Genomic DNA, 60,948 nt, shown 5'->3' on the forward strand with positions numbered 1-60,948 from the left:
GAGAGAGTAGATGTTAAGACACTCCGCTCCCCGCTCTGCTCTGGCGCTTTGCCTTTGCATTTCCTACAATGGGAATCAAACCTAGAACCTGTCGCGTTTATACTCGTAGTCACACGCTTGTGCTCCTGTACCACGACTGACCTCAATTCGTGGTATTAAAGTACGCATGAATACGCTTTAAAGTTATATAATACGTACGATCTACAAGTCGTGGTTGCCCTGAAGTTAGCCTTTATGAACTTTTGCGCATTGTTCGCTCTGGAAGATGTCAAAAGTAAGAAAAATCTTAAAATCATATTTTGGAGCCATCTACAGCTAAGGTCAAAGCTTATATTTTGAAATTATTAAAACCTCGTAAATCTGATAATGTACTATGAAACATTATTATTACGTTCAAAATGGGAAAAAATTGGAAAAAAAGTTTGAACTCATTCTGTTTCAAATTAACTACACCTCTACAATAACCTCTACGCGTTCTCGAGATTTATCTCGACAGATGGACAGACGGGCAACAATGTGATTCCATAAGGGTTCCATTTTCACCTTTTGGGGTACGGAACCCTTAAAAGATTAAATAAGAAGGCCGAATAAGTATATAGACAACTTACATTTAAACATTATATCTATCAATTCAAGCATATTTCACGCTTGAAATATATATTTCAATTGGTTTTAAAGTTATAAAGCACTTAACCGAAACTTTGAGGACCGTTTCACTGAACATTGTTATATGTATAGTTGATATGAGCTGTAGTACCCGGTCTATAAATAGGAAATCTATATATATAAAATCGAAAGGTCACTCACTCATCACGAAATCTCAGAAACTACATGTGCTAGGAATCTCAAATTTTGCATAGGAGTTATATATAGGACTTAGGTGCTCGCTAAGACGGGAATTTGTAATATTCAACTTCTAAGGGGTTGTTTTTGGGGCTGAAAGTTTGTATGAAACTTCGTTACTACAAATGCTAGGAGTCACAAATTTTGCATGGACGTCACTTACAGGACCTAGGTACTCATGGAGACAGAAATTAATAATAAAGTAGTTCACGCAAGCGAAGCCGCGGGCGGGCCGCTAGTAGTTAATATATCCAAGTTTAAAAATATGATTATAATAAATATTTTAATGTACAAATGTGATATTTTTTATTTCTCAGATACCGTTGTTACAAAATCGTTTTAATAAGTATTAACTTATTTAATGTGGTTTCAATTTTATATGTATTTATAACTTATCATGCTTAACTTTTAATTCCTATATCTGCATAATTTATAGTAAGCTAAAAGAACTTATTGACAGTCTTTGACACATACACATTTAATAGAACCACCCGTGTTCAATCAAATGTTCATAAAATGTGGCACGTCAAAACTACTCTAGAGTGAAATCACGCTAAATTAATTATAATAATATTGTTTTTCAATACAACCAAATCCAATAAGTTTTTAAACGTTATAAAACACGTCCGTTTGTCACCGTCCAATCGTTCGTTCACCGATACACATACACATTCGTTCTTCCGGACGTTTATTACCGCCGGCGTCGTGCGTCGCTCGTTTCTTTATTCATTCATTCGCTCGCTCCGTCGGTTATGAAATACCAATATGGCGGCCGATTAATAATTGACACAAAAGCTTCGAGCGCGTAAAGTGATTTACATCGCTTTAGCGACAGAGTTATGGATCGGATACAACAGATACCTACCGAATCCAATTGGAACGCTAATAAACTTACGATTGAATTTATTGTGTTTTTTCCAAAAATACGTATATATTGATTTAAAATGTTTATATTATTTTATATAAATTTTGCTTCTTCCCTTAAAGTTTGTATTAAATGTTTATATTAAATTAGGTTTTTTTTTAGTACATACGATCAATAAAATTTTGCGTTTTGTTATTTAACAAACAGAATCAAACGATAACAACAAAATACGCTTAATAACATAATTATAAATCAGTAATCTGTATTAATATATCCAGTTAAACTCTCCATACCCCAAACTTTATGAAATTGAAACAATCTTATTAGATTAGACCTAAATCTCGGCTTTACCCGCAAAAATTACACGAAGTATATTTTGAGTCAAATTTTCTTTGAAATAACTACAAGGACGCAGCTCTGAAAGCACTTCTCAGTATAATCACAGTTCTTATCCCAAACAAACAACCCCAACTCTGTAAACAATGGCCGAAGCGACAATCTCTTGAAACTTATATTTTTATTGGTAACTACGAATAGTTAGTCCTGAATATAAAATGAGAAGTCGGTCCCACGCCTAGCCTTTGTCTATGTTGTTATAAATTTTAATCTAATTTGTGAATTTCTAATTTAGATTTAAGTCAAGTAGTACTATTACGTCGCTAGTCTATTATCTCTTGTCACATCGATATTCTGCATTCTCGATATCTACTATCAATTACGCTTATCTTTAATACATCCTTGTTTGTATATTCTTAAATAGACGCTATACATAGCTATTATTTTTTGTATAATAAAGGTTCCCTAAGTATTATATAAAATTTATATAATATTTAGGGAGTCACTATTATAAGTCAGCAAAATTACATTTTATTCTGATATCTGAATTCGTTAAAAAGCAAAGAACTAACTCGCAAACTTTGAGAAATACTTATTCTTCAACGAGATTTCTTGAAATGTAATACACGGATTTCTTATGATATCAATTCATACTTTACATATAAAAATGATAAATTTTATAAGTATAGTAATAAAAACAAAGTTACGAAGGATTTTTTTGTGCACATTTTTGACCAAATATGGTATTAAATCACTAACCGTATTGATTGTTACCCTTTGATCGACGTCATTAATTAATTGCGTAGAGATATGTTTTTTGCACATTCGTGCAAAGTTGTTGGTTCGATTCCCACGAGAGGAAATAAAGTAATTAATATTTTTATTTCCTCGCTCTTGTAAGCGGTACGTTGAATTCCGCTATTCATCAGGCAATACCTCCAGAATTCGGCGGAAAGTGAGGAACGGAGTGTCTTAATATAATGTTCTCAGGTTCCATCTGTCTACCCTGCTATATGCGGGGTACAGCTAAAAATATTCAATTATAAAAGATAATAACTTCGATAATATCAAAATAGGACAGTGGCTTATTTAATATCCTGTTTTGAACTCCACTGCTGTGAACTAAATACGACGAGACTATATTTACATTTTTAATAGAGGCGTATTCAATTCAATCTAGGGCGAACAAATATGCAACATGGAGGAAATTAACTCTTATTTTCTCATTGAAATCTTATTTTTTTCTTTTTACTCTATACTGCGTCATTTAAAAAAAAGATTTTTAATATGTAAAGTATTGAATATGTCCTAGTAATACTTTTTTTCTTCTAATATATTTTGCTTACAATATTTTTATACATTTGAAATTGGAACGGTTCAGTAATAAATATTTTTGACTGTTTTCGTAGTCGGCCTAGAGATGTTATCTTGTTAAAGCTTTAAGTCGTCTTACCGGTGTAGAAAAAATTCTGTAAAATTTAGAGTTTGATGGCTTTGAAATATAACTTTACGTTGTATCCCTTTTCACAGTTTCCGCCCCAATTTTAAGACATCGCGTGATGCGTGAATGCAAATTATTATATATAAAAGATTATATATTATAAGGGATTTTTAAATTTAAAAACAAAATTAAAAACGCAAATTCCCATTTATAATTTGAATCCACACCCTTTATATATTAAACACATACTATCAACGTCACGCTAACAAATACATTACGAAAATGTCATAAATATTAAAATTAGCAGAAACAATATAATTATAATTGAAGCGAACATAGCATATTTCGTAAAACGCGAAAACCACGGCGTTCCCAAAATGGAACCCAGCGCATATTTCATTGGAACTGCGAGCCCCAGCTATCATACAAATCTGATCAATTAATCAATTAATATGACCATAGTTATGCCAATTATGAGGCACGAATGCGTCTAATTGACAAGTATTGGTGCAGTACGATATCGATTACAGCTACCTACGAGGATATATGAGGTCTTTGACTAGTGGATTTGGTATTGAAGGTTCCAATATAATGCCATCATAGCTCAGTTCTGTAGTTTAATTGAAAGTCGTGGTTACAAGTTCAAATGCTACTATCTTGGTGGACTATTGACTTCTGAATTTGTTCATATTTCATACATTATTGTTAAAGTTGCATGGCAAGCCATGTGCTCAACTTTAACCCCTTGCCCCTTGGGGCAGGCAAAGGGAACCAGGGAACCTTGTGTTAAGATACCTCCAACTTCTACCGAAGCCCGGAAGCATTGCGTGTTGAGTGGTGGAACTTAACGGTGCGCATTGCCTCGACTAGGAGCCGAACCTATCGCGTTTGTGTTACCCCTTGGCCACGTCTGGCCTTTAAGAACTATATCATCTATGGTGATAAGAAACTCAGACATAAATATGTCTGTAATATATATTTTTTTCTTTCTTTAAGTACTAGAATATACACAAATGTGGTTATAATACCTAACTTACTGGCACCATATATCGTCTTGTATAGAGCTAATTGACTAATTGCTATTGACTATTAAACTAAGGAACAGCCAATCAATATGAATGTTCATTTGAATCTGTTGAGCCAATAATAATGGTTGTTTAAAATATATAAAAGATAAAAAATAAAAAAAAGATCGTCGTGGCGCAGAGGCACAAGCGTATAACTGTTACGGGACGGTTATGAGTTCGATCCGTACTTTGGAAAATTATTTTTGATTTATTAATATTTTAATTTCCTCTCCTTGGTACGAAGACAAAAGCGCGACGTTGAGTTCCGCTACTCAACACGCAATGCCGCGGCAATTTTACCAAACCGTTACTATAAAATAGAGTAGGTTATATTATTTTTAGATAAATAGTAAATTATTTTTACATAGTCACTAATTCGTTTTCATATAAATTATATATTTCACAAATAATAATGACTTTATATCGCGAATTTTATTTTTTACGTAAATATGTTTCTCTCAATCTTTTAAAATAGAATAAATTATATTTGCTATTGTTGGCCCCCGAGTTAACTTTTACTTTCACTCGCGTATATGTAAAGAAATTGAGTAATGAAAATAGAATTCAATTTTAGAACACAGTTTTCAAACGGAATTGTGTAACCAATTGTAGAAAAAAATATTTCTTACCGGTTGATGCAATTTTTTACAGCAACAAAATATTCAGAAATGATCACTGCTTTTAAATTTACATTTATACACACATAACATTAATTATAATATAAGCTTTTTCGAAATTTTTGGAGAAAGAAATTCACTCCCCAACATTCGCGGAATAACTGACAAGTGACATATATTATTAAAACGTCAACAAAAACAGTTGCGTTCCGTGGAAGAGGGAACCTAGTGTTAAGAAGTGCCCACTCTACTAGAAATGGAGCTACTTCATGAAGCTAAAAAAAAATTCAAAAATACCTACCTATTATGAAAAAACAGAAATTGTTTTCGCCTGAGTTTCGCAGGATCACATTTTAATTTTCAGAGGTTCCTTACAAAATTACTTCCAGTAATAACAACAAGCAACGGGAAACGGCTTAAAAACTTTTTGTTGTCCGTATTTAAATCTTGCAAATAAAATTATTTGAACAGCCTCAATAAGATTTACAACATCTTTGCGTTTCCCTTCTACAGTTCAATGTGATGGAAAATATTTGAATTGAAACTGAGATTCATTTGTTAAAACTTTTCGGAAAATAATGTTGTTGAATAAATTAAATATTATTTTATTTATATTTATGAATTTACGTCGCATATCTCTTGATTTTAGAATGAGTCTAGTGTCTTTTTGTCTTCCAGTATTTGTACTGCCTCTACTAATACCGCAACAGGTTGTGAGTTCAATTCTCACTTGAGGTAATAAAATATCTAATCTTAATGAAATATTTAATCTCATTTCTTCGCACTGGTAACGAGGCAAAGCGCGGTGTTGGTTTTGGCCACTCACACGTTCCGTAGAAATCTGGAGGCAATGCCTATATACATCAGAGGAGAACAAGGTATTGAAACAATATATTATATTTATTTTATAATACCCCAAATATAGCTTTGAACTCACTACATGCACGCACCGAAACTAATTGTACTACACCATTATAAAGACAAATAAACCACAATGAACAAGCCTGACATATTCTGTATTCTCAATCCATTATAAACATCTGTCGTATGCAGTAGATCTAACACAATGCTAATACTGTTAATTGAATACATTATTTATACATTCACTATTAGATATTCAAACTAAGATCTCAAACATCGACGTCGGCGTCGTGCAGCGTCTTACTGTCATAGTAAGTAAGTAAGTAAGTAAGTATAGCTCAGCTCAGCTGAAATGGTTGTAAAATCGACCACAGGGGAAAGGTCATATGTATTTAGTTATTTTAACTTTACGTTGTATCCAGACATTGCACGCTACAGAGGAACCCTAGTGGAAACCTAGTGTTAAGTCACCCCGTTTCCATTAAGCAACTTGCGTTGCCCACTTTCCGCCTAGTTGAGTCGTGAAGTTCAAAGCCGCACATCGTCGAGAAAATTTTTTTTTTAAATATTTCATTTCCTCCAGGGGACCTCGAACCCACAACCTGTCGTTTACAGTCATTTTGTGCCCCTGCGCCACTACTGGCCCCAATCATAAGTATTTTTTTTCTGACTCCCATAAACAAATTGCATCATTTAGTTGTACCAATTAACGCACTTTGTCTCGACAATTGTAAAGAAATTGGGGAACGGAGTGTCTTAACACTAAGGTCCGTTCTACGTTAAATTTTAAAATTGTATATATACATAAACGTAAATCATTGGCAATGTATAGTAAGGCCATTGCTCACTAACCGTACTACATATATACGTCTCAATTAAATCTCTTGCCTCTCTAGCCATTCACGTCAAAACCTGCATTACCACAAATATTGGAACTACTACACGTTCAAAACTATACTCCATAACGTATAAATAAGTCAACCAGTCACTTTTACAAAGGAATTAACAATAATTATTATTTTAAACAATACGTGGTCGATAACGAATAACGTAAGTTGGACTCGTAGTAGTCTATGAGTGACACCACTTTGGCTCCGTGCCCAGCTTTCATTTAACCAATCCCCTGAAGAAGTTCAGTGACAGGCCGTTAATAATTGCCAATATGAGAATATATGGCGGTGGGTTTCACGTTAGCGCTTTTTGTTACAAAAATGTAATAGAATCAACTTTTATTGTATTTGTTAAATATATTTTTGATAATTAAATTACATTTTTAAATGCTGGACTTATAATTTAATTTTATAGGGTTAATAAAAAGACAGAATTTGTAATAAATTTTAAGTTTATTTACATAAAGTTCAGTCTGTGACATGTTTTAAAAATTAATAATATTTATTATTTAATTACAAACGAATATGTAGAGCAAATTAGCATGTTGTTTTTGTTTTTAAATAAAATAAGCTATACACACTGTAAAATTTGATTACAGGCCTAAATCTAGACTATAATCTAGGCTGTGACTACAAAAGCTGTGCCATAGTTTAAATAAAACATATTACAATTTACAAAAGTAATATAAACCTTGATGTGAAGGTAAATTTTAATTTGCTGTATTTTTTTTTCAAAATCAATGTCTTATAATCACCACTTCCAAGAAGACTTGAATATAATTTCCTTCACGCAAAAGTGCGGCGTTAAGTTTCGCGAACCAATTAGCAATTATTCTAAAATTGGATGAGAATCATAACTATTTCTGTGACGATTCTCTTGAGATTTCCAAAGGAATTTCGTAAAAGGAAGTAAAACATTTTATGTAAAAGATTTGACTGAAATTATGATAGCCAATATTTGCTAAAATATTTTGGACCCATCTCAAAGGTAAAATATTTTAACTTATTCTTATTTAATTAATATTTGATGCATTAGGTCCCGTCTAATGTTCATAGTGCTCGTAGCGTATTAACTAAAATGGTAAATATTAGAATTTTGAATATATTTTATAATTCAATTTTGGCTTAGCAATATATTATATTATACGTATAATTTATATTTATTTTTATTACGCAAGCATAAATTTAGAACCATAAATAAGCATTTGAGGCATAAATTTTGAGTGGTGAAAATCTAAGCCACGCTCATGCGAGGAATTGAAAATATTTCTTTTAGCTTCAACCTGTATTTCTCACAAAACAGAGTACGCAGGGCGAAACTGAAAAATTAGTGTTAAAACACTCCTTCGCCATTAAGGCACATCCGTTTCTTAAATTCCGCCGACTTCTGGAGTCATTGAGTATTAATTGACGGAACTCAACGCCGAATATCACTTAATATATAAATTAATCAGTCAAAGCATCTCACAACCAAGAACAAACAATTTTAAACACACACACATTTTAGATCCTATATAAAATAATACATTTACAGTATTTTAATTCAATTAGTTCGTTATTAAATTATAAAAATGTAACCTATTTTCGACAACATCCAATCAATTTTACAAAAAACAAAGTATACACAAACATGTCAATAAAAATTTCATTAAGTACCGTTGCCAAAAAAATATTTTACCATACAAATTCGATATAATAAATCGCTATTTTAAAATATTACGTAGTTTATAAGCAAATTGTGAAATAATATTTATTTAATGACAAAATATATTAAAAGTAACACACGTAGAAACATTATTTTATTACATTACTGGGAATGCAGGTGAGAGTTAAATCAGATCTATATACTAAGTTCTATACAAATAATAAATATTCAAACTTCTACAAATAGTATGAAAATAGCCAATTGGTGTTTTATTTTTTTAACTAAACAAAAATAGATTCATGTTTTTTCTTCAAATTACCATGCAAAGGCACAAGCCTAGTGGTAAGACACTATCACCACTTTTTGCATATTTTTTTTGCTTTTCGCTATTTTCATACTATAATTTCATACATTAAAATCTCAACTATTAAAAATTACTTAAAACTAGCGCTTATTACTAATAAACGCAAATAAATGCTTAATATCAACGTCACTTACAGTTCGCTATTCACTTATCACTAAAATAATAAATATATTTTGTACTCTCATGAGTCTATTCACCTTTTACGACTATCACAATGAAATTTCAAAAATCATTAAATATTAAAATGTTTATGTTTAATTCGTATTTTCTTGCATACGCGTTACAAACCTTAAGTCTCTGGCCTCGATCTTCTTAATATTTATTAATTATTGCCAATTTATAAAAAGAATATCTAAAAAGGTTATATATTTTATAACCTATGTATTTATTTACATTATAACCATTTTTAAACGTAAAATAGTTCAAATTTGTCCGTGTAATCACACGTACTGTCTCTGGTTCTTCCTGGAGTGCGCCAGACTGTCGTCGCTGGCGGTCGTGTTCCCACAATTATTGTTGTGAAGGAATGACATTTCTACACCGTCGCCACCCTACAACAAAAAATCATTTAAATTTTGTTTTTTTTTTCAATCAGTTTTGAGTGTAAATTCTCCTAAACTTTAAATAGAAAAATAAATAAATAAATATTGACCATAAAACCTATTTGAAATTAAAAATCCAATTGACGTTTAAATAATATTATTGCATTTTAATATTTTATGTTATTTTTCTACCAGTTCGTATTTTATGTTATTTTGATTTTTTATAATAAAGTTCGCGCTACAGATAATAATTGTACAATTACATAAAATGTATAATAATTATATTTACTGGAGAGAACATCACTATCATCCAAAACAGATATAATAAACGAAATAACTTAAATTGTATTCAGCGGTCCGGATCGAATATCTTACATTACACAAATTACATTAATTCCCTATAAAATATAGATATTATATGAAAATATTTAACGTATAAATATATAAATAATATTACTATATATGAAAATCATGAAATACCTGAATACACCGCTACAAATAAGAAACTGAAATCTTACGTGGCAGAAGATATTTCTAGACATTTCCACATAAATATTAGATGTCTCCATTACATGAAGAGGTCTAAGGCTCACACCTTCGCGCATGTGTAAGTTACAAATGAAGGTAGCCGTAATGTATATCGGTACTTAGACCTGGTATCAGACAAAAATATACTTCCCCAGAATTTACTATATTTATTAGGATAGGATGAGGTTATATGCTTGTTTTATAAGATATTTATTATAAAAAAAATATAGTTTTCATTAATTTACTAATTTATATTTAAATTTTCGACTAAATACTGTTGTTTCTAAGCCACTTACATCAACAAAAACAATAACCTATACAGATGATGTTCATATAAGTAAAGTAAACATGGTCTATACCTCTCCATGCATAGGGTTAGCTGTAATGGTGATGGGCACTTTGGCCGGCAGGTATCCGTTAGCGCCGCCCTCCGGTGATCCCTTTTCCTCTGAAAGAAAATAATTAACAAACCCCATATATATTAACTGTCTATACATATGCATTGAAAGATAAATAAAAAAAAAAAAAAACAAAATAATGTATCTTTTTTGCGTTACGCTTTTTCTCACACACAGCTAGGTAGGCAGTGTTAATACACTCCGTTCATTCTGGAGGCATTGTATGTTGAGTGGCGGAAATCCTAAATATTTCATTTCCTCGAATGGTAATCGAACCCATAACCCGTCAAATTCCTATTAAAACTTGAACGTATTCTAACGAGCCTTATTCTAAGTAGTTATACATTGCTATATATTTTAATCGCGTCGAAACAAAATTCTTAAGCAGTCCTAACTTTCGTTAGCTGCGTACGAAGCATTGCTAACTTAAAATACTCTTACAGTAGAAAATACAATTATTTATCCAGAGAAAATACTGGTTCTAAATCCCGAAATTTCATTGCGAAATTTTAAATGTACACGGTATATTAAACATCCAACATATGCATATTATTAACATATTTTATTAGAGCAGTCGTTACCAAATCGTTAAGCCATTTCGTAAATAAATTTCAGATGCGATGTTTCTCTCAAAGGCAAATTAAAACCAATTAGAGAAACTCAAGCTTTTAAGTTATCATACAAAATGCTATTATCTCAACTTCCTATGAAAACTTGAATAGATGAAGACTGAACGGGTACATCAATTTGGGAGCAAATCTATAAATTTTAATTCATAATATTCAGTATTTAAGTTTCAATTTAGTTTGAATTGTATTGTAGAGATTACATTTTAAAATATCACTCTCTAATTTAAATTTGGAGATCCTCAATTTCCCAATTATAACAATTCCATTCGTCACTTTCCGCCAAATTCTTGAGATTTTCAGTGGCGGAACACAATGCCGCCCTTTGCCTCGTTACCAGAGTAATAATAAATATTATGTTCTCTCGAGTGGGAATCGAACTCATAACTTGTGGCCCTGCCTCATACGACAAGTTATAAACTTTATAGTTTTATTTTTTTAATTTTAATCCAATAACGATGACTAAAACAATTTTATATACAAATTTCAAACAAATTTAAAAAAATAAAATATTTAAATTAAACTTTTTACAATACCCCTATACGAACACAATAAACGCGGCGTATTTTCTTCAACTAAATATATTAATTTCGAAGGAAAATCTCAACAATATTCCCGAGAGAAACTGGAACGGAGCAAGACTCGCTTGAAATGTCTCGAAACTGAACGAGCCAGTCGCGAGCACTAAACAAAAGAAGTGAAGCGTGAGGGGTCAATAGCTACGAGAGCGATATCGTCGCCTATAAACCGCTGCCCCCATTGCTTGCTACTTGACGCTTTATGACGTCTATTTTGGTTAGCTTTACGACACAGATTTGGTATTCTTTTTCAATGATATACATAAAATTTATTATATAAATATATAAGAGGTTTATCATTTTTGTGATCGTAAAACGTTGGGTTACTTTAATGGATAAGTAAATATTTTGTGTATTTTTTTGTTATTTTTATAGTAGGATGGAAGGGATATTTAGGGGTTATTTTAAAAATTATAGTTTTAGATAAAAAAATATTCGAAAAAATTTACCTATATCATTTATTTGTTTGCGTTGCATAAGTACCTGCTTGTTACTTAAAGAAGCAAACGAATAAATAAAAATAATATATTTTCATATTAATTACGAAAATAATAAAACAAAATATGTCAAGTTTGGGTATTTTCATGTAACATACTTTACTTTACTTATTACATGATCGCATCCATTAGGGAAGTTGTCATTTCAAAATTTGATTAACAACTGAAAACAATAACCAAATATAAAATAAGATTGAGCAGAATAGCCAAAAAATACAATGAAATAAATAATTGTAAAATGTCTCCTCTTGTCATCGGACAGGTTTAATGTCAATATTTTATTTTATTTGCCTTAAAATAGATTTTGATCTGCAACATAGTACATCCCTATTAATGTGAACAAACTTCAAATGAATATGCTTTCACAAATATAATTTAATAAACAAATAAACAATTTACAGAGTTATTCAAACGCAATCGTTTTACCGCAATCATTTAATTAACAAACATTGCCAACAGCGAGTTATATTAAACTAAAAAGTAAAGTAAATACGGATGTTTATATTTATTTTCCGGAAGAATGAAAATCTCATAATACTTGAACGTGTATAAAACACGTCCGTTTGTTACCGTCCAATCGTTCGTTCACCGATACACATTCGTTCTTCCGGACGTTTATTACCGCCGGCGTCGTGCGTCGCTCGTTTCTTTATTCATTCATTCGCTCGCTCCGTCGGTTATGAAATACCAATATGGCGGCCGATTAATAATTGACACAAAAGCTTCGGGCGCGTAAAGTGATTTACATCGCTTTAGCGACAGAGTTATGGATCGGATACAACAGATACCTACCGAATCCAATTGGAACGCTAATAAACTTACGATGAATGGTTACGTAGTCTGTAGCGTGTTTTTAATTGCGTTATGTGTGGTCCAGCCATTTTTTTTTAAATATATTGTTGCATTTTTACTTTAGTAAATCGTTATCAGCTGTGTAAAGGTGGCTTAAAAGGTTTTACTAAAGATTCTATAATATATTTTGTGTTTGACTTATTAAAAAAATGTTTATTTTAACAACGATTAACTATTTCTTATGGACTCAATACAAGTTTTCGTAAAATGTGACGGTATAGTATGAAACTTGAAAGGAAAACTTTTGCCAACAGTAGTAACGCTCTAATTTCTGCAGTAACAATACGAACAGCTCCAAAAGTTCCCGCTATGATCACAGCTTTTATCTCAACCAACAATCCTAGCTCGAAACAAGCGACAATCCGTGGAAAGTTATATTTTTATTAGTATTTAGTTGGTAAATGGTAATATTTAGAATAGAAATAGGGACACGGCGGGAAATATTTATTTTTGTGTTGTTTTTGTGGGCACCGCAACGTTCCTCTGCTTTGCGGCTGACAACAGTGCCAGGAGTGCGCTGTGAAGCACCCAATTAGCCGCGTACCGCCGCGGCGTTAGCTTACACGCGGCTTTCACGTTGCTTTGTTAAATTTGAAAATTACAAGTGTAATCGCATGCCCGCTGGAAATTTGGAAATTGGAATTTCTGTTTCTATATGGTCTAAATTCTAAACTCTAAAGCTAAGCACTATGTATGTTAATTGGATATTTTTGGTTGCTTCCTTTACTTTTTAGCTTCGTAGTAAAGTCTAATTGAATTTGTGTTATTCTCGTTTTCGTTTACAACTAGTGAGGCTTAAAAAAGCATTTTAAAATTGTATGTTATAAAATTAATAATGTCGTTAATATGTAGAAAAATAAAGTCATATAAAATATTTATATGCAAACTAGCAACACGCTCCCGGATTCGCTCGTATGTACTACACAATTATTTATTTTTTCATATGTTATTATCGCCCAGATACTCACTTCCCGGTTCCGGTCTCTTAGCACGTCGACATAGCAGCAATGTGACGATCAGTACAAGCAGCAAGGCCGCGCCGGCCGCCCCTCCCGCTGTGACCAGAGTTGGAGGACCACCACCAGTCTCTTCCTTTGCTGATGCTTCTGTGCTTGTACTTGCTGTGTTGGCCGCTCGCTGGGTTTTTACCATCTATTTAAGTATTAAGAAATATAATTATTTGTCAGTATAAGTATTTATTTTATAAAGTTATTTTACCTACTGTAGAACTAGGGAAAGTTTTAAATAAAATAAAATACAATATTATCTATGTTATTATTCAAACTAAGGTATGATTACCACTCGGGAACGAGTTGATTTTACACGTAATGCCTCAAAAAAATTTGGCGGAACGTTTGGATGGGAGGATGGATGGGACGTTAACATTAGGTTCCCTTTGCCTACCCTGCTATTTGCGGGATACAACGAGAAGCTGAAGCCATCTTAATTGTATATTTTTATAGTCAGTAAATATATTAAAAGTTTGGTCGTATTTACCAGTCTAGAGGCGGGCAACCATGAATGTTTAAATGTTCATTTCTAAAGTAGTCATAAAACAAGCGGATGCGACGCTATATGCAAATTACTCTTATGGGACAACCTAAGAATATTACCTTTCCGCCTACTATAGTACAAAATAATATTATATACCTAAGTTATATTTGCAAGTTACCATTAAGAAATCCTATCCTACTAACATAAATATAAAAGTTTGATAGGATGGATGTTTGTTCCAGTTTAACACAAAAACTAACCTATACGTAAATTGTATGTAATATACCTATTACATACAATTTACGTAAAGACTTTATATGATTTCACCATAACAATCAGTGTAAGCGGGCGAAACCGCGCGAGAGTTGTTAATAACAAAATAAATTAACTAATCAATTTGTCTAAGGAAATAATAAAAAAGACTATAACTAACAAAGACGTTATATAGCAAACTAAGTCTACAGTACTAAAATTAGCTTTGCAATTTAATCAAGTTCGAGGGATTTTAGTATTATTAGACTAGACTATTGAACTGATGTTCAATAACAATTAAATCCTTCGACACTGTAGAACAATTAAAAACCTGTAACGCATATATAAATAGCTTGCAACATATAAAGATATACAATAAACTCAATCAACAATAAAATAGTTTTATTTGGTAGTTGACTTTATGATTTTCTTTTTTATGCCTTTTTTAAATATCTTTTTCATGGCACAAATGACATGTGGATGACACAAGATGATAGTTGTAGGGTCAAATCTAACTCAAAAATAGAAATCTATTTTATAGTACCTACAGCTGTTTCGTTTGATGAAGTGCGGCGTTAAGTTCCGCAAACACGCAAAAACTTTAATGAACGCAATATAAGACGGATGTATTGGCAAATTTGCTTCAGTATTCACAAGAATTATTTGATAAGAGGCAATAAGCTCGATCGGTGCTTTGAATAGAGATATCTCAATTACCTCTCGCTATAGGATATAATTGAGAACTCAGCAGTACAACCAATTCATACTTCGTATTCGGATTTAATTTGCTGGCAATTTTATATAACGAATTAGAATAGATGCCAGTCGTGACGCAAGAACAGAAATGTGGAGAAAAAAAGAGGAGAACAGCAAGATTTGTAGCACTAAAGATTCTTTGAGTATCCTGCGACGAAAGATATCTGAACAAAAAAAATAAGAACTGCTTACCAATCTAGTACTAAAATCCGAGGCAGCTTGAGAGTTGTAGGCTTGTATCTTCACTTCATACGCGGTGTCTGATGCTAAGTGAGACAGGACCAGGCTGCGTGCGTCTGCACTCGCTACCACCTTCTCATACGCTCCCGCTGAAGACACCGCGCGATAGTACACGTAGAATCCATCAGCTTCCACTCCACCGTCACTGGTCCACTGTAGGGCAAAATTATAGTTAAATAAGATATTTGATATATGATGATGCCTCCAGGATTCGGTTGGGAGTTTGGAGCGGAACTGTCTTAACAGTAAGTTCCCAGGTTCCCTTTACTTACTGCCTGCTATGTACGAAATACAATGTGTAAATAATTAAAACTGACAAATATTGAAGTTAAGAAAACAAGTTAAAACACATACAAATCACTGATTTAACGGTATTCAATAATTATTTAAACAATGAGTTAATATCAAATAATATATGGATTTAAACAAATAGGTTTAATCAGCAAATTGTTGTGGATATACGTATAGTTTACATACACAAGTTAAACATATCATGTAAGCATATAACGATAGTCCGCTGCTAAATAAATATTTGGACATTTATTATCTGATCTTTTAAAATGAACAGTATTATAAATTCCATTTACTTAACAAATGAGAAGAAAGTGGAGAAAAAGTAATAATTTTCTTAAAGCATAATAAAATGAGGCCTGTCGTTACACAGGGGCACTACGCGACAGGTTATAGGTGTAATTCCCTTTCGAGGAAATGAATTATTCATGCATATTTACTTGTTCTAATAAATAGGCAAAGCGCGGCGTTAAGTTCCGGCGTTCAACACGCAATATCGAAGATGGAGATAAAATCATACTTTTTAAAAAACTAGGTAACATAATATTTTATATACCTATGTATAAATAAAATGAAGCCAGTAGAAAGTGAATTTGAATAAATAATAATATTATAAAAACGCATAATATCATTTTACTCTCTATTCTCCACTTTATTCTCAAAATATTTTCCAAATAGGTTCAACAGTTCGTACTAGTAAGACCTATAAAACGTAGTGTAGGCTTTATCCACAACATTCGTACAAATCCTAAATTTTAGTATCGAATAATCCAGTACAGAAAAAGAAAATACAAAATATGCTTTTATATAGTTTGTTTTACAGAATATTTATTACTAAAATTAAATTAATATCATTAAAAGCATTCATTTATTCAGACGGCAATCGTCATTTCCAAGTTCGTTGATTTTTATCAATTTACAATGAGCCGATCTAAGCTTTAAGGGGCTTCTGGTGATAGCAACCGAGAGCTTTTGGTAGAGGTATTTTTTATCATTTTAATTTGCTTATGTACCAAACTGATGAGTAAAACCATTTGGTATCTAACTATTGCGTTAATTATGACAATTCTACATAAAAAAATACTTAATATTTATCAATATTACTATACCTACTTAAACATATAAATACTATACTTATATAAATATACAGAAATATAAAAATATATAATGACATAAAGGAAACATGAAAAAGAAATTAAAAATAATAAAGGAAACGGAGAAGGCAATTTATCGTTCGTTTCCTACGAAATATCTAACATTTTGGTCGAGTGAATTAATCAAAATTATGTTATGAAAATAACCTAGAGTAGTAAGTCAAACAAAAAAATATATAATTTATTGCTAAAAAAATATATAACTTACTGTCCAATTAATTTGCACGCTGTAAGGTGACAACGCAGAGGCCTTGTCGATGACAGGTGCCCGAGGACTTGGAAAACCTCCTTTTTGCAAGTAGAACTTGGCACTACTTTTACCTAATTTGTTGTCTTGATTTGAATATACGGCTGCTATTCGAAACCTATAAAATATTTTCATTTCACTATTAATTAATCAACAAATATCTTTATTAAATATTTTTGAATCGATAGGACTATATAAAATAAAACATTCATATAAATGATATTTCTTTATAATTTTATAAGAATTATTCGAAAAACTTAATACTTAAACTAACTTTTAGAAGATTTAATACTGAGTTCTGTACTTTCCTCCTAAAAAAAGAGATGAGCTTAAATTTTTACCAAGTTATATTTAAACCCCCAATCTTCTTGGATATAATTTATTAAAAAATATAACGTAGAAGCGTTCTAAATTTAAAGCATTTATATGTGGTTTTCACCCCCACAATGGTGAAATAAATAATAAATATCGCCCGTCTTTATAAGCCGCTCTCAACTCTGAGATCGATTTCGGGAACGATATATATATACTAAAATGTAGCTTTATAATTCACGGTGATTATATCCTCAAATACAATAGAAAGGAAATTTAATTATAAACACAAATAACGTTAGTATCTGAGTTTGAAAATAAATCAATTTACTTTCAAAATTGCGGTTTCGACAAATATTGGATTGTAATTAAATTTTCTTATTACATTTTAATTTAACTAGAATGGAAACAATAAATTATTTCGGAAATTCGCACAACAAATAAAACAAAAGCAAAGTAATTGGATTTATATAAATCATTTTACTATATATGTTAAATCGTAAAGAAAATAGAATTGAAATTATGTAATAATATTTTAATTAAAATAGGTAGGTGATATATAATGTCAAAACTAAGTTTTTTTTTATTTCAACTAAACACTACAGACATGCGTTCCGTACTTTTTATTTACTTTTCATAAAAACTAAGTTTACAATAAATATAAAACTTAATTTCGTAAATTGACATATGTATTGACATATCGTATGTATTAAATTAAATTATTCATATTATTCATATTAATTGAGTTTATAGTTTTTCTACTATTCCTATTAATTGAGTTTATAGTTTTTCTCTATAGCCGTAGGAAGCGCTGGTTGGATGTCGTGATGCAGGACATGAGAGCCAATGGTCTAACCACCGAGGACGCAAAAGACCGTGCAAAGTGGAGTAGGTAGAGTAGGAAGGCAGACCCTGGTAATAGCCGGGATTAATGCCAGGAAGAAGAAGGAGTTTTTCTACTATTATAAAGTGATTGAAATAATACATACTTGTAATATTTATCCGGAACCAGACCGTCGATTTGAAACGAATGAATGAATGCTGGTATATCATAGTTCTCTGTGTGCCATTGGGAATTTGGTGAATTCGTCATCTCCTTGTACTGAACCTGCAAAATATAATTAAAATTCAAATATTTCTAGCATTTCAAACTATTTAGCGCTCATATAGCAATTCATAAATGAAACTAACCGCAATTTCGCGTATAATATGAATATTTATTTAATGCCACAAAACGATGGATTCTACGTTGATAGGTCAAAATAATATGGCTTTAATTAAAAATATTTCATTTAGTTTATGTATGAAATATGCATGAATTTGGCATGTGCGAATTTCATTATTCGTATTAGTATTTATTAGAAGTGAATATACATTCACTTCTAATTAAAAAACAAGCTATTATAAAAAATATTTAGGTAACTTTTAATGAAACCATTCTCATTCCTCATTTTTCACCGAATTCTGGAGGCATTACGCGAGGCGACTGGCCTCTTGTGTGGCTTTACAAACAAATACTTTATATAAATGATCCTAATATATATTTAAATACTTGCCTTAAAGAATTGTATGGCAAGGCCCTGGTTGTCGTGAGTCCAGGACACCATCACACTCTCGTTGGATAATCTTGACACATTCGGACGAGACGGAGGTATCAAAAGCGCTGAGTAAGAAAATCTTATTTAGAAGGCTTTTATTTTAATAACGTAATAACTTTGCAGTCGGGTAAAAAATATTGTGTTTATCATTTTTACATGTACATATACATACTCTTTATTTCACTTAATACAATACATACTCGTATATGTATCTATGAAAATATTTATGTAGGTACCTTTATTTTTTCTAGAATTTTTCTTGCTGTGCCTTTTTGGAGGTTGTGACGGAATGTGCTGTGTTTTTGGTGTTTCAGCTGCGTAATCCTTTAAAAAAAACAATTGGAATGAACAATGATTCATACTTGTTTTTGAAACTAGAGGACATAAGAAAATAGACGTTACCTGATCCGATATCTGGACAGGCACCACCGTGAGGAGGGCCCCGTCGTACGCGCAGCCCAGGTCGTTGCACGCGAAACACTGTACAATGCCCGCATGGCGTTTTTCTACATGTTCGACCACCAACTCTGAATCTAAAAATATATATTTTCAATTTTATACCATTACTAATAAAACCGATATATATATATATATATATATCTATATATATATATATATATATATATATTATATTATATATATATATATATATATATATATATATATATGAAGATCTAAGCAATTTGCACTAGTGTTTCTATTGGCTTCGATTCTCATTCGCAGAAAATGGGGAACGGAGTGTCTTAACACTAAACTCTTCCTATCCTGCTGTGTGCGGGACAGTGTAAAAAAAGCTTTCTGTTAATGATTCTGTATTCAGTTTCACGATTTACCGCGAATGTAACAAGGTAGGTTGAGAGAATCTAATGTCCAAACTCTCCGACGAAATTCGAGATATTGCATTTATTCCTCTGCAGGGTGAACGAACCTACAATCACCGCGTTTTAGTCATTGATGGCTCCGATAGCCTCGAACGGATGGATGGATGGAAAAATCACTAATTAAAATAAAATTTTGCTGAAGAACCAAAACATTACTCATCATGACACTACAGTTGTATACATTTTTAATTAAAAATTAACCGATATGGAGATTATTTAACATGTATGAATTGATTGGATTCATTAATACAGGCGGATTTACATGGATTTCAGTAAAAAACTAATAGGATTGTCGAAAATGTTGTTTATTTTTTTATCATAGCACTACTAACATAATTGTATAACCTTAGTTTCATTCAGTCCCTTGCTTTTGACAAATATGTAAAAAAATAATTATTTCTTGCGATTGTCATCCTCTGAGCGACAAAAATATATAAAAATTTGCAGATCTCGGTATTTAAATTTACTCTTTTATTTGTGGTAGTGAAAACAAATTTGTGAGTATATGCTAAAATTAATTAGGGAATATAAGCCATCGTAGCACAGCAGTAGGTACAGTATGTGACAGTTTTGGGTTCGATTCCGACTCGGAGACGTGATTTAATTTCTTTTCCTCGCTCTGGCAACAAAATAAGCGCCATGTTCCGGCACTCTATACGCAAAGTATCGATAATTTTATGGAAAATAGGGGACGGAGTGTCATAACACTAGATTACCTGCTCTTCTATAACTATATACACATATATATTATTTATTTTAAAGAATTAATGGTTTCACTTGGTGATTAATACAAAAAAATATATTTTAAACACTAAAATGTTTCGAGAAACGATGAAATAATTAATCACACGACGGCAAAGTTTTAACAATCATTTTCCGTATCGCTGTTGACAATGTTCTTTGTGAACGCATTATAGTCCATAGGTCAAAGGCTAAAACTTTTTAATTACTAAGAAAGCTTCAAAGTAAGAAGCTAGATTTAAAATAAAGTTCAAATTTTATATAGCTAGAGATTTAAAATGGATATTTTTTTTTAGTACACGTGGACTAAAGAACGTAAAGAGGCGTTACTCTTTCGCCTCTTCCTCTATCAACAATCTTTATTCCATCATTCCTCAATCCTGGAGGTCTTTCTACTTTCTACGTGACCTTCCTCCCCTATCGTCGATTCTGGAGGAAAGGTCTATTGAGGCTTCCACTTGTCACTCTTACCATTCACTCTTGTATCATAAAACAAAAATATATCCATAAGTACCGTTTTAATTAATGTGAGATTGAAAACTATAAAATTATTCATTTTGATCCCAATAATATTATGGATTTCGTTTTCCATTCCAGTAAATTGGTTGATCTGCATATATTATTTCCCTCGTATTAATAATTATTTTAAAGTAATTATGACTTTACATATATATGTAAATAATTAAGCCCTATCAAATTGTCTGTCAGCGATTATTTTTCTGCTACACCTAAACCCAGTGTCATGGTATTTGAAATACTGGATTCAATATATTTCTAAATAGAATGCTTTTAGTATTTGAAAATGAAAATTGATGTTTAAACAAATGTTAATCCCTAAAAAGATGATAATAAGACGATTAGCCGTACGATTTTTTTAGAAAATATATACATTTCAACCTAGCGGCATACACACAGATCGACAAACATACAGACAGATGCACAAAGTGATTCTATATACTAACCTGTAGCCTTAATTCCTTTTCCAGATTTAATGAGCTCAGCATTCAAAACCCAGTGGACGTCAGGCGGTGGTTGACCGTGAGGGGTCCCACATTCGATTCTCGCCTCGGATCCTTCCCTTACAGTGTCTTTGGAGGCAGAACCCTCCCAGTGGGGAGGTTGTAAAGCTAGAACTTTCCAAGACCGATGGATTCCACCTGCTGAACATGTGTATGTTCCCTGAAACATGTGTTTTTATCAATGGACACATCTTCTTCTTCCTAGCATTAATCCCGGCTATTACCAGGGTCTGTCTTCCTACTCCACTTTACACGGTCTTTTGCGTACATATTAACCTTATTTATATTAAATACATACATAGAGGCTGGTCATGGCGCAGCAGTACAAAGAGCGACTGTAAACGCCACAAGTTGCGGGTTCGATTTTTACTCGAGGAATCGAAATATTTATATTAGGTTGATTTTTATATACACATATATATATAATAAGAGTAATATGAAATAATTGAACTTATTTTTGTTATCCTTCATTATCATTTATCACTATTAAGATTTTCTCATTTCTCTTTCTCGAGTCTATGTTATGTGACCTACGAAAGTAAAAATATAACAAATTATACTAAAGTAAAACTAACCTCATGTTCCACAGTAAAAGACTGTATCACCAACAGTTGAGAATCTTCCTGCAAATCATTTCCATTCCTAGTCCAAGTAACTCTTGGCGGCGGAGTACCCACCACGCCGCACCAAAGCCGTAACGCTTCGTCCGGGAGTACTGACACTGTTAGTACTTTCTTGTTTATAGTCCCCACATAATCTTCTGTTTCTAGAAATCTATTGGAAATTGTATGAATTTAGTTATTTATGATTAGTATTTCTTTTTGCAATTTTTTTAATTTGTGCAACTAAATTATATATATATATATATAATTATAATTATAATCAGACTATAACTTCGTAAGAAAGGGTTCTGTAATAGTATTTAAAAAATTGCGTTGACTTCCGCCACTCAAAAAGCATTGCGTTTTGAATAGCGGAACTTAACGCTGGGCTCTGGCTTGGTACCAGAGCGAAAAAATAAAATATTAATAAATGATAATTGATTTCTCTGGATAGCAGTTTTCCTCCAAGTTACATAATACACTAATATCATTAAAAAAAGATGGATGTGAAATTCAAGAACATGACATTTCGAACAACGAATTTATTTTTACTTCTAAGAACAATGTATTAAATACAAATATACATTTCTGAAAAAAATATATTATGTTAAGAAAAAGAAAATTAGTTTTTGCGTAAGAAATATACAGAAGGCAATTTTAATTCATAATCCTCACCGAATTCCTCCGCGACCTTCATGCTGTACATTCAAATAAGTGGTCTCCGGTAAGTCGATGGATTTCTCGCTGATATCATTAGTTGCTGTACACCCGTACGTGCCGCTGTCTTCCTTTGTCGCGTTACGTATGACAAGTACTCCATTAGGAACATCCAAATTTATTCTTGAGTCCTAGATTAATACAAATTATGAATATATAGTAAACTAGCAGTAGAGTTACTATTCTAATATATCAATATATTTTTCATAATTTCTCACTAATTCATTATAAATATAATATTTCCAGTTGTTTGCGAAAGTAAATTGGCACACCTTCAGTGAAACCACATCGAATCTCATATAAGTAAATACAATATTAGTTAACATTTAATTAAGAGGATTAATAGTCAAATGTTACCTTATGAACATTAATGAAGGAATACCACAATCATATTAAAATTTTAACCAAAGGGATGAAAGTCTTTCGTTCGTCAATAACTGTAATAATATTTTTTAATATTTATACTAGACTAGCGACTCAAATGCGACTTCGCCCGCTTAAACTTATTCTTATATACTATCCCAAATGTTTTCATAATATGTAACCCCGATGTTATACTGATATATAAACTATGTTACTGTAAAATTCCTTCTAAATCCGTTCAGTAGCTTTTGCGTAAAAATTAAACAAACATCCATTTTCACAAACGTTCACATTTATAATATGAGTAGGATTAAAACAAAATATTAAGTTACTTTTACTTATTCATATAAATATTTATCATATAAACAATATGTGGAAATACAAATATATAAATACCTTAGTTTCCTTCCACCAATTCAGTCTCGCAGGTGGTTCAGACAAGGGTTCCTTACAATGCAGTACCACTGTGTTATATAACGGGGCTGTTATTATACGTTTTTCTGGAGTATTCCTGCTGAGGTCCACCTTAGCGATGGCTAGACGAGCAGGTATAGACACTAAGCTGATTGCTCCATACCACACTACGCACTATAAAAAATATATCATTTTTAAAGTATCTCAAGGTATATTTTCAAGCAATCTCGCATATAGCCAGGTAGGTAAAAGGAAAAATAGTACTACGACACTGCGATCACAACTTTCCGCTGAACTTTATATTTGAGTGTCGAAACTCAACGCCAAGCTTTGCCGTCTTACTACAGCGAAAAAAATTAAAATATTATTTTTATATAATGTTTAAATATATACCTACTAACTCCAACATCTTCATGAATATCTCAAGCTAGTGTAAATTTATTACAGTATTATTTATTAATATATTAAAATTATATTTTTATTCGTTATCTCACCAGGTTACCACAGTAAGGTTCTATCTTAAATGGAATTGCATAAATTTGTCACATTTATATTTGTGATGTTTCATATCGTTTCATACATTTTTGTATGCAACCAGAAGATAACCAACTTGAGGCCAATCTTGGCGGCGGAGCACAAAAGTGTGACTGTAATCGCGACAGATTGTAGGTTCGATTTCCACTCGAGGAAAAGAAATTATTTTTTTCATTTCCTCGCTCTGGTACTGAGGCAAAGCGCGGCGTTAAGTTCTGCCACTCAACACGCAATTCCAATCTACAACAATCACTCACAAAATCTTTCAGCTTTGCAACGTATGTCACGTTTGTCCACGGTTAACCTTATAAAAGACAAAAATATCCTTGCAGTGTTTAAAAAAGACTTCGAAGGATTCCAAAGAATCTTACGTTTTTCTTACAACGTTTGTCCTTTACGTACCATTCATATCTAACATACATCCAGCTAATTATGACTAAAAACTAAAACTAAACTGCACATATCCAACTTTTAATTGTTTGTAGTTTTTATAAGGATTCCCAACAGGAAATATTTTCAGCAGGCCATTCTTTTCGTCTTATATTGAATCAATAGTATTAAAAGTCATTCTCAGAATCGATTTTAATTTGTGGTAACATTCATTGGCTTCTGTTCGCACAGCACCGAAATATTCAATCAAAAACAGCCATATTCTCACGTGAAATAATTAATTAATAGATTCTATAATCAATGACAGACAAGGGCGAATTTGAGCACAGGTTATCATAACACCGAAAATTTAAGGTAAAATTATATATTTTTTTTATTCTTAGCAAAATTAAAAGTAAAGAAAAATATTAGAAAAATAGAAGGCTCCTTAAATTACCTGATAAAAGGCAGTAACCATGTCAGGTTCCACCTGGACGACCAACCGCGTAGACATGTTTTCCTTGACGCTAGTAGCGTTGATGTCACGCCAGTGGCTCCACTGCTCGTTGTCTGGTCTCCATCTCCACGTGAGCCTTTCACCAGGAACTCTGACTGAGCATTCGAAGGTTACTTCATCGCCTACCGGTGCTGTCACCGATTCAGGGTATTTGTCGAACTCCATGTCGATTTCTGTGAGAAAAAGAAAATTTCTTCTTTAATTAAATTTCCAATAAATCTTTCATATTTTTAATTTAAAATATTTATAGCTTGGACTTGTCAACCGTGTGTCAAAATATTAATGGAATTATTTAATACTGCTTTTATAAAAACTCTTTTTATTATTTACCCACCCGAAATACAATAATAAAAACTAGGTAATAAAATGGTACCTCGGATTTTAAACTGTAATCGATAATTATAAAAAAGTATATCAGTTTTAGGGTTAAAACACTCCGTTCCCCACTTTGTGCCGATTTTTTGAGGCATTGCGTGTGGCGGAGCTCAACGGCGGGCGGGACTTGGTGCCAGAGGGAAGAAATGAAAATATTAATAAATAATAATTCATTCCTTCAATTGGGGATCGAACCCAAAACCGTCGCGTTACAGTCCTCATTAATATTGCAATAAAATGTTTAATATATCAACATAAATCATTTGGGATCACGTATTTTAACTGTTAAATAATTATAGCCTATTTGGTCTCGTTAGATTAAATAATTATCATAACAATAAACATAAAACGAGTGAGCTTTATCACCTTTAATTATAGCCAAGCTCTAAGCGAAACAGTAAGAAAAATTAAATCATATAGTTTTTGTTTGCATTCCACTAGTCCTACGGCCAGTGAGACATACCTTGGCGTCCTTGAAGCGCAAGACCAAAGTCTTGAAATGTGAATGACGCATTTCGACTGTCGCATAGTCTCTATTTAGTACTAAGATTCAAATCTTAAAGGCCTGCCGCCGTGACTGTAAAGGCTATGGGTTCGATTTCCATTCGAGGAACACGCAATGCCTAAAGAGTTCGCCGCAAAATTGGAAACGGACGTGCCCTAATGGGAACTGATGGACTGTCGTAACACTAGGTTCCCAGGTTCCCTCTACCTACCTCTACTCCACTATGTGCAGGATAAAGCGTGAAGCTACAAAAATATTAAATCTTAGAGCTTATAGCTTATTCGTCTACGAGACCCAATATAGTACTAACGTCGTTTTAAATCTAAGAATACTATTATCAAATAAATCTCGAAGCAAATAGCAACGACCGTTTGGAATATTCAAAGCATTTTAACATATTTATCTCTACACCGGATCACTGTTCAAGAATAATTTCATCGTGGGATTTATTCTTCTGATTCATTTTTCATATTATTTTTAATACCTACATAATAACTTGTATTACTATTACCTAATTTATAATTCGAGGCCGTCATGGCGCAGCGGCACAAGGGTGTGACTGTAACGCGACGGTTGTGGCTTCGATTCCCACTAGAGGAAGTGAAATATTTATTTACGTTTATATTTCCATTTCTTCGCTCTGGTGTCGAGGCAAAGGGCGACGTTGAGTTCTGCCACTCAACACGCAATGCCTCCAGAAATCGGCAGAAAGTGGGGAATGGAGTGTCTAAACACTAGGTTCCCTATACCCACTTTTACTTTATGGCTACTAATTTTATTTATTTAATTGATTTATTGTTCTAGTGGGAATCAAATCCACAACCTATCACGCTTACAGACACACGCATATGCTCCTACGACCTCATCTTTAATGTAATTATTAGAAATTCAACTTTAGAAACGTAAAAAAGCTTATTTTATTTTGTAATATTATTTTACACCGCACTTTACAATCGAGTCGAAATAAAAACTCATCTTTTGAAAGAATTACGAGCGCTCCTAATTTAGCTAAATGGTTCTGTCCATCAGTGTAATTATAGCTGTTTCTTAATAAACTGTGTTCAGCTGTAGCTGGTGTACCAAATTATTAGTAGATTATTTATTCTTTATTTATTTCATTTATATAAAAAATATGTTAAATTTTATCAAAATTGCATGACCGTAACCGAAGCCTTCGGAATAGGAAAACAACGTAAATTGTTATTTTTTATACTTTTTGCCAGAGGTTAAGTTAACACTAGGTTCCACTTTCCGCCTTCCCTATTGTATCCCGGAGGATACAGGGTGAAGCTGATTTAAGTTTTTATTCAAATAAATCTGTTACTTGGTTTATTTTATTGTATTGTCTCATTTGTTAAAATACTTATAAGTAAAAATGTATATTTATGACAATTTCAAAGTCTATGAGTAATTTAACTTCAAATGTAATTTGATTTAACTTAACATCATGCATCAATTTAAGCAATACGTAGGACAACACGGAGTGTCCTAACACTTCGTTCTTTCCAATACATCCAAAAAAATAGGAGATACACAAAATAAAATCGCTAGTTAGCACATAATGATAAAACCCAATAAAGGAGACAGTGTAACGAGTTACCGTGAAATTGCTGCATAAGAAAACACAAACACACTCATGCACACACAAACACACTACACACACGCACACACACAAACACACATGTTGAAAGATACACAAAAAACTATCTATAAACATAGTACACCCACACGCACATATTAGAGGTTTCGAAGTTCTCGGTCGCATTCACAAGTTTTTTTTTTGAGATCCGTAAGTAGCTTAACCAATAATCCTCGCGCCTTTTATATACAGTATTTTTATTTGAATGTTGTACGTATATATCCATATACAAATTTATTTGTCGATGTTTTATATAAAAAGTCTGGTATTTCTTAAGTTCTAATACTTATTTCTCTTTATTCTAACTTTTTTATTCTAAAACCATTACATTACTTAACTATTGATATTCAAAAAAAAAACATTTCACTCAATCAACAAAATATTTATATAAATATTTGTCTATTCCTTAAGATTATAATCTTAATATAATTTTTACACAAAAAGTACTAAAATAGTGAAAATATATTAAATGTATTAATATTTTTTTTCTATAAATGTATAAAATCCACATCCAAAAATATAAAATACACCATCTTTAACTCCACAGCATCACCTCTATATCAAACTAAAAGCTGTTAATTTGACAACATACTAACTAAACATTAAGTATAACTTTATTAATACATCAGTTTACTGAAAACTGGTTTTGAGACCGAGACGTGAACCATACTCGTATCTCCACACTTATCTACGGAACCTGCTACTGTATTAGTGTTCTTTATTTGCCCGACAATAAATGAGCTGTCAGTGTGTGCGCGACTACCTGCCGCATCCGCCGGGAGCGTCGCGGACCAATTCAAATACAAAAAATCTGGTCCAGTACGTTTAGTGCGTATTTAAATTGGGTTCTGGTTTAGCTTTACGCCATATCCCGTAGCATGGTGAGCAGAGGGAACCTAGGAACCTAGTGTTAAGTCAGTTCATTCCTGGTTAAGACACCTACATTCCCCACATTAGGTTCCGTGTTTATAGTGATATAGGATTATTGTGTATTGCTTTTCATTTAAAGGGAAATTTTATATAAACGTCAATATTTTTAATTAACGTCTAAATTTCTTATTTTCTTTAACTAAATAAATCTTTAAATGAACTTTTTGGTGGTTTATTACTCCAGTCTTAATAATCCTGTTCAGATAAATTTTATTCGGGGTGACAAAAGTTTCTACACGTTGTCTTATCAGTCTAAAGAAATTGTGTTTCAAAAGCATTGAAGAAAGTTGAAGAGTTAGTTTAGTTGAATACGCTAATTTGAGGAACTAGCGACTCGAATTAACAATTTATTTTTGTTTTGGATTTCCCCATTTAATTTCATTCATTGGCTACAGGAAGGCTGTACCTGCGGTCAGAGTCACCTCAGGCACTTAGAATGTGTCATACTACACTTTAAGACACTTCCGTTCCCCACTTCCCGCCGAAGAGGAGACATTGCGTGTTGAGCTGCGGAACTCAACGCCGCGCTTTGCCTCGACACCAATTAAAATATTAAATATTTCATTTCGTCGAGTGGGAATCAAACCCAAAGCCTATCGCGTTTACAGTCACATGCTCGTGCCCCTGGGCCACGTCTGGCCTCATTTTACACAGCTAATAATTCCCATTTCTACAAAAAAGGCATATACTTATATAAGTAACAGTTTAAAATAAAAAGGATTTTCTTCAAAATTACATAATACGAAAAAAAATCCTTTCAAGCCACAGCATCCTAAAATAACAAATTATATTCTATTAACCATTTTAAAATACATAGCCGCTACACTGACAGGCATAAAGGAACGCACCCGTGTCCGCGCGGCAATGGACCGCACGGCATTCGAAAGTAACAAGAGATAGTTATCGATGGGACAGACGGAGCCATCAATCTATTAGGATCAAACACGCAGATTGTGTTGGCAATTAATTTTAATGAATAAACAAATGGTGCTCACGTGAATTATTCGTTTGTAAGAATTTTATGTTTTAGAAACAAATATATTTTGGTATTTTTTTTATTTTTAGGGTTCTGTACCTTTTAAGGAAAAAAGGAACCCTTATAACATTAGTTGTTTGTCCAAATTTGGTATTAAAGGGCTCTGGCTAAGCTAAGCCTCAATTTCTAGGTTTTTTTAGTTTAAGCAATCGCAACGTCTCGCAGTGGGTCAGCGTTTAACTCTGACTGTAAACGTGTTAGTTCTGCAACACGTTAAATGCCTTAAAAATTCAGAAATTGGAGAACGCAAGTATTTTAGTGGAGAACGGAGTGGCGTAACACTAAGTTTCCTTCTGCCTACTCTTCTATGTACGGGATTTAACGTGAAGCTAAAACCGAATTATTTCTCTGCTCTGCTAAGACAAAGCGCAGCGTAGCACCACTGAAAACACTATGTAGATTTGGGGCGTTGAAAACGAAGTATTCGGACACTCTCTCCTTGAAGAAAACATAATATCCAATAGTTGATGGATGACTTGAATATTCCCGGCTTATTCCAGCAGATGTGATCAGACTAAGTTATTTTACTTTAGTTTATCTTATTCGATAAAAATACTCACTTTATATAGCACTATAGCATAGATAAGATGTTAATTAAAAATGCGTAAAGCGGCCGCCCTATTAGCATTTTCACATTAATATTTCTACAATATATACATATATGTATATTTTTGTTTGTATGTTTTTATTTTTTAATCAATTCTAGGCACGCAAAACTATTTTAATTAGAGATTTTATTAACTAAGAGGCGATACCGACGCTACGAGCTTTGTAAAAATGTACAAATATAAATTATAAAAATTTTCATATCACAATCACTTGGATTCGAACCGACAACCATATTAAGTCATAATTATATAGTTACATACCTAACTAGCTGTCCTACAAAAACGTCGTAATTAGGCCTGCGTTTAAAAAGCATGAAAATTGCTTTGAACTTTATAACTGAGGGTAGTTAACAAATAATTTTAAAGCAATCAACATTCCTCATAGGAATTGAAGAGAACCAAAGGTTTTTATCATTATAATTAAAATCCAGTCTGGCTTAACGCACCCGCCGACTTCATTCCAGTTTTAATTCAAAAATCTAATTACAGGGCATCTTGTGCCCCTGCGCCAACGATTATACTGTAACGCGGTAGTTGCGGGTTCGATCCCCACTCGAGGGAGTGATTTTTTATTTATTCATATTTTCATTTCTTCGCTGTGACATCAATGCAAAAACCAGACGTTCAGTTCCGCCATCCCACACGCAATGTCTTCAGAATTAGGGGGATGTAAGGGAGAACGGAATGTCTCAACACTATGTTTTACTCTGTCTAAATGCTATACGGGGGATAAAGCGTGGAGCTGGTAAAAAAATAATCAGACAGCTTTTTCCAGGACCTACAAAATTGCAAATAATTTCTGCGATCAAAACTTTTACTTTAATTAAGTTTTGTAACAACGTCATAGACAAAGAGAAGCTAGTGTCAAAGGGGTAATTTTACGTTATCGATCCATATTAAAAGCTTTTATCTATATAATCTATATATATAAAAGGACTTGTCCTCACTGACTGAGGTAAGACGCACGCACAGCCGTAACCGCTGTGCGTAGAAACGTGAAATTTCGGCAGATGTTTACTTTCGTAATCTGGACATCCACTAAGAAGGGATTTTAAAAAATTTTAACCCTAAAGGGGCCAAATAGGGGTTGAAAGTTTGTATGGAAAAAAATTTAAACCGGCACCGATTTTTATAAAATTTGAAATTTAGATTTTTAAAATTAAATTAAATTTGGAATTCAGACTCTTAAAAATATTTAATTGAACACATGTTTCATGTTTTCTTGAATTCTTCCCCTAAGGGTGCAAATAAGGGGTTGAAAGTTTGTATGGAAAAATCATTAAATCGCCACCGATATTTATAAAATTTGAAATTTAGACTCTTAAAAATATTTCATTGAACACATGTTTCGTGGTTTTTGGAATTCACTCCTAAATACGCAAGCGAAGCTGCGCGCGTCCACTAGTTTTTATATATACTTTCTTAAAGTGTCAATATCATTATACAAAAGGCGTCGTGGCGCAGGTGCACTGTAAGCGCGAGGGTTGTGGTTTCTATTACCACTTGGGAAATAAAATATTTATATTAATGTCCTCGCTCTGGTAACGAAGCAAAGCGCGGCGTTCAGTTCCGCCATTTAGCAATCTATATGCAATGTAGTACTCAACACGCAAAACGCGTTACAACACGCGTCTGACTGTAAAAATGTTGCGGAGTCGTTGAGTTTCGCCGCCCAACATGCAATATTTCAAAAATAGAATGGAAAGTGGGGACGGAGTGTCTTAACACTAACCTCACACTAACCGCTATAAGCAGATTTCAGGGAAAAGATAATTATGTACACTTGAAAGGTACTTTAAACAAATACATATAAAGAAATTGTAGAGAAAATTTCTAGTACTTGGCAAATACGTATTAGATATTTACGTAATAAAAATTTAATAAGCGTATGGACCATACTAACTAGCTGATAAAAACTAATATTTGTTTATTTTCTCATTAAGATGCAATTATATTTTCAAATCTTCAATTAAAATTATATATTTTATGTGTTAAGTATTATAATTCTATACAAACCTGCTATCACGGGCACGATAACCACGACGACCACGTGAAATAGCCACATCATCACCATGTTTCCTGTAAAATAAAAAATAAAAATAATTAAACATATGCGAAGAAATCTAAATAGTAACGTAGGAAGTACGTGTGCAGGACAAACGCGATTTTTCCGCTTCATTCCGGAATTAAAAGCAATATAGGTTGCTTTGCTGATCCAGAATTCCTCTAGACTTTCTCTTTCCTCTCAGAGCTTATATGCTGACCCAGATCTTCAATTTTTCAATGAAAGTCCCATAAAAATTAGTTCAGCAATCATAATAATACTCATATTAACAATAATAATTTGAGATTTGAGACAAGTAAAAACTAATTGCTAAGTAAAAAGACATCAACAATATCTTATATTGATTTAACAGTATAAACAGTGTATCTCAGGTAATTGATTCCCAGCTTGAAGTGCTTCGAGGTGAAGGTGGAGATAATAAATAATTAATTTCCAGCACTTTGCAATCTAAAATAAATGTGGAAAGTGAGCTACGATAAAATCTAAATAGAATTTGTTATTGCTAAGTAAGTAAACTCCTCTTTATATCCAGTTACAATTCTAAACAAGTAAAATGTTTTTCATCCTTAATGATACAATAGAGAAAAAATATAGTTTTAATATTATAGTAGAGCACGATGTGGCTACAACTGACTGTAAGCGCGACGGTTTCGAGTTCGATTCTCGCTTGAGGGAATCGTTTTCATTCAAACGTGGATAAAAATAAAAATTAAAACAAAACAAGAGAACGTACAATAGTGCTATGCTTTTTAATGCAAATTATTTTCGTCCTAAATATTTATATTTAAGTACAAGTCGTGGCGTAGCTGTGTGACTGTAATGCGAATTAATACTATAATAACTTAAGTGGAGAACGTAGTGCCTTAACACTAGGTTCTCTCTGTCTACATTGATGTATGCGAGATTCAGCGTGAAGCTACTATCACTAGTCAAAATCCCAAGCAGATTTTGTATTCTAATTAATGAATATTTGATATATTCATGTATTCGTCATTATAATTGCCTATATATTCACGAGCGAGCTTTATTACTCATGATAAAAGTATGTAAGTATGACTCACCGCGCGCTATGCACAGTTTTTGTATCTAGATCCACCTGAGATCTAATTTATATTATTTATAAAATGATCCTATAACCAATTTAAAAAATCGAAATTTTAATCAAATTGTAAGCGGTCTACATTTGAAGAAGATATTTAAAAACTTAAAATTATGTATAAACAAAAAGTGGAAAATGAAATGTCAGCGACATATAAATATGTTATTACAGAGATTACATATTGTCCTCGTAGTACTTTTTTTCACAGTGTCACCCTGTATTCCGCATGTAAAAAGGTAGAGTGAATCAAATGTTAAAACACTCCGTTCTACTCTTTCCGACAAATTCCTCAAGACATTGCGCGATGAGTGACGGAAACTATATTTAAATATATTTAACAGTGAAATATCAATTTTTAAATCAATTATTATATTAATTTGAACATATTCTTCTTCGAGAATTACATAAAAATTTACAACAGAATTACATACATCGGTACTCTTCCTATATTTACTGTAAAGTTTAATCTAGAACATTTAAACATGCCTAGACCAAATATTAGTGCAAAGCCGCAATATTAATTCGATACTAAATCATAATCATATCATTATCACATGTTCTATTAATTGAATGCATAATTAATTCTTTAGCTGTTCTGTTCGCATTATGCGAATGTAAATGAACTAATAATTTAGCGATAACAACAAAACTTATATTTGTAACATTTAGCCAATATATGTTATTAGAGCTTAATATTAATATTTTATTATGATTTCAAAATGTAGACATAATTGAGATAAAATAAATTGGTCAAGTGCGAGTCGGGGTTGCCCGCAGGATTTTAGGACTGTACGTGAACGCGAATAAACAAATTGTTAAAGTTAAGACACTTAAGTTAGTGTTTGCGTTTTTACTCTCACTATATTCGTATTAAATTAAATACAAACAAACATTATGTTTCTTATGTTTTTTTTATATATATATATATATATATATATATATATATATATATATATAAATTTTCATGTTTCTGTATATTTTCTTTGTTAATATTGTAACGGGAACGCGAAGTACTCTATAGGTTTTCGGTACGCGCCAATTTCAGAGAAAAATATGATAAAATCAATCCATAAAAAAGATGATGGAATCAATCCATTTATATTATATTTTGGAGCTTCTCGTTTCGCAAAATATTTGATTTAATTAATATTTGAAACATTTTATTTTTATTGAAAATGTAAAATCGATGTGAATATTTTGCAATGACGTTTCCATTAAGAGTTATTAAAATAATGTTTACTTTTCATCGTACGATGTTTACAACGATATTGGTTAAATCTAGCGTGGTAAAAGATTATAAACATAAATACAATAACGATATGAATTTAGATTATTTTTTTTCTATATTTTAGCAAACGTAGACCCGACAAAAAATGAACCCATTGTTTTGATATACGGAACCCTTAAGAATCTATTGAACATTACTTAAATATTCTTTTACATTCTTTTACATTCTTTTACATTCTTTTACATTCTTTTACATTCTTTTACATTTAAATATTCATTTACATTGCATTTAACCGATTGAGGCCATTGTGACGCTGTAGGTTTGTGTTTAAGCAAACGCTATATTATGGTTGTGGATTCAATCCCATCTGGAATAAATTTGAAGGGATTTTACTTTGGTAAGTCAAAGTACAACTTGATCAAGAAGGGAATTTCTTAACACTTAGGCCTGTACACCAACCCAGCTATACCAAAAACGTGAAGAGCTTTATCCCGCATATGCACGTCTTCCAATATACTACTTTTCAGCTTTATACTAATGACATCACGTAACTAAACGCTGCAAGAAAATGAAATGGATGGCAAAAGAAGTGGAAAATACACAACATATGAACAAAAACATAAATATATGGAATTACAGCCTGGAATGTGTCGCAGCTGGGCGCCGCAAGAACTTGTACAGTGAGTTGCAATGGGGAAAGCTCCGTTAGCCAATACGTTAATCGGTATTATCGCTATATCTTAGGAACTTATTGGCAAGTTAAAGGTAATTTATATTTAAATCACGTGCCTGAGCCCGTCATGGTAAAGGGGCATGAGCGTGTGACTGAAACGCGAAGGTTGTGGGTTCAATTCCTATTCGGGAAAATGAAAAAAAAAAAAAAAACAACCGCTACATGTAACTCATCCACTTCCACTGGTTGGTTGGCTGGAAGAAATCTTTTACAGAGATAAGTCCACCTTTGTGAATTAAATGTTTTTTATTGTTTTCTTATGTATATTTTGTGCAATAAAGAATATTATATAACAATTATATTTGAAATATTTCATGCTGTACTTCATTATTTACCGTGGTTGCTTAAAACTCAAGCACTTTGCCCCTTTATCAATTATTAAATGAAAATGTTAAATATTTCTTTTTACCAAGTGAAAATCGAACCCATAACCAGTCGCTTTTACAGTCAAACGGTTCTGCTTCTGCACCACGATTAGCCACGAAAGCCTAAAATTGTAAAAGTATGTAAAAATTTACATATTTATAAAATTTCGAGCTTACAAAGAAATCTTGAAAATGGCGATCTTAGAAAGATCAGAAGAAACATTGCGTCAGCAATTGGGGTGGCCGAAAACTGTACTATATTCCGGCAAGGCGAGTCTTTACAACGAGAAGCAAAAGAAAGTGGACTGTATTTTGTGAAATTCTGTGTAAAATACGGAGACTTGCAATCAACCCATTTACGTTGTATCTTCAAGCTCTTCTAGCGTGGGAAATGTTCTCGTTTCTCAGAAATCAACAGAAAGTGAGGAACGGAGTGTCTTAACACTATGTTCCCTCTGCCTATCCTGCTCAGTGCGGAATACAGCGTGAAGCTGGTTTAAAGTGAAGCTATTAAAGAAACATTTAATTTTCATCGTATAGTTTTAGCGTGATAAAAATATATACATAAAATTATTCACGTAACTTTTATAATAATAATAATAAATTTATTTATTTAAGACATTAGTCCACTTGTTAGTAACAATTAAAACTTACCCTATGTTAATACAAACACAAACACACACATATACAAACAAAAACTGGCTTCCGTTGAGACCCCTACACTATTGACTATAGCTAGTAGCTGGAGCATGAAGATTTGCCCAGCGACTAAGCAATGGGGAGTCCCATCGGTCAGCCAACGTGCTCAGGATGGTGTTCGATGCTCCGCGCACTCGCGCCCACAGCGAAGCGCACCGCTTTCTAATAATCGCATTATAAATAAATATAACTATGCAATTGAAACTATCAAATAGCCAAACAATAAACATTATCATTACTATAGAATACTGTATTGAAATGTTTAATGACATTAAATAAAAGCTATTTGGTTTTATCGATGATGACAAATAAAATTATTTTAAATGGAAAATGCCAACTTTATAATATTATTTTTCAATATATATACAACTAGTGGACCCGAACGCGGCTACGCCCGCTTGTACTATACGAATATTTATTAAATATATTTATGAAATTATTTTCAGTTTTCAATAGATGCGTTAAGCAAGCTCATTTTGAGTGACGTTTTCTATGTCTTGCAAAGATTGTTGTTATTAACATGGCGGAATAAATTGCATGTCAAATTAATAAGTATTTTAATTTATTTTCTATATATCGACTATATTACCAACATGAGAAAAAAAAAGTATCCTATGTTCATCCCGAGACCCTCGAGTATCTCTATATGAGTATTTTACACAATTAAATTAGCGGTTTGGCCCTGATTGCGAAAAAAAACAGACAGACAGACAGAGTTACTTTCGAATTTATCATATAAGTATGAATAGTAAGTTTCTGGACATTACCACACATGACTATAGAGTACCTATTTTAAATCTCTCGCCCAAAATATGTATATATTTTTTTCCTTTCATTAATTCTTATAATCACATAAATATATGTGATTAAAAAATCCCCCACGCTTTTCATATAACATTATATAGAATATTCTATATGATTCTTCTATAAAATTCAATTTCACATATAGCTGTGTATAAGTTATTTCAAAATACAAAAGCCGAAGATAACTTCGACAGAGGGGATTTTAAATTCCGGCGTGAAGTTTGTATCTAGACAAGAAATAAGGCGAGAAAAACAAGCCTGAAGCGCAACAGCAGTTGCTCTACGTTCTATATATATATATATATATATAGATGTAAGATGTTAACGTGTCAATTTGTCTTATTTTACATAGAATAATGAAATAATAATGATGAGGAAACTATTTAAATTTTTATTAAAATTGATACAATTTACTGTCGTAAAAATGTGAACATCTGTCTTAGATTTTAATATTAAAAAAAATACATCGTCAGCCTTAAAAAAAATTGTGAACGAAGCGAACAGAGGGCAAAACCCTAGTTTGAAAAATTAAATGTTACAATTATCCAGTCAATAAAAACTATAAAAAAGAAACATAATAAGACTAAGTGAAAAGTAAAAAGGGCTTTTTACGTAACTGAAACCGTGAAAAAAAAACAATTAGTTGAAAAATAAAACGGCCATTAATGCTTCAATTGAGTATATAATATCATAACAAGTAAAACACGCAACTAAAACCGTAAAACCCAGCAGAAACGTAAAAATCACAAGCTTTTAGTTTCAAATTTAAATTCACCATATTCAATTTATTTTCGAGTTCCCGATATACTCCGTTCAGCACAATGGAGAGAAGCATTAGGAAATTGAACAATTTATTTCATATGATCCAGCCATTCCGCTCGTAGCATTTACTGAACAAAACCAGCGGCCGATTCGTTGTTTGTACGGAAGTAGTTTTTAATTACTAACTTTTCAGAGCAACTTGTCGATCCGTCGGACGTGATATGAGTAGATAATAAGGCATTCTATGTTTTCAGGTCATATTTGTATTTCCAAGCTGGATTTTATTATATAAGCCAAGCCAAGCCAAGTTTTGTAAAGATATATCAAAATGTAAATTCGCGATGGTTAAGAGATCAAATCCTTTTGTATTTAATTCAGATATTAACGTCCATATTTATAAATCGCTCTCAAGCTTAAGATCGGTTTTGAGATGCCATTCTATTACAAAGATATAATTTGTAAATGAAAACGGTATCTCAAGATCGATCTGAGACTTAAGAGCGACTTATAAATATGGGCCTAAGTTAATTGAGGCCAGTTTCGCCATGGAGTCGAGGCAAAAGCACGGCGTTGAATTCCGCCACTCAAAACCTAATGCCCCCCGAAATTTTTTTTAGACTACATACAGAGTGAAGCTATGAAATGTATTTTTTAATTTTTACCATAACATTTCACAAGCAAAGAAAGTTTATTATCACTTACGTCGCTGATCTGAAATGAAAAGAAGAGAAAACAAGGACTTGTTTAAATATTTGATGGTATTTTATATATTAACGTTAGAAGAATTTAGATATATTTTTTTAAATGTATGCTAGGTAAGCTAGGTATAATTTAAACTTTTAATCTTGTTGGGTTTTTAATTCAAAACTTCAATTGATAATTATAATTAAAAAACAATGCACTAAACCTTCTTGATAAGTCACTTTAATGCCAACATTTACATAGTAATAAATATAAAGCCATTACAAGACGTGTTTTTGCGAATTTCGGTCATTCAGCCAAATTAAGTAATTATCAACATGAATGGGTGACGCACACGTCATAGGTTATCGAGGGGAATGTTCTACTGACATTAATGATAAGTGGTTACAATTTGAAGTGACATCATATATTGTATGCTGAGGAATTTGGAAATGCATAATAAAATATTTTTTTTGCCCAATGAACTTTACCCCCTATTCCCCCTTTTTCGAATTCTGAAGGCATAGCGCTGTGAGAGATGGAACTAAACGTCGCCCCTTGCCTCAACTCCAGGGCGCAGAAATAAAAATATTAAATATTTCATTTTCTCGAATGAGAATCGAACCCATGCGCTACGGTTGGCCTCATAGTAATATTAATATCTATAATATATATCATTTAAATTCCCAAATAAAACATGAAACAAATTGATTACATAAAAATCAAATAAAAGCCAATATAAAATTACATTTTAATAAGCGTGGAATTTCCACACCATTGTACAAAGCACGTGGACTTGAAAGCTAATTGTGTTCTAATCGTCTCCCACTCCGTGCTTCAATAGTCATTCATAAAATAAGCATTTTTAGGGTCCCGCACCTCAATAGGTAAAAACAGAACGTTTTTTGGATCATTTTGTTAAGCTTTTAAGGCAACGAAATAAAGAAACGAAAGAAATTCGTTGCGTTATCAAAATACGGTATATACAATAATACCTACCTACAATAATAAAATTTGGTACAAACTGAGAACTTATAATACAAATTAAAAGAAACATCTGAAAAGTGAAAATTTATAGGTATTTCACAGAAAAAAATCATTACAAACCTATAATTGTAGTTCATTTCACACAAAATGAGTGCTCACACCCGCATTCCTGAGTTTTTAGCTTTTTAAAAGTTGTACTGCCGTGTCCTACAATCCTGAAATTGATACAGAACCATCGGTGCGCGAGTCCATCTCGCACTTAATCAGATTTTTTTAACAAGAGCTCATTGTTTATTATTCAACATTCGGTACGACGTTTTAATAAAGCAATTCAATATTCCAGCCGCGACGTCGGAACCGAACGTAATTCACACTCGTATTGACGTATCCTATCCTCGCTAATCCTAACAGTTTATGTACGACTTACTTTAATACATCCTTGGACTGACTGACTGACTCATTGCCACGTCGGACGCCAGCTTTATACGGTGCTATGTTTTTTATTGATCGACAGTGGGACACCAGTCCTAGATCCTTACTCAGCTATGGAATAATTGTATTATAATATATTAGCATAGCTTAACATATCTGGATATGCTAAGAGTGCTTTTATGGTCAGTCCTTCAGACGCTAACGACCCTTCTTCAGAAATTCCTTAGGTACAAAATTATTTTGATTATTTAATATTCAACTTACGTCAAATATAACTTACGTCAAATGTCAACGTTAGTGGAATACTTATTTAATGTAACACAATACTGGCACACGAATTCGATTACTGTCATTGCCGGTAATATAAATTAGACAACTAACCATAACCCTTACCCTTAGCGCGCACTGGTGACTTTTGTCACGGTGACAATAAACTTTTTGTCACTGACATGTCACCATACTTTTCGCCACTGCGCGCACTTGCGATGACAGTGACGAAATTTTTTACACTTGATAAAATGAATTTCGAAGAGATGGTTGTTTGTGCACTTATATTAAGAAATAGAAAAAAAATATTTACATACATTTGTCATAGAGCAATAGCAGCAATATAATCAGTATTGTCATTGTCTATTTCATCTTCATGAAAACACACGTTTTGCCTTGGTGATGAACTTGACGCCATTCTTGAAATAAAAATTCGGTGCTGCAATGCAACACGCTGCTGTTTCATGTTTATGCGGAAGACGACTAGTATGGAAACCGCAAGGGGGAGGTGACATTTAGTTGCTAATGCGCGCACGGGCATACAAATCTATGGACGCGGTGACAGTTGCGTCACCGGCGTGTTGCCGGCCTCCGCGGACAAAAAGTCACCCAATTGTCACGTATCCAAATGCGCGCACCTTCATTTAGTGCAATGTACACGGTGACAGTGACGCAACAGTCACGGTGACAAAAATCACTAGTGCGCGCTATACCTTAGCGCGCACTGGTGACTTTTGTCACGGTGACAATAAATTTTTTGTCACTGACATGTCACCATACTTTTCGCGACTGCGCGCACTTGCGATGACAGTGACGAAATTTTTTACATTTGATAAAATGAATTTCGAAGAGATGGTTGTCTGTGCACTTATATTAAGAAATAGAAAAAAAAGCAAACGTAGAAAATATTGGCTTTCAACTTTTCATTTGTCATAGAACAATAGCCTCAACTCAATTTCGTCAATCAGTATTGTCATTGTCTATTTCATCTTCATGAAAACACACGTTTTGCCTTGTTGATGAACTTGACGCCATTCTTGAAATAAAAATTCGGTGCTGCAATGCAACACGCTGCTGTTTCATGTTTATGCGGAAGACGACTAGTATGGAAACCGCAAGGGGGAGGTGACATTTAGTTGCTAATGCGCGCACGGGCATACAAATCTATGGACGCGGCGACAGTTGCGTCACCGGCGTGTTGCCGGCCTCCGCGGACAAAAAGTCACCCAATTGTCACGTATCCAAATGCGCGCACCTTCATTAAGTGTAATGTACACGGTGACAGTCACGCAACAGTCACGGTGACAAAAATCACTAGTGCGCGCTATACCTTACACATGTTAAATGATTTTTTAGAAATTGAATATTATACATACCTTTGAATATATTTGGCTTATGAAAAGAATATTTAAAATTGATGTTAATAGCTAAATCAAACAACAATCCTTTTATTTACCCAATATTGTAGCTTAATATTCTTCTGCCTCCAGAATTCGACAGAAAATGAGAAATAGAGTGTCTTAACACTAGGTTCCGTCTGCCCTGCTGTGTGCGGGATACAGCGTGAAGCTGATTTTAATATTCTCATAAATATAAATAATCATCAAAATAGTTTTCCACAATTCAAATTTACACGTTGTCAATCTACATATATAAAAGGACTTGTCCTCACTGACTGAGGTAAGACGCACGCACAGCCGTAACCGCTGTGCGTAGAAACGTGGAATTTGGACAAAAGTTTACTTTCGTAATCTAGACATCCACTAAGAAGGGATTTTGAAAAGTTTTAACCCTAAAGGGGTGATATAAGGGTTCAAAGTTTGTATGAAAAAATTTTTAAATCGTCACCAATTTTTATAAAATTTGAAATTTAGACTCTTAAACGTATATAATTAAACACATGTTTCATGGTTTTCTAGAATTCACCCCCTAAGGGTGCAAATAAGGGGTTGAAAGTTTGTATGGGAAAATTCTTAAATCGCCACAGATTTTTATAAAATTTGATATTTAGACTCTTAAAAATATTTCATTGAACACATGTTTCATGGGTTATTAGAATTCACCCTTAAATACGCAAGCGAAGCTGCGCGCGTCCGCTAGTAACTAAATATATTAGAAACGACGATACAAATACATAATATACTAGTAACAAATGCGCCTGCAATATGCAACAGCGCGAATGCAATTTGAAACAATGTTAATAATATGCAAATCAAATCATATAGTAATCAAACAATAGTGCCACGGCCGCAGGATTCGCACTATATAAAATCAAAATTTAATCAAAATATTCTTTATTCGATTAAACCTTTACAAGTACTTTTAAATCGTCAAGTTATACAGAAATGTCAGTATTGTCAGTCCTCCAAGAACCTACCACTGGCTCAGAAGGCAGTTCTGATGAGAAGAACCGGCAAGTCTGACAAGAAACTCTACAGTTGCTCTTGACAAAATATAGTTGACAATAGACGTTTTCCTAGTGAGCATCAACAGCATTTAATTTCATAAACTATTATTATTATGTTAGTCTTGGCTTGAATAGTAAGCTTTGCAAAATAATAAATTTCTCATAATTCAATTATTCTTTAAGTATAAAAAGTCTTTATATTTATAGGAAATGAAGAATTGACTACCTTGCTTCATAGCATAATGTGAAAGTAAATGGCTGAAGGTAAGAACATACACGAAAATTCAATTTACTAACTACAGCCAACTAATGCATGATATATTACAATGGTAGTAATTACCATTTTTTATATTCATAAAAGAATTTAAATAACTTTAAAAGAATTAAAAAGCTAATATAAGATTATGATAAATAAAAAACCTTACATATATTTTTAAGCCCCCATTATAGTATTTTTTATTAAGTAAAATATAAAACAGAACGTATTTTAGAACCAACTATATTAATCGTAAAAGTGGATTTAAAAATGAAATCGTTAACAGCAAACGACCATTGTCGCCACCACAGACGTTATTTTAACAGCAGTTTCTTAGACTATAAACTATAAAAAGTTGAAATACTCTTATATTATTATAAAGATATTATAAAAATATTTTAAATGTACTTTGCATTGGTCGTTAAAAGTATAATTGTTCATTATTATTTACTAATTTCACTGAATTCGTAGCTAGGCTATATTTTATAATATATGTGTATTTTGCATTTAAATTCATATAAGAGGTACAAGAATGAACGATTCTCCAGTAAAGCCTCACGCAGTCACGACATGCTAAGGGTCTACGAATGTATCCAGGTGGTGCTGATGATATTTCCTTCTGTGGTGATGGTAAAAAGAAGATGATAGCACCAAATCAAGTTACTCGGAACCATCCCTCATGGTAAGCATACCACATACCAGAGGGAATCTGGAAACAAACGTGTAGTATAAAGACACTCTGTTCCCATTAAGCTACTTACGTTCCCAACTTTCCGCCAGATTCTAGAGGTATTGGTGGAACTCAACGCCGCACTTCGCTTTGTAACCTTTAAATGAAAAAATAACTTAACGTTCCTAATAAGACATTTTATGAAGACATCCTTTTAATATGTTTTTATAACGACGACGTCTCAAAGATTGTAAGCCCGCATATGCCTTGAGACCAGTAATTATATCTTTATTAAGTTGACATAAAGAGATTGAGAGCATTTTAAATTCTCTTAGGCATAGTAGTCTCATTGTTCTTAGTTTCAAAGAACACAGCTTCATTACATTTGACGGTTGACAGACTCTTTAAAGCAGAAATTAAATGATTTTGTTTTATCCAAATCTATACTTACTTATAAAAAAATGGTAACTGATTGGTATCTGTTTACAGAAGATATATGAGAAAAATTAATTATTAAATAAATAATTTTTTGGGGACATTTGACAATGTATTAGAACCCAAATTTAGTTTTTAAATGTTTTGTTTGTTTGTCTGTGCGCTTGTTCACGCTAATCTCAGAAACGGCTTAGCTGATTTAATTGCCATTTTCACAATTGTCTTTTGGCTAAGTCCGCTTAACATATATCATAATGTTTATTTTATTGCAATCGGTTCATAAATAAAGTAAATATTTCAATATAAATAAATGTACGCCATAGTATTGCTACAAAATTGGTGTTTTTATATATATATACATAAAAATTTCTTATATTATTAGATTATGAAAATAATTCAGATGAGAAACAGAAAATAAATAATTATGAAATACATGCGGGCAAACCCGCGGGCGGAGCGCTAGTACTACATAAAAAGGGCTAGACATAACAAGCATAATTGCCTTTGAGAATTATAATAAAATATAACATTTTAGAGCTAAGGTCTTTAAATTATATGTTTTTAAGATGAATAATTTCATAGCTTTAAGTAATAGGTTTCGGTGTAATTAGACATAATTGTACTAAATAAATATTTATTATATAAATATTTCCCGAAGAAAATTTGCCTATGTTCTTGCATTATTAAGGTCAGTCATGACGCAGAGGAACTGTAAATGAGACAGGTTATGGGTTCGATGCCGAATAGAGGAAATGAAATACGTATTTATCATTGAGTTCCGGCATTCAACACGCTATGCCTCCAGAATTCGGCGTAGTGTCTTAACACTAAGTTCCCTCTGCCTACCTCTGTGTGCGGGATACAGCGTGAAGCTGATTTTTATGTTTCTAACATTATTGCAATGGCTTTAAGTAACTTAATGACAACATCAAATAATTGTAAGTTATGCCAACTCGTATAAGATACCAAAGCAATTGATCAAATCGACCCGTTGATTGGACAATTGAAAGTTGAAAGCTGAACGTTTAATGACTATTGCAGCTAGCATCGTATGAATATGAATAGATATGAAAATTTAAATTAATAGTAATATAGAAAAATATACTAAATATAACAGGCCACATAATTAAATTTTACTTATTTTTAAGACAACATTAACTTAATAAAATTAATTGAATATGTTCAATTTAGTTTAATTATAAGTATATTAGAAATTCAATGGTTCGATGGTTGTGTGGGTTCGATTTCCAGTTAATGAATTTTCATGAGTTTCTTCTCAATCTCAATACAAAAAATTAAAAAACAGCAGCTTTTTTAATTTAATAAAATTTATTCACTATGTTCAATTTAGTTTAATTATAAGTATATTAGAAATTCAACGGTTCGATGGTTGTGTAGGTTCGATTTCCAGTTAATAAATTTTCATGACTTTGTTCTCCATCTCAATACAAAAAATTAAAAAACAGCAGCTTTAGCAGCTTTTAAAAGGAATGTTTTATATTAAAAAAATATTATAAAAAATCTATTCTTTTTGGCACAAATATATAATATTAATTATTTATTTCTCTACAATACAATTTACGCTATTAGTACGTATTACGTGATTGCTCTCGTTAAACATTTCTCAGTAAAACGGTCAATAGTTTACTTTACAAATAAATACCACGATCGGTGGCGAGACTGTACGGAACGTGCCTCCAATCTATTTGTTTCTTTTAACAGTAAGCACAGTGTTATTGCAACTTAAATATTAAATTAAACTTTCTAAAATAAGAAACATGATGTATTACATTGTTTAGAGTTATTTCTATACCATATATGTATAGCAAAGAGAGGAAACTTAGTGATAAGACACTCCGTTCTGCAGAAACCGCCCAATTTTCGCAGCATTGGTTGTTAACTGGCAGAAACTCAGCACCACGCATTGTTTTCTTACCAGAGCAAAGTAATCAAACTACTCATGTCCCCAACTGGGAATCGAATCCATAACAGTCGTGTTTACAGTCGGATCCTGTAATATTCCGTCAGAACGACCATAATTTATATTAATTATACCTAATAAATATCTTTAGGATTTAGGCCATTGTGGCGCATTCAACAAGTTTCTTGTTCGAGCGAAGAACAGAGAACGAAGTGTCTGGACACTTGGTTCTCTCTGTATTTTGTGCGAAAAAAAAAACAAAAACTTCTATCTTCTTTAAACGCCAGATTATTTACTTAACTAATGTATATATGGAAACCTATAAATAGAAATATCTGTATTGTATCAAAAAGTAAACGATACATTTTTTTTATAATAAAGCAGGCACAAATACGTTCTAGGACATATAATAACAGCAATTTTAAAACGATCCCCAAGATAGAACTATTTCCATCAAAACTAGTCCATAGAAAACTATTTGATCTAACAATAAATTCAACTGAAGACAGCACTTGTAGCGGAACCAATCATCGATTAACTCGTAACCTGAATACCCGGAACCGGAGACCGATGAAATGAGTGTCTAGTGTCCCGAAATAAACCCTGGAAATTGTATTATTGATTTAGAAATAGATTTAGTAACAGGATAGCCAGAGGGACCCTAGTGTTAAGACATAAAAATATTAAAAATGTCATTTCTTCGAGTAGTAATCGAACCCACAACCTATCACGCTTTTACCCCTGCGCCACAATTGGTCTCGCAAGGATATTGCGAATAGACAGAGGGAGGCGTTGAGTTACGTCATTTCACAAGCAATGTCTCGTTTGAGTGTGGAAAGTGAAGAATGGATTTTCTTGACATTAGATTTCCTCTGATCTTTGGAAAACTGGAAAATGCAGGTGTAATGTAATACGCAACGACCATAAAAAGATTTAGATAAAGATTTTTACTTAAAGTGCTATACCTGTAAGCTGATAACTACTTACTACTTACTCTATGTTTATGGGTTCGAATTCCATCAATATTAAAAATAGTTACAAATGAAAATTTTCTCATAGTATAACAAAAAAAAAGGTTTAATAAGAACAGCACTAATAACACTATAAACGAGTTTCCAATTAATCACTACGTCACCTTGGATACAATTGTAATTTCATCACCTTCGAACACAATACCACGAGAGCACTCCAATAATTTGCAATTGGAGGTGAAGCCCTTTGTATAGGCAAAACTGGGTGAGCCGTGGAAATACCACTATTTTCAATAAATTATATATTTATTTGCTCTTAATAAGTGAGGGTAAATACGGTTCACATTTTTATTTCTTAGTATGAGTTTATTATTAAAATGGTGGTTGATTTTATAAAATCAACTGATAATTCGTGCTATTTGAATTTTATTATGATTTAGTAACTGAAAGAAGCCGTCTTGGCGCAGCGGCACATGTCTGTGTTTGATTACGAACGAAATGGTTGTGTGGGTTCGATTTCCAGTTGGGATAATTAATGAATTTTCATGTCTTTGTTCTTGTAACAAGATAAAGTACAGTGTTAAGCTCCACATCTCCTCCTCCTTAAGCGGATAGAATATTTTAAGCATTAGGTTGCCTCTACCTACCGTGCTATATGCGAAATATCTCTTATTGCCTAATACAAGCTGCTACCAAAACAAGCAACAAGTAAAAAATTTGTAAAATACATAAAATTGAAAATAATAGTTTAAGTAAGTTTAACAAAATATTTATTATTTTCCATAAAGATATAATATGTATATGTAAAATAATATAGGTATTACATAAGTACTGAAAAACAATACACAGCCAATAACGCGTTCTTAACGCCTTTACTACTGTGTCCAACGAGTCAATAAAAGCTAAGCTAGCTGGACTTAAAAGCTGCTTACGAGGAATCAAGTACGTGATACAATGTAAACAACACTAGAAAAGCATACGGAACTCTGTTCCTAGTGATAATTACATTTACATAGCCACCATCACTAGTTGAATAGACTTGTAGTATGTCAGCCGTAAAAGTAATGTTTAAATATATTTACATATTCAATTGGGTAAAGTCTGCTTGTGTTTGCTGTGACAAATTATATATTATTAATTTTATTGTTTGTAATTATGAAAGAATCGAAAAACGAAATATATTGCTAAGTTAATATATATAAACAATTAGGACTTTTATACACTTTTATTTCAATAACTGTGATATATCATTACATTTCTACTATAAATCTTTGCAAATACTGTCTAAACGTCTAAACAGACTTTAGCTAAAATTAATATTTACAAAAGTTATCATTATCGGTTAGTTTAAATACTAAACTATTAATTTCATTTAAAACCAAATATTGTTATGAAATAAGTTAATTTTAAACACGGCGGTTAGCCCGAGCCACACTTTTATAGTTAAAGTTGAGCTAATTTTGTTGAGGAAGCGACAGAAAATACCGCAGTCTGTAACAATGAACACGTATTTTAAATTTTACGTGCCTTTACTCACTTGCCACCGACTGGCCTTTCAAATGCAGAATATAACAGATGAAAAATTTCTAGGAAACTTCATATCGACCATTGTGAGGAACGTCGACTGGTGCTGAGTTATTGGAAAATTGCGGTGTTAAATAAATTTTATTTTCCGCTGCATTCATAGTGTTCTGAAACAACGTAACTTGTGTACAAGATTTATGTGCATGCATATAAATCTTGAGGCCAGTCGTGCATGGGCACAAGTATGTGCTAAACGTGACAGGTTGTGAGTTCGATTTCCCACTCGAAGAAATGTTAGGAGGAGGAGGGAATATTTAAATATTTTCATTTCTTCGTCCTGGATCTTTTACGCACCAAATTCGTAAATTTTCATCGTTCTACACTCACTTATTTTTACATATTATTGTAATACTTATTAAAAAAGGCAGCAAAAAGATATTCAAGGGCTCTAACTCGCCCTTAATATACAGCCTGCTTCCATACAAGAGACAGGATTTTCTTGATATTTTTAAAACAATTTGTATGTGTTAATATAATAATTTGTTGTTTGTATGTGTATCCGACTCACACTTGGCCAATTTTATTTAACATATATTGATATAAGTATTATATATGACATCAAACTTGCTACATTTCAAATAAAAAGTTAAAAACAACATGACACTAAGAATGTCCGTCAACGATATCAGATTTCTGTTTTATCTAGATCTACTAATTAAATTCTTGGTATATGTATACCATACCATAGAATAGTACCATGTGGCTTGTGTAAGCTTCTGTTTTACTTGTAGCTTTTAACTATTATTGAATCAAGTCGTCGTGCTGTAGGAGTATTTACTCCGACTTCCTTACGAGTATGACTGTGTAAGGCCGGGTAGGTAGAGGGAACCTACTGTTAAGACTTGCCCTTTCCCACGCACCCCTCCTAAATGTGAGACTTCACCTGTAGAGTGGTGGACCTTTACTGAACACCTTTTTTACTGAACCTTTAAAAGACAAAACTTTTTACCAGAGCGAAGAAATAAAAATAATTCGTTCCCCCGAATGGGGTGAATTCTAATAAACCATGAAACATGTGTTCAATGAAATATTTGTAAGAGTCTAAATTTCAAATTTTATACAAATCGGTGGCGATTTAAGAATTTTTCCATACAAACTTTCAACCCCTTATTTGCACCCTTAGGGGGAGAATTCTAGAAAACGATGAAACACGTGTTCAATTAAATACTTTTAAAAATCAAAATTTCAAATTTTATAAAAATCGGTGCCGATTTAAATTTTTTTCCATACAAATTTTGAACCCCTATTTCACCCCTTTAGGGTTAAAATTTTTCAAAATCCCTTCTTAGTGGATGCCCAAATTACGAAAGTAAACATCTGTCCAAATTCCACGTTTCTACGCACAGCGGTTACGGCTGTGCGTGCGTCTTACCTCAGTCAGTGAGAACAAGTCCTTTTATATATATAGACTAGCGGACCCGGACGCGGCTACGCCTGCTTGAAATATAAGAATATAATTTCTATAGAAATATACTATTATATTTATTTTCATAAGGATGAATATCAAAATGACTTGGTAACGAACGCGGTCGCGTAGCGACGACGGTTGTTATTAACATGGCAGAATAAATTTCATGTCATATTAGAAAGTATTTTAATTTATTAGTACATATGTGTAATGTAATATTATATAGCACTTCTGAAGAATGCAGCTTTCATACAAAACGAAAACAAAGTAAATCGATCCAGTAGATCCAGAGATCTTAGCGTTCAAACAAATAAACAAACAAACAAACAAACAAACTCTTCCGCTTTATTATATTAGTATAGATAATGTATTAAATAATAGATACTTAACTTTATATAACCTATTCATTCAGTATTCTGACCTATACGAGAATAAATTATATTTTATAGATGTATGAGATAACTAAAATTATGTAAGCTGCTGTAAAGAAATGCGAAAAAAATATCATTTTTCAGCTTTACACTGTATCCTGCCTGGAGCGGGAATTGAACACACAACCGTCCCGTTGCGCCGCTGCGCCACGATGGGCTTATATTATTTTATAATTTTTAAATAAAATATGCTAATAAATAACATGGAAAGCAGCTTCAAAACACTAAAGATCAAATCGAACTGAATCTTTTGAATACATTAATAATGTGCACATAAATATAGATTCAATATATTAAAAAACATATTAAATAAATCTTTTTAGACTTTTAACATAAAGTGGCATATTTTCAAAATTTATTTAATTAATATTTAAATAAATTATTGCAGAAATGAATAAAAAAATCTTCAATTTATGTTAAAAATGTTCAACCAGTTATCTATACGAGTATATTAAAACTAGCTTCTAAGCATTTATACTAAAAAATTTAAATGTATTAATATTTAAAATACATAATTTATATGATGAGTAAATTGAATTTAATGTGAAAATTATTGAGATAACCTTACAACTACTCGCTCCGATCGCGGCTGCATTTTTAAATTGAATCGATTGAATCTGGGTATAAATTAAAAACCTCAATTGGAATGCGTCGACACTATTCACGTTTCAAAACATACCTATTCGTATTAATTGAACTTCACACGTTACTGCCAATCAGGTGAGTTTATGAGCTTTAGGGTCTGTACACACTATCAACATTCTAAATCAAAAACTGTATTTAAAGGTAGGCAGAGGGAACCTAATGTTTAGATATACCGTTCCCCATTTTCCACCGAATTCTGGCGACATTGCATATTCAATGGTGGAACTCAACGACACCAGAGTGAAAATATGAAAATATTAATTATTTCATTTTCTCGAATGGGAATCCAATCCACAACCCACGTATTTATATTTTTTTCTTACTTATTTCTTTAGTATGTGTCAAAACTAAAGCTTCGAAAGCTGCACGTGTGAATGGTACTTAAGCACGTGCTGAAAAAAACATCGCTAATATTAGAACGTATGGCGCAATTTCGACTCTACGCGTATAAGCGGAAGACTTGCTAGTTCCTATTTCACGGTGGCCTTTTAAAACGAGGAAAAGTCAAAGTGGCTCGATCTGAATGGGGAGAAGTGCTTAATGATGGCCTGATCTACGTGGTGGGTCGGGAAATGATGTTTTTTTTTTATCATTATAAAAACTAGATGTATATAATCCTCCTTTCCAAGTTTAATGTTAATATAATGTCAATATAATAACGTTACATAGTTATTTACTTAATATAGTATTTACTTACTTTAGCCACCACTTGGATATCTTATTACTAATATATAATAACCGTTTTTCGTTATATTATAAACGATTAAGACTATATACATATATTACTAAGCAAAACGTTAAAATCCAATCGCATTTCGAGCTCATGTTTTTTTTAGTTTTTCAACGAGGGCCGCGTTTGTGCTTAATTTACTGTAACATCAACATGGAACCTTTGGAGTATTTTCGAAACTTTTGGCTAATATCCTTTAAACTGTGTACTTCATATACTGTGTTGATGTTATGTATGTTTACTATAATACTTGTTTACTATTATAATCAGCTTCACGCTGTATCCCGCACACAGCAGGGTAGGCAGAGGGAACCTAATGTTAAGACACTCCGTTCCCCACTTTCTGCCGATTTCTGGAGGCTTTGCGTGTTAAGTGGCAGAACTCAAAGAAGAAAAGAGCGAAGAAATGGAAATATAAACGTAAATAAATATTTCTCTTCTTTCGAGTGGGGATCGAACCCACAACCCTCGCGTTACAATCACACCATTGCACCTGTGCCACGACGGCCTCAACTGTACTTACTATATATAATACATGCTGTATATAGCAGGGTAGGCAGAGGGAACCTATGCTTAAGACATTCCGTTCCCCAATGAACGACTGGCTGAAAAATACTAAATATTTAATAAATTATTGGAAAACGTGTACTAGTTTCAAACGAATGCCGCGAGCGCAACAATGAAGGGAATAAAGCCAAATTGTTAACTAATGTATACTCGTAGGTGTTAATTAATATTTCCGCATGTTGAATCCAATAACATGTTGAATGAGCCTACTAATATATGCCATATTATAATATATGTACATGTTTGCAGCCTGATTGCAAATTACTTTGATTTGTATAATATATATTAGTTGCTATTTAATTTTAAATTAAAAAAACTAAGCTAACTTTAGGTTAAGTGCGAGTCGTATTCCCCCACCGAGGCTCTTTTGCCTTCAGAATTGTACGAGTATGTATCTCAATGGGAGTACAACTTATAAAAGTTTACAAATTTTGCGAACTTACAACAAAAGCGAAGAAATAGAAATATAAATGTAAAAGAAGTTAGTGATACTTCTTTCACATATGACATTGACGTCTCTTAAAAACTAAGGAGAAAAATATAACCATAATCCATATATCGAGAAATCAATCAATCAGGAAAATATAATTTAATATTTAATTAATACGAACTGGTGAAAAAATAGCTTTAAATGTTGTTTCTCTTTTCAGGTGAGTTTGTGATAGATTAAGGTTAAAGAATATTTGTAAAACTGTGAACATTTATTTACGTAATAAATCTCTTTTCAGAGCAACTCAATTCTAGTTATAGTTTTATTGTTCACCCTAATATCCAAGGATAATTATAAAACACATTATATAAATTTAAATAAATATGTCATTTCCTCGAGTGGGAATCGAACCTACAGCCCGTCGATTATACATTTACACTTTGTGCCCTTGTGCCAAGATTGCCTCGAAAATAAGCTTCAAAGAACTTCAAAGGAAACCTTACAGCAATATTATTCTGAGGCAGTATATTTTTATATTATAATATAATATACTACAAAAATACCGGTAGACCTCGTATATCTTTATCCGCAGGTGCAGTACGAACAGGTAACAGGGATTACCATAGTAATTTATCGGCTGTTCCCAGTTATTACCAGATTAATTGAAATATACGACGCCATAGCACACAATTAGCAACAAGCATTTCAACAATTACCATCGATTCAATTAGTTTGAATGTTTTATTTTTAGTGTGACGTTGACTTTTGGTCAGTTCGATTTTGTAATTCGGATTTAATGTTTGATACATTGTGGTTATAGAATAGAAAAAATTATATCTAAGTAAATTACCGTTAAGATATTTCAAAAATTATACGCATTTAAACAGACATTACAATAAAAATTATAAATTATACTTGGGACAAAAATATTTTTTTATCTCTTTTAAATTCATATTGTATGTCTCGCACATAGCAAGAGTAGGCAGATTAAACCTGGGAACCTAGTGTTATGACACTGCGTTCCCCTCTTCACGAGGAATCTAGAGGCATTGCATGTAAAGTGACGAAACTCACATCCACGATTTGCCTCGTTAGTAGAGCGAGAAAACGAAAACATTAAACATTTGATTTTCTCGAATGGAAATCGAATTCCAACCTGTCACGTTTACATTTACACGCATGTGCCCTACACCACGATTGGCCACATTAAATTTAATAAATTTTATATAAATAATAATAGGTTTTATATAGAAAATGTAACATAATATATATCTATGGAACCTATGAAATAAATCCAACAAATGTGATATGTAATGTCGACATCATATAAACCTGTAATCGGTAATCGGCGCTAAGTAATTACTTTATTGTAAATACGACACCACGCCAGCATAAATTAGCTATATTTAACATTGGGTAACGGCTTTTAGTGTTTCTTTTATTATGATTGTTCAAAAAAAAATCACGCTTCACGCTGTATCCCGCACACAGCAGGGTAGACAGAGGGAACCTAGTGTTAAGACACTCTGTTCCCCACTTTCTGCCGAATTCTGGAGATTTCTTTCTGGAGATTTTAATTTGCCTCGACACCAGAGCGCAGAAATGGAAATATAAAGGTAAATAGATATTTCACTTCCTCGAGTGGAGATCGAACCCACAACCGTCGCGTTACAGTCATACCCTTGTGCCGCTGCGCCATAACGGTCTCTACATACATAGTAACATTATGATTGATGGCACGCGAAATCAAAATATTTGCTATTTACTTAACGTTTGTGTACTCATTGATTATACAGTTAGTTATATGATATAATATGTTTTATTTTTTTATCAGTATGTATATATTTGTTTTTTAACATATTAAATATTCTTTTAATATCTAGAACTATGTCAGTTCAGAAAAGATTGAACCTGATGGTAGTTGGTTCAATAATAACACAGCAGAAATTATATAATAAAAGCGACGTTAAGCTCTACCATTCAATACGAAATGCCTCCAGAATTCAATTGAAAGTGGAGAACGAAAGTATCTTAATGGGAACGGAGTGTTTTAACACTAGATTGCCAGGTTCCTGCTACCCTGCTATATCAGAAATAAACTTAAAAACACAAATAATAAATTAATAAAATTTAAAGCGACGTAGGAAGATCTTGCCTATGTCCCAGAAATCACGTAGGCGATCGTTTATCACTGTAGAAATAGTTTGCACAATCTTCACATATATACATATATTATATTGAACTAGTACTTATATTATACACACAATTATTAGCAAAACAATGGCACATCTGTATTTACAATAAGATATGACCCTAATACAAATTCACGTACAATTTACGTACAAGTTACGTACAATTTACGTACAAGTTACGTACAAGTTACGTACAAGTTACGTACAAGTTACGTACAATTTACGTACAAGTTACGTACAATTTACGTACAAGTTACGTACAAGTTACGTACATATATCGTACAATTTACATAAAATAGTAGTATTCGACAAGTAGGTACCTAACTATACGCTATTAGAACTACTGAAGTGTTAATCGAGTAACGAAAATGTATATTAAACAGCATTGAACTGGAAATGACTTTGATATCCTCTCCAATAATAATTAAGTCTAGTTCTAGTGAAGGTAACGTGAATTGTAATTCTTAAATTTATAAAGACAATGCAGCTGGGACATGCTCAAAACAACGTGCTTATTTTTAAAGTATTTTAATTTCCATAATATTAGGCCATCGTGGCACAGGTCTCTAATGCGACAGTTATGGGCTCGATTCCCACTCAGGGGAATTAATTATTATTCAATAATATTGGCGGCGCTAAATACCACCATTGAAAAGGCAATGCCACCAGAATTCAACGGGAAATGGATAACGGAGTGTCTTAACGTTATGTTGCCTTAGCCTACCCTGATATACCCTGATATTCCTAACCCTAATATTCACAATTCAAAAGTGCTTATAATAAGTTTATTTGAATAAAGAATATTTTGAATTTGAATTTGGATATACAGGGAATACAGCGTAAAGCTGATTTTTTTAAATATTTTTTTTTGTTTTATTAATGATGCTAAAAGAGAAACCGTGAACAATTTTTAATTATTTATTATTTTTATATTATATTTTTTTTTTTTGAATAAGCTTTACGACTCAATGTGTGTTTTTATTAAAAAAAAAAAAACATAAATAAATATTCATAAATATCAGCATCAGAGTGTAAAAAGACATCATCTTCTATCTATATATATAAAATCGAAAGGTCACTCACTCATCACGAAATCTCAGAAACTACAAGTGCTAGGAATCTCAAATTTTGCATAGGAGTTACTTATAGGATGTGGTGCTCGCTAAGACGGGAATTTGCAATATTCGATTTCTAAGGGGTTGTTTTTGGGGTTGAAAAATTGTATAACTTCGTTACTACAAATGCTAGGAGTCTCAAATTTTGCATGGACTTCACTTATAGGACGAAGGTACTAATGGAGACAGAAATAATAACGTAGTTCACGCAGGCGAAGCCGCGGACGGGCCGCTAGTAATATATAAAATTTATTACAAAAATACATCTCTCAAATAGTAACCGCTACAAATATTTTTGACGTTCATTAAAAGATATTGTGCAATTATAAAGCTACGTATGCGGTCAATGACGTGAGATCGAGACGGTGGTCCACGGAACATGTTCAATTTAGCTGATCATCGACATATAGATTATTCGGATAACTTGTTCCGGATTATTCGCTTACATAATCTCTATCCGCGTGGAGTTTGTTCTTTTATCTTATTTATTATCTTCAAGTATCTTTTTCTAGAAATAAACTTAAAATTAAAACACTAAGAGTGCTAGAAATTAAGAATGAAAATAACAACTAAATTGTCTAAAGATTGATGCTGTTAGCCCTTATGATTTATACAGGGACGCCGCCGCCGGTTAGGAGGGGAAGAGGATTTCTGTCCCTCGGAAATTGCAAGCAAGGATCGACTTGCGGCCATCAATTGGACTAGCATCTAGTATATCATTTTCTAAACTATCAGGAAATAGGTATAGGTAATATACCTTCTAACTGTGATGGTGGTAGTTCATAGAAGAAATATATTTTATAGAAGATAATTCCCCAACTTTAAGCCATCTTCGACAACTCTATTTTCAATCTCTTTTCAATTACGCAACTGTGCCCATAGACCTTGTTTAATATAACAAATTTACTTTTTATTTCAATATAAGATGGTAAAATTCCAATTTGGGCATGCAAAGCATTTTGCACGATGCCCAATTGTTAAGCGGAATTGTTTTGATCGATCAGTCAAACCTATACACGGAATATTCGACAGTGTTTACCAAACAATAGAGACCACAATAGCGTTCGTCAATAACCGTTACTGAAACGTTTGTGTACTTCACTTTGGTAATTTATCGCCTGGACGCGTTCCGAAAATGGTTTGAAAACAAAAGAATAGCTGGACGGTGTCAGCGTCCGTGCAGCATTCCGCAGTGAGTGTTCGCTAAATCGACTGACGATTAAAATTGTATTATTTAACGATACATATTACATGTGGTGTTAACAAGGAAATATGTACATTTCTCTCACTTTTTAGGGTTCCGTACCTCAATAGGTGAAACAGAACCCTTGTAGAAGCACTTTGATGTGTGTCTGTCCGTCTGTCAAGACTGACAAGAGAAGAGACAAGATTGACAAGAGAAGAGAAGACAAGACTGACAAGAGAAGAGAAGACTAGACTGACAAGAGAAGAGAAGACAGAGATAAAATTAATATCAAACATTCAGATCTATGATCCCTAGCGATAACTTCACAGGTGTACTTAAACACCTGTGAAATTACCAGTGCCTTATTTATGTAGTTATTCTTCTTACCCTGCAAAACATGAAGGATGCGTACTTATAAAAAATGTTAAGAATCTTGATTCTTTTATAACATGCATAAACCGGCTCCTCGGAAACATGGAGATCGGATTGCATGGTTCTTCTTTCGTATGAAAGCTGATATTATATAATAGAATTGGCCACTATATTGGCGTTTTATTATAGTATATTCAAGATTGTATGGAGATCGTCGTGGCGCAGGGCTCAGCGTGTGACTGTAAGCGCGACAGGTTCTGAATTCGATTTTCACTTGAGGAATTTAAATATTTAATTCATTTCTTCGCTCTGGTGTCGAAGCATAAGTGAGATTGAGAGTGAGAATTCGCCAGAAAATGAAGAACGGAAGCAGAACGGACACAACGTGAACAGAAAAAACACTAAAAAAGATATAGATTATATACTAAAAAAACTTATCAATACATTTATCGAGCGTATCTTTCCATTTTAATTATAACTGACTTAGATTAATTATAGGCGAGCTTTGTTTGAGGGGGATCGCTGCTTAACGATGTGCGACTTGCGGAGTTGGCTGGCATGTAAAAACATATATCTATAATGATACATACAAAAACACTAGTGTTAAGAAACTCCATTCCCCATTTTGCCTCGCCCCACTTTGCCCTCGACACCAGAGCGAAAAAATGAAAATATTAAAAAAAGCATTTCCTCGATGGGGAATCGAACCTACAATCTATTGCGTTTATATTCCAACTTTGTGATCCTACTGACAATATATGTATCTAGTTTTAATATTTGTAGTCGCCGAGCCCGCATAGCTCCTCGGGCCATTCTGTCAGAGCGAGGTCGGCTTAAAAGATAACAATAAACAATGCATCTTATACCTTATCCCGTCATCGTTCTACCCCGCATACTTGTTGTCTAACTGGTATTACTGGAATACTATACTAGAAGAACTATACTAGAGAATTTTATGCTATTCTACTTCATTTAAGTTTTAGAAAAAAAACTTTAAATTTCTTTTTAAATTTCCTTTCTCTGGTAACGAGGCATTGAATCCCGCCACTCAGCAAGCAACCAGCCAACCTTCAGAACCGGAGGGTAGGAAAAGGAAGTATCGTAATGGGAACAGTGGGTTCCCAAATTCCCTGCCTATCCTGCTAGGCTAACTGCTGTAACTATACTGTCTAATTCGTCGCACACGTCAATAAAATAATTAAATCAGCTGTACAAACAACTAAGCATAATACTTTCTGTCAATATTGGATTGTCTTTTTGTAACAAGGTCGACAATTGTTTTGTACACAAATTAAAAACTCCGTTCTTGAACTTGATACAACATACGCTTACAATTGACTTTAATTAGGTGATATACGTTCATATTACATTAAATATACAGATAGTGTCGCTTATAAGTGGATATAGTACACTTAGGGTTCCGTACGTTAAAAGGAGAAAAATGAACGAACCCTTATAGCATCTCTTTGTTGTCCGTGTGTTCGTCTGCCAAGACCATTTATCTCGAGATCTCGTGGAGGTATTATGCTGAAATGAATATCATATACTTAGGTATAGTCTCTTGGAGCACAGAAAAACATTTAAGAAAAATTTAAGACTAAGATACGATCAGCCTTTATAATCGTTTTTGCATTTTATATGAAATTCGCTCCATTATATGAAACCTGAGAGCTAGAGAGTTAGAGAGAACTAAAGAAAATTCCCCTGGATCAACAGTTATGAAATTTGGCAAGAAGTGAGAACTTGCAGATAGCTTGTAAATAAAGGAAAAAAAGAAATTCGTTTTACAGAAGACTGTTACAAATTTATGATAATAGTAGTTTCCTACAAAATAAGTGTGGACGATCGATAACTCAATATTTTAACTTTTATAACTTTTACTTCCCGTTGAACCACAATCCTAAAACTGATATGGAACCCTCCTTAGGCGAGTCTGCCTAAATTTAATATAATAAAATATTGCTTAAGTGTGACTTAAGCAATATTTTATTATAAAGTAACATATAAAGAAAAAATACGCTTAAGAAGTTCAGGCAAGTTAAGTTTGGACATAACGCGATAGATTCAAAGCTTCGCAAAACCGATATGGCTCAAAAAATATTGGTGCTATCCAATGTTTCTCTGACAGACAGAGGAACAAAAAAGAATAAAGATAGAGTCCTATTTTTTTAAAACAATATAAAAATATAAACAAAAACATAACAAATACAATTTATTTATAACTATTAAGTATATCGTTGAGGGTTAATGCTCAGATTGAAATGCAACCCGAAGCCGACCTGCACTCGTAACAATCGATCAAGGGCGTTATTTTATTGATCCACTAGTTTCGGGCATGCAAGGTGCGCCAGAGACGACCACGATGCACTACATTCCTCCAAGAGGGACGGGAGGGTTTAAACTTCCCAACTCACCTTTTCCCGTCGAAACACTGAAAAATAGTAAACACTTAACACATGTTTTTGTCACAACTTCAACTGTTTTCAAACACACACGACCAAATCTTTTGTTTTACATCCCTTCCGTATTATACTACCGAAATACACGAGCGTGTTTCTAAAGTTTACAAAGCAAACTGGATCTGGTGGATCGGCTTGTTCGTCCGGCGCGGAATGCTATTGTTTTTGTCTCTGTCACACATATGCCATTATTTATGTTGTCTCTCTCGTTTAGAAAGGCGCCAATGCGCGGGCGCCGACTTCTTCCTCTGGGATGAGATTCAACAAAACAAAAGCTCTATTGAAACAAGTTACTGGTAATGCCTCAGGTGGTTAAGAACTGTGATTTTGATTTTACTACAAATGGGCAAATACAATGATTTTTTCACTATAACAAACAATTACCTATACTTCTCACATAAGATGCTTATTTTAGATAATAACATGTGTTGCTTATATTAATTAGGCGTTAATAACTAAAAGTAAGTTAATAATAATATTTTTATAATAAAAAAAATATTGGA

The 60,948-nt window shown here is 32.7% G+C and overlaps 1 protein-coding gene across 2 annotated transcripts; it reads right to left on the minus strand.

Annotated features, from left to right (window-relative positions):
- Positions 1–7,354: 7,354 nt before the first annotated feature.
- LOC146530764 (interference hedgehog-like) lies at positions 7,355–60,566 on the minus strand. 2 transcript variants are annotated; one of them, XM_085199245.1, is made up of 17 exons: positions 60,401–60,566; positions 59,438–59,513; positions 32,561–32,623; positions 25,392–25,624; positions 24,014–24,205; positions 23,213–23,385; positions 22,511–22,709; positions 21,879–22,095; positions 19,697–19,827; positions 19,531–19,618; positions 19,253–19,359; positions 18,686–18,804; positions 17,346–17,502; positions 15,645–15,845; positions 13,919–14,102; positions 10,359–10,447; positions 7,355–9,480 (listed from the first exon to the last, which is right to left on the minus strand). In XM_085199245.1, the coding sequence occupies exons 3-17, from the start codon at positions 32,616–32,618 to the stop codon at positions 9,370–9,372; spliced, it is 2,259 nt and encodes a 752-aa protein (XP_085055371.1). In that variant the 5' UTR covers positions 32,619–32,623; positions 59,438–59,513; positions 60,401–60,566; the 3' UTR covers positions 7,355–9,369. The 2 variants fall into 2 exon arrangements, with proteins under 2 accessions (XP_085055371.1, XP_085055370.1); XM_085199244.1 differs by lacking the exon at positions 59,438–59,513.
- Between the last annotated feature and the right edge of the window lie 382 nt (positions 60,567–60,948).

Source organism: Heliconius melpomene, chromosome 16 (assembly GCF_056956725.1).
Source record: "Heliconius melpomene rosina isolate 202511_hmr_F chromosome 16, ASM5695672v1, whole genome shotgun sequence".
Taxonomy (NCBI): domain Eukaryota; kingdom Metazoa; phylum Arthropoda; class Insecta; order Lepidoptera; family Nymphalidae; genus Heliconius; species Heliconius melpomene.

Coding starts and splice junctions, on each gene's coding strand:
- LOC146530764 (XM_085199244.1), bottom strand. CDS start 32,618: ATGGTGATGATGTGGCTATTTCACGTGGTCGTCGTGGTTATCGTGCCC. Junction 23,386..24,013: donor ATTGGTGGAAGGAAACTAAG/GTATTTATATAT, acceptor GTATTAATCTAG/GACTCAAGAATAAATTTGGA. Junction 14,103..15,644: donor CGGATTTTAGTACTAGATTG/GTAAGCAGTTCT, acceptor ATACTTAAATAG/ATGGTAAAAACCCAGCGAGC.